At 37.0% G+C, this 72,089-nt stretch overlaps 1 protein-coding gene across 1 annotated transcript; it reads right to left on the reverse strand.

Moving 5' to 3' along the window:
* Positions 1-13,538: 13,538 nt before the first annotated feature.
* On the reverse strand, positions 13,539-24,039 carry LOC128638178 (hemocytin-like). The gene is made up of 3 exons (XM_053690044.1): positions 24,008-24,039; positions 15,694-15,744; positions 13,539-14,045 (listed from the first exon to the last, which is right to left on the reverse strand). Exons 1-3 carry the CDS (start codon positions 24,033-24,035, stop codon positions 13,633-13,635), a joined length of 492 nt encoding a protein of 163 aa, XP_053546019.1. The 5' UTR covers positions 24,036-24,039; the 3' UTR covers positions 13,539-13,632.
* Positions 24,040-72,089: the final 48,050 nt, after the last annotated feature.

The following is a 72,089-nucleotide window of genomic DNA, read 5'->3' on the forward strand; positions in this document are numbered from 1 at the left end:
GGCTTTTTGTGAGTGTCAGGTAACAAGCATATTACAAGTTGAAAGTAAAAAGTTTTACGCTCTTGCATTAACACAATGCACCCAAAATGCTGAACGTCGAATATCACGACCGCCGGTTTGTGTTTTCTTAAGTTAACCCTCTTATCTAAGTGCCTCTTATCTCAGTGCATTTTGACAGTTTTGACAGACACAGATAACGTGGAGTTATTTAAGAGTCAGCACTGATTAGCTAAAATGCAAGTTTAAAAAATCACTGAGATAAGGGGGCAGTCTGCAGAGGCTTACAAAAAAGGTAATCACAGAAGTAAAAAGTGTATTTATCTATCTTTTTAAACAATAACAATTCTGGAGTAGACTGTCCCTTTAAGATATGTTTTAAAAATATTCTTGATCAGCTGAGTAGAGAACCAATTGCAGGTAACATTTTTTAAAGGGACATGAAACCCAATTTTTTTTTATGATTCAGATAGCGCATACGTTTTTAAAAAACGTACCAATTTTCATCTATTGTCAATTTTGCTCCATTATCTTTATTGAAGGAGCAGCAATGAACTACTGGGAGCTAGCTGAACACATCAGTATGCTCATGAAAAGAGGCAACAAAATATAGCCACCCATCAACAGCTAGCTCCCAGACCTTAAGCCTACCTAGGTATGTAGGACAACAAAGGATACAAAAAGAGCTAAGCAAATTAGATAATAGAAGTAAATTGGAAAGATGTTTAAAATTATATGTTCTGTCTGAATAATAAAATTTAGTTTTTTGAGTTTAATGTCCTTTTAAGCTGCTTCTAGTGGGAATGTGTTTGTCTTAAAGGAACATGATACCCATTTTTTTCTTTCATGACTCAGATAGAGCTTTAGATTTTAAACAACTTTCCAACTTCTGTTATTTAATATGTTTTGTTCTCTTGATATCATTTGTTGACAAGGATACCTAGGTAGGTTTAGGAGCTGCTGTTTGGTTGCTGCACAAATATTTTTTGTGTTATTCAGTGCATTAACTTGCTCCCAATAGGGTGACCATATTGCCGCTTTAAAAAGGGACACATATGAAAAAACACATATGTCAGGGCTCTTTTCAGGGCTGTTTAAAGAAAAGTTTTGTATAAGAACCCTGACATGTGTGTTTTTCATATCTGTCCCTTTTTAAAGCGGCAATATGGTCAGCCTACCAATAGTGCATTGCTGCTTCTTCAACAAAGGATACCAAGAGACTGAAGCAAATTAGATAATCAAAGTACATTGTAAAAGTGTTTAAAATCTTATTCTCTATCTGAATCATAAAAAATGTTGAGTTTCATGTCCCTTTAAATGTTTTCACTGTTTTATTCTTGCTGGCTGTGAATTTTACACGTCAAACGCTGATTTGTTTTCAGCAGGAAGAATGTAAAACCTTTCATTATCCTATATATACATATAACACCTTACATTCCCCTGTTTCTAGAGCGTGAGCTCCGGGAGCTTATTCACAGATTATTATTTAATAAAATAAGCACTACAAAGTAACAGTACTCAGTATTTCAACTAATCACGTCCATGTCCATTTACACAACAGAGCTCAGTAATGTGAATATTCTACAGTAAGTGGGGATATGGAAACTAGAGCAAAATATCACAACTCTAAAAGATCATGAAACCCTACTTTAGTTCCATAATTCACATTTAATTTTTGTCTTTTTTAAAATTTAAATGTACTTCTAAGTTCAAATTTACTTTGTTCTTATGGTGTTCTTAGTTGAAGATCATACCATGGTACGTAGGGTGCGAGTGTATGGAGCACAATATGGGCCCTATGTACAAAGGCGTCATTTGGTTTGCTTGTCACCATAGCTTGCACCTAGCAGAAGTAAGCCTGTAACATTGACACATTAAAAAGTAAACAAAGTTGCATCTAATCTGTCATGAAGACCAGCAGAAAATCGATAACTTTGAAACACCACTAGGTGCTAATATATAAAGTCAGTCACCCAGCTGAGCTCATTTGATAAATTGATTGATCTTGAAAAAAGCTAGACCACCTGGAACATATTAAGGGCTCGATTTACCAAAGCCCTATGGCTGCAAGTTCTCACAAGAACTTGCTCACGTAATTTATCAAGCAGCGGTCACCAGACCGCCGCTTCCTTAACCTCTTTGCCACCTCTAAGGTGGCGAAATTCAATCTCTGCGGTCGAGTCCTAACGAGGAGATTGACAGCTCCTGCCTGCGTGTGATTGGCTGTGCGCGGGCAGGGGGTGGGATTGCACGCAAGCGCAGAATTGCGCTCGTGTGCAATGGTGATTACCTGCGGGTAATTTCGCCCCGCCACAGGTTAGCTGAGGTGTACAGGGGCGCGTATACATGCCTAGCCCTAATTGTAGCTGTAAACTTGTTTTATTACATGTTATTTACTTATTCACTTGAGATGTGAAGAGTTAATACATCTGGGTAATGTTTTTTACTACGAAGATTTAATAAACTTCAATTTGTATCTTATTTCCCTGTGAGTATTTTCTTTAGGTTGGGATTATATTTGAAGATAATAAACTATTCCGTGATCCCACTTTAAATTGACTTTATAAACATACCATTGTTTTCATCATATCATATAATTTACTATAAAAAATTATAAAATTTGATTAAAAAAATGGGAAAAAACGCACTTTTTTTTAAACTTTGACCCCTAAAATCTGTTACACATCTACAACCACCAAAAAACACCCATGCTAAATAGTTTCTAAATTTTGTTAGTTTAGAAATACCCAATGTTTACATGTTCTTTGCTTTTTTGCAAGTTATAGGGCAATAAGTACAAGTAGCATTTTGCTATTTCCAAACAATTTTTTTTCAGACTTAGCAATAGTTACATTGGAACGCTGATATCTGTCAGGAATCCCTGAATAACCCTTCACATGTATATATATATTTTTTAGTAGGCAGTTTGTTAAAAAAAAATAGGTTTTATTTTTTATTTTAATTTTTCTGTAGTGTAGCTGCCCCCTCTCAATACCCTCCCCACCTCCGATCCCTTTTCCCCAAGCCTTATCCCCCTCTCCCTCTGTATCATTCCCATTGCATTCAAGGATTGACTAACAGACTAAGTAGCGCTCCCGCCCCCCTTGCGCGCTCCTGACTCCATACAGGCAATACCGGATCCGCCTGAATAAGAACTGCTCCAGCGATGGCCCGCCCACCTGCCTCCCTCTCACCCACCAACGATTGGCACCATCGCTGGCCGATGCAGAGAGGGCCACAGATGCTTAAAAAAAGGTATTGCAGTGATGCCTCAATATCAAGGCATCACTGCAATACCTTGAAAGCATCTGGAAGCGATTACGATCGCTTCCACTGCTTGAAATCCCAAAGGACGTGTCAGGCACGTCCTTGGTCATTAACTGACACTTTTTGTAGGACGTGCCTGACATGTCCGTGGTCGTTGAGGGGTTAAGGAGCAAGGACGTACGGGGTACGTCCTACAAAAACTGTCACTTAATGACCAAGGATGTTACCTGTACGTTCTCAGGGTTTTCAAGCCCTGGAAGCGATTGTGATCGTTTCCAGTCACTTTTAGGGTACTGAAGTGATGCCACAATATTGAGGCATCCTGCAATACCCTTTCTTAAGCATCCGATGCAGAGAGATGCTGATCGTTGGTGGGTGGGAGCCATTGCAGGGAGGAAGGTGGGTGGCCCATCCCTAGGAACTTCTGGCCGGTGGAGGATCTTATTCACGGGTGCGCATGCGACCACTTAACAAGAAGTGGTGGGAGAGGGAGGGGGGAATATTGTTGGGAAAGGGATTTGGGAGAGGGAGGGGAGTAGAGTATTGAGAGGGGGTAGCTACACGACAGAAAAAGTTTGATTTATATTAAAAAAGGGCAAATTTTATTTAAAAGTGGGTACTGGCAGACAGCTGCCAGTACCCAAAATGGTGGCAAATAGTAAAAAGGGGGGAGGGTTAGAGAGCTGTTTGGGGGGGCTCAGGTAAGTTGGGTGGTAAGGGGGGATCCTACACTGCAGAAAATATATAATTTAAAAAAAAAAAGAGAAAAACTTTTATTTTTATACTGGCAGACTTTTTGCCAGTACTAAAGATAGCAGTGGCAAGAGTGACGTGGGGGAGGGAAGATAGCTGTTTGAGAGGGGTCAGGGAGGGATCAGGGGTTGGATGTGTCAGATGGGAGGCTGATCTCTACACTAAAGCTAAAATTAACCCTTCAAGCTCCATACAAGCTATCTAATTAACCCCTTCACTGCTGGGCATAATACAAGTGTGGTGCGCAGCGGCATTTAGCGGCCTTCTAATTACCAAAAAGTAATGCCAAAGCCATAAATGTCTGCTATTTCTGAACAAAGGGGATCTTAGAGACGCATTTACAACCATTTGTGCCATAATTGCACAAGCTGTATGTAAATAATTTCAGTGAGAAACCTAAAGTTTGTAAAAAAGTTAACGATTTTTTTTTATTTGATCGCATTTGGCGATCACTAATACTTTGGGTTGTCTATTAAAAAATATATATACATGTAAAGGGTTATTCAGGGATTCCTGACAGATATCTGTGTTAAAATGTAACATGCACATTTTGAAAAAAAATGGTTTGGAAATAGCTTAGTTCTACTTGTACTTATTGCCCTATAACTTGCAAAAAAAGCAAAGAACATGTAAACATTGGGTATTTCTAAACTCAGGACAAAATTTAGAAACAATTTAGCATAGGTGTTTTTTTAGTGGTTGTAGATGCAATAGGGTTTCCAATGGCAGCCTGGTCATCAACATGAAATATAAGTTCATATGGTTCTTTTGCTACTTTTCTCCACCAATAAGCATGCGCTACCCAGGTGATGAACCAAAAATGTGCCAGTTTGTAAGCTTACATTACTGCATTTCAAATAAAGATACCAAGAGAACAAAGACAAATTGATAATAGGAGTAAATTAGAGTTTCTTAAAATTGCATGGTCTATCTGAATCATGAAAGAAAAAAATTGGGTTTAGTATCTCTTTAAAGGGACACTGAACCCAAAAAAATTCTTTCGTGATTCAGATACAGCATGAAATTTTAAGCAACTTTCTAATTTACTCCTATTATCAAATTTTCTTAATTCTCTTGTTGCGGCTAGATTACGAGTTGTGCATTAGGGTAAAAAAGCAGCATTAAGAGGTCCTAATGCTGCTTTTTTAAGCCCGCTGGTATTATGAGTCTTGCAGGTCTAGAGGCACCGCACACTTCTTTGGTCTTACCGCAAAACGACTTATGTAAACTTCGTAAAGTCTTTTTTCTATGGGACTTCCATAGCGCCGGTATTATGAGTCTGTCCTGGGAGGCCAAAAAGTGAGCGGTACACCCTACCCTGTCAAGATCCCTAACGCATTTAAAAGTCAGTAGTTAAGAGTTTTATGGTACAACGCCGTAACATAAAACTCATAACTAAAGTTCTAAAAAGTACACTAACACCCATAAACTACCTATTAACCCCTAAACCGAGGCCCCCCGCATCGCAAACAGTATAATAAAAATTTTAACCCCTAATCTGCCGCTCCGGACACTGCCCCCACCTACATTATATTTATGAATCCCTAATCTGCTGCGCCCAACATCGCTGATGCCTACATTATATTTATTAACCCCTAATCTGCCACCCCCAATGTTGCCGCAACCTACCTACACTTTTTAACCCTTAATCTGCCGCTCCAACGTTGCCGCCCCTATAATAAACAGCCAAAAGAATGGAACAGCCAATAGAATGCGAGCTCAATCCTATTGGCTGATTGAATGAGCCAATAGGATTGAACTTCAATCCTATTGGCTGATTGCATTAGCCAATAGGATTTTTTCTACCTTAATTCCGATTAGCTGATAGAATTCTATCAGCCAATCGGAATCTAAGGGACGCCATCTTGGATGACATCACTTAAAGGTACCTTCATTCAGTAAGAAGACTCCGGATGGAGAGGATACTCCGCGTTGGATGTCTTGAAGATGGACCCGTTCTCCGCGCCGGATGGATGAAGATACCGTCTGGATGAAGGGTGTATTGGGTGGGTTTTATTTTTAGGTTAGGGTTTGAGCGGCAAAAGAGCTAACTGCCCTTTTAAGGACAATGCCCATCCAAATGCCCTTTTCAAGGCAATGGGGAGCTTAGGTTTTTTTAGATAGTATTTTATTTGGGGGGTTGGTTGTGTGGGTTATGGGTTTTACTGTTGGGGGGGTTGTTTGTATTTTTTTTTTACAGGTAAAAGAGCTGATTACTTTGGGGCAATGCCCCACAAAAGGCCCTTTTAAAGGCTATTGGTAGTTTAGTTTAGGCTAGGGTTTTTTTTTATTTTGGGGGGGCTTTTTTATTTTACTAGGGCTATTAGATTAGGTGTAATTAGTTTAAATATCTGTAATTTGTTTATTATTTTCTGTAATTTAGTGTTTTGTTTTTTTTTGTACTTTAGCTAATTTAATTTAATTTAGGTAATTGTATTTAATTTAGTTAATGTATTTAATTATAGTGTAGTGTTAGGTGTTAGTGTAATTTAGGTTAGGTTTTATTTTACAGGTAAATTTGTCTTTATTTTAACTAGGTAGTTATTAAATAGTTAATAACTATTTAATAACTATTCTAACTAGTAAAAATAAATACAAACTTGCCTGTAAAATAAAAAATAAAAAAACCCTAAGCTAGCTTCAATGTAACTATTAGTTATATTGTAGCTAGCTTAGGGTTTATTTTATAGGTAAGTATTTAGTTTTAAATAGGAATAATTTAGTTAATGATAGGAATATTTATTTAGATTTATTTAAATTATATTTAAGTTAGTGGGTGTTAGGTTTAGGGTTAGACTTAGGTTTAGGGGTTAATAACTTTAATATAGTGGCGGCGACGTTGGGGGCTGCAGATTAGGGGTTAATAAATGTAGGTAGGTGGCGGCGATGTTAGGGCCGGCTCTCCACGTTGATTCATATGGGGAAATCGTGCACAAGCACGTACAACCAGCTCACTGCTGACTTAAGCAGCGCTGGTATTGGAGTGCGGTAATGAGCAAAATTTTACTCAATGCTCACTTCTTGTCTTTTAACGACGGGTTTCTGAAAACTCGGAATACCAGCGCTGTAGGTAAGTGAGCGGTGAGATAAAACTGCTCGTTAGCACCGCACAGCCTCTAACGCAAAACTCGCAATCTAGGTGTTGGTATCTTTATTTGAAATGCAAGAATGTAAGTTTAGATGCCGGACCATTTTTGGTGAACAACCTGGGTTATCTTGCTGATTGGTGGATAAATTCATCCACCAATAAAAAAGTGCTGTCCAGAGTACTAAACAAGCTAAGATGTCTTATTTTTCAAAGAAAGATAGCAAGAGAACGAAGAAAAATTGATAATAGGAGTAAATTAGAAAGTTGCTTAAAATTGCATGCTCTATCTGAATCTCGGTAGAAAAAATTTGGGTTCAGTGTCCCTTTAAGTACTAGGCGTAAGAAATGACGATTGTGATATGTATAGTCCTTTTTCAACTTCCATTCAGAGCAAAATGATTTGAGTTTATTCATTTTATTATTAAAATATCACCGTAATCTTTTTTTTAAATATAGAAATATGTAAATAAATGAAAATTCCATTGACTCAATAATTTAAATATATTATTAATTTAAAATTGTGTTTTAAAAAAATGATTCATTTTATATGGATTGTTGATTGTAGTCATGTTAGTCCAGTGATTTAAATGTCAAAATAACAAAAGTCTAACAGTAAGTAGTGATGTCTTTTTATTGGACTAAATACATGTAATAAAGACAATAGTTCTCTGTCACATACTGATATGTCTCTCAGACATTTTAAATGTATTGTTTGTCCCATAAAAATGTATCACTATTTCCTGCAATAATGTTGGCATACCAGTGAGTAATTGTGGAAGAAGAACAGAATATTATATACCAACATTTACCATATGCTGCTGCTTCCAATAAAAACAATTATATTTTTTTAGACTCCCCTCCCCTGCTCTAATATGCTGAGACTGCCCATCTATCTATAAAGGACCATATGACCATTTTCTCAATCAATCACCCAGTTTCTTTGCACCACATGGCAGTTTCTGTGCACTCTCCATTTCTAAAAAAAACATGTGACATTTGTGTCTTCTTCTAGATGACAAAACGTTTCACAGGACATGTCCTGAGCAATTTTTGTTTTATCCTTTTAAATGCACAAATACTATTTTTGGATCAACAGAGTCAATCTTAGAATGAGTTCAAAAGGTATTCAAAACATGCACAGTTAAATTTAGCAGTCATCATGATATGACTACTTACCTGAGGAAACAATTGAAGAGATAGAGTCTTATATAATAATGCACCAGTCATTTACCCTATTATTGCTTACAACAGGGTGTGTGAAAGAAATGTAATCCTACAGTTTCAATCCCACCTATTAGATAATTATAACTTCATTTGCAAAACAAAGCCTCATAGAGCAATGGTTCACTGGGAAGCAATTAGCTTTTCATGTTGCTGTTGATCCACGCTTGACAGTAATTTGAAAACTGATAAAAAAAAAAAGTATTTTATTTACATTTTTTGTATGAACCTTTTATGGGGCATTTGAATAGTGTGGTATATAATTTAGTGACTAAATGAGTTTACTTTGGGAAAACATGTTGGTAAATCACTGCTGGAATGCAAAGTAATATATGTGGTGTTTTGTTTTTGAAAAATTCTGAGCTCATCCTATATTATATTATATTCACAGCTATCATTATGCTTGATCATTTTCTTTGGAATTCAAACCCATCCAATATGCAACATTATTCACTATATTAAGATGTTTGCAATATTCATCAAAGAAGCCTCTAAGAACCTGCAGTACTTGCCCCAGTTATGAAAGAAAATTCCAAAGTCAATTGAAACATTCCTTTTGTGTGTGGATTTAACCAACCTACTCAAATGTAAGCTATTTGGAGCAAATATTCTTTAAGCAAACTTTTCTTTGTATACTACACTGTATCTCACACAGTGAAGTTTTGATGAATGAGAATAAATGTCTATTTGGATATATCTTTAGTCAGAATATTTAAAATGGATTTATTGGTTATTATCTGAAAGTGATAAATGTCAGTTTTCTCTAGTTCTATTTTGGTATTATCAAGATTCCTTGGTTAATGGATATTATACATACTATGGGGTCCATTTAACAACCCTCAAGTGGCTAACGGGCAGCACTAAGCCAATCGCATGCAAGCTGGGTCAATCACCCAAGTTGGAGAAGTCCAGGGAGATTGAGAAATGTCACTTTATAGTTGGCGAAGCAGATTAGGAAGCAGCAGTCATCTAATGATCATCTGTGGACTCGCTCATGTGAGCCTGCAGCCTAAGGAGCTCCAAAGCTGCATTCACAGCTTCTTAAATGGAGTCCTCTAACTTTAAGAGTAGAGGAGTACAAACTCAGTTACCTAGATTTACATCTTAAATAAGAGCATTTAATCCAGACACACCTTCTTTAAAGTATTATGGTGCAGTGTGAAGGTTTTTCTATAGGTTTAAAACTCTTTAGGTAGCTTCCAATTCTTATGTCATCCAATGGGTTTCTATACCTACATGTGTATCTTGTAACTGTTGAGCTTTCCGTTCAAAATGTTTGAATTCAGATTGCTTGGTCTTGACTTCCATTCCTGTGTATTCAAATGTAGTAGAAGAGAGTTCTTTTGAATCAGTTAACCTGGTCAAGTCATGTATGTGATCAATGTGCTCAGTCACCACTCTACTTAGCAACCTAAACAGTAGGGATGCTGCACACTGGGTCTAGAGGGGGTGGTGAACCATAATTAAGGGCAGAGATAGGCAAGGTGTCCGTACACAGACACTGGTGTCCATGACTTGCCCTTGCAGTGTCCGCCACTTGTTTTGCGATGGGGAGGCAGGAGTAGGACAGATGATTGCTGGTCCTGACACCACCTTGACGGACGCAGTGCCACACTTCATGGGGTTGGGGCTGCACCCATATTATGCCGCTCAGTAGCGGGAAAGTAAGTGATAGAGAAGAAGCAAGCTGCCTGCAGAGCAGCCTGTGTCAACCACCAGTGAGTCGTGAGCTGTCCCGATTTCATGATCTGTCGGCAGCATGGTGCTGATGCCTCTGTGTAGAAGACTGCTGCTTACTCTGACAAACCTTACCCTACTGAGTAAGTAACCAACCATGATGATAATGCGATTAACATCAAGGTGGGTGGGTTTGGTCAGGAGTTGCAGACTCTCAGTACAACCAAAAAAAATAAAAGGTAAGAATTTTGAAAACATTTTATACCAGTATACCACAAGCAGTCTTTATACAAATTTTATTTTAAACTTATTTGATTAGATGACTAATTTGCACTTGTGGAACTAGACCAGGGGCATCTAATGTATGGCTCATTTGACAGCAAAATGCTCCTGACTTATAGAAACATAAAATGTGTTGGCAGATAGGAACCATTCGGCCCATCTAGTCGGCCCAATTTTCTGAATATTTCCATTAGTTCTTGACCTTATCTTATATCTAGTATAGCCTTATGCCTATCCCATGCATGTTTAAACTACTTCACTGTCTCTACCACTTCTGCTGGATGGCTATTCCACCATTAATCCTCTACCCTCTCGGTAAAGAGAGTGTTTTTTTATGTTTTTAATTTGAAATGTACCTTGGTGTCCTTCACTAAGGTCTGTACTTTGGAAAATGTCCGCCACAGCCTTGGTCCATGCCTATCCTTGATTAAGGGACTAATTGTCAGCTAAGTATTGATTGAAAGCAATTGGCTGTATTAATAAATGGTGTAGTAAAAGTTTTAACTCTGTGTGTTCTCTGGGTAAAGGACAAAAGGAGACTTCATGTCTATCCTCCAAACAACAGAGGTAAAAATAATATAAAGCTTAGAATATCTACCATGTTTGGTCCTAATTGATAGTTGGTAAATAAGTATGGACACGCATCGAGGAAAACTATTATTATATTAGGTATGCGTTACTTTGATGATTATCTGTTATTTGATACTTTTTGGGCATTAATATTTGTCAATTTATTTTCTAATTCAATGTGGTTTCTATTAAAGAGACTAATTGAAAACATAAAAAAAGACAAGGTTTGATCTACAGAGATTTCCCTATTATAATTAAAACCCCTTATGATTCAAATAAACGAGTGGTGGTAAACTTCAAGTTGAAATATGGTAATATTCTGTTCTATTATATTATCTAAAATATAGAAAAGTTTACTGGGGACAAGGCACACAACAGAATTTGCTGTTAACAAAATTAAAACTTTTGCTATATATTGATCTAATGGATTTTGTATTTTAGTTTCTGTATACTCACTAAATTGTTATTTGAGAATAAATTATTTCTTGTTATCTAAACATGTTATAGACCTGTTTCTATTCTCAGAGAATTATGTTTGCATTATGTTTAGTGGTTAGAACATGCTGTGATGAATCTTTAGATTAAACACATTAATTACTTTGGATTTATCAAAGATGGGAAGTTAAAGATTAATTCAAGAAAGTCGGGTTAATCAGTTAATCATCCCTCAATTGCATTTGCTACTACAAAGGTAATAATCTAGTTATATTGTCAGCATCTAAATTTAAAAAAGGAGAAAGGGTATCTAGAACATATAAAATAAAGCGTAATAAATATGTAATTTGTAACCCAGGAAAGATAAATTAATTTGTTGAATATTTGGGCAATTATAATTTATTGAATAATTCAGATTCATTTTACCAAAAAAAAGCCTACATATACTAGTCTCTAAAGAATTCAGGTTATTTACAGGTTAAATTAATGTTTCTGTAGATAATGGCCAGGGGTGACGATATTTAGATCCTTTTATGTTTATAATTATTAAAAAAGGTGTGGATTGTGGAATTTTACTTCTTGAGATGAAGTGTTGACTGAATCAAAAGAAAGCAGGCATTAGACCTAACTGCAGTTCTTTTTCATTCTTAAATGTTGATTTAAAGATATCTTTAAATATTCTACAAACATTCTGAAAAAATATCATAGATACAGACCAAGTGACCTTAGTGACCTCTGGAAAAAGGGTTGACAATACTTTACAATTAATGAACATAATTGTTCGTTTGAACAAGATGAAGGAACTCATGTTGATCCTGTCTTGATGATGAGAAATCCTTTGATAGGGCCAACTGAGATTTTTAGGATATACATTCAGATCAGGGGTAAAATAGTGATACCTCTTATAAAAATTATTCATAAAACACCCAGGGGTTTAGGTCACTGCTGAGGCTATAATATTAGTTATCAATTTTGACAACTTAAAAAAACAAAAACAAATTTAACTTCAAAGCTTTATTCATATTGTTGGAAAATGTGATACAATACTCACATACTCCATGCTTGTTTTTTTTATCCAACATTTACTTAATAACTAGCATGTGTGCATACTACAAACCAACCTATCAATACTCCGGAGTACTGAGAATCCAAGGGTTTGATTCTTTGTGAGCCTCTCTGTTCAGAACATCTTAGCCACAGCAAATCATCAGCCTTGTTGCCAATAATAGCAGAGTGAACCATCTCACTTGAGTCACAAAAATGTGGGGTAGCTCAAGTATATTAAATAATAAAACTGTGGACAAGCTAAATGTTGGCAGAAGATCAGAACTGTAATGCTGATTGGTTACGTGGTTGGTTGATCAGTGTCATCAATAAGAATTGACTTATTTTTCTACATATGGGAGGGAATCCCTTGTATTTTTTAAGATAGTTAAAGAGTTGTGTAGTAAAAGTTTTAACTCTGTGTGTTCTCTGGGTAAAGGACAAAAGGAGACTTCATGTCTATCCTCCAAACAACAGAGGTAAAAATAAAATAAAAAATAAAGCTTAGAATATCTAACATGTTTGGTCCTAATTGATAGTTGGTAAATAAGTGTGGACACGCATCGAGGAAAACTATTATTATATTAGGTATGCGTTACTTTGATGATTATCTGTTATTTGATACTTTTTGGGCATTAATATTTGTCCATTTATTTTCTAATTCAATGTGGTTTCTATTAAAGAGACTAATTGAAAACATAAAAATAAAAAAGGTTTGATCTACAGAGATTTCCCTATAATAATTAAAACCCCTGACATATGTATTTTTCATATGTGTCCCTTTTTAAAGCGACAATATGGTCACCCTAGCTATAACACTGGTAATATGTGATACTAGTACCAGTTTTATAGCAGCTAGAGTCATAAGATTCATAGTTGTTTGCCATTGCAACTACCTGTACTAAAGTTATATCATTAATTGACCCATATACAGTGTAGTGCAAAAAATAGTAATATGATTTTAGTAAACAGGTCAATAAATGGAGCCACTATTAGAAAAGAGCTTCACTATAGTGGCCTCCATAGGATTAAGCTCTAAATGTGCAGCACATAGAATTAGGAATGTTGCAGTAGACCAAATCCTACCTAAGGGCATGCACCCATATGCAACTACCTCATATTCAAGTGTGAAATACATAAACAAAACAAGCAAAAGCTAGAAACACTTTTTTTATGTTTTATAAACAGATTGTGAGTACAAAAATCATCTAAATATTATTTTATTGAAAGCAAATACTGAAAAATAATAAGTGCAGGCATAATACAATATTAATATAATTTAGTCTCCATTGAATGTCCTATGTTCGCGTGATATTCATGTTTCCTAAGAGTGGTAAAATTATTGGACTGAAGGATCGGGTTATTTTTGGGCACAATATGGGACGGATACATTGATCATTATGCATAACATACCCCTTTACACAGACACAACCTGGTTTACACATCATGGCACAAGGCCTATCTTGCTGCAGGTAATTTTCACAAGTATCCTGGCAATGGGATATGCAGTCATTATACTTTCCATTAGGACCACAAGAAGTGCACTCACTCTCAGGAATACACGTATTAGAAGTAGGGGATGCCAGCACATAGCCTTCTTTACAGTAGCACTCTGACTGACAGTCTTTTGAACATGGTGTCTCCTGGTTACCACAACTCCTTGGGCAAGGTTTACATTTGTAGAAGATCTTGTTTGGCTCACAGAACGCATCTGTATGCGAAACAAAGCAGAAGTTAATATTGTGGTAAATGCTACATGTCAAGACATTAAATTAAAACAATGCACATATGAAAAGCACTTTGTATTCATATTTTTGTTTCTAAAGGGACAATCTATACGAATGATTTTATTGATTAAAAAGATAATCTCTTTATTGGCCGTTCCCCAGTATTGCATAACAGTGTTATATTAATTCACTTTTTACCTCTGTGATGAACTTGTCTAAGCCTCTACAAACTGATGGTAGTGATGCTAATAATAATACTAGAACAATACTAATAATATTAAAAGCAATAACGTTATTAAAGGAACACTTTATTTAAAAACTTTTCTCAAACATTTGACAGGGCAGAAATTAAACTAGAATTTTATTGGCCTGAAAAAATGTGATTTAAAAGATGTTCATGTACTTCCTACTAATGCTCTTTGGTTGATACAACTTTCTGCTAATGCTCAGTTGCTCACCCTAATACACATAATAGGAAACATCTATGGGGTTGATTTAATAAAGGGATATGAAACCCAATTTTTTTTCTTTCATGATTCAGATAGAGCACGCAATTTTTAGCAACTTTCTAATTTACTCCTATTATCAAATGTTCTTCATTCTCTTGGTATGCTTTGTTGAATGAGCAGCAATGCACTACTAGTCTCTGACTGAACACATGGGTATATATATATATATATATATATATATATATATATATATATATATATATATGCAGCCACCAATCAGCTGCTAGGTTTGTTGCTGCTCCTGAGCTTTCCAATATAAACCTTTCAGCAAAGGATAACAAGAGAAAGAAGCAAATTAAATGATAGAAGTAAATTGGAAAGATGTTTTGAATTGTATTCTCTATTTTAATTATGAAAGAAAATGTTTGAGTTTCATGTCCCTTTAAGCAGCAGATGCTGCATTGACGCCCCATCGTTTCTGGTCCGCCAGAACCGGAAGTTAAGAAGCAGCGGTCGTAAGACCACTGCTCCTTAACTTCTCTGCCACCTACTGAAATCATCCTGATCCAATCTGGATGATTGACGATCCCTGCAAGCGGCTGATCGGCTGTGAGTGAGCAGGGGGCGGCATTGCACAAACATTTCATTAGAAATGCTTGTGCAATGTTAAATGCCAACAGCGTATGATGTCAGCATTTAGCGAGGTTGAGTGGACATTAATTGCTACAGCGAATCATGTCCGCTCGACCTTTGGTAAATCTAACCCTCCAAGTTAAAGAATATGAAAGAACTGATATTGTGGTTTTTTAAACACTTTTTATTTAACATTTTTATAAAAAAAAAAACTTTGGAGAACAAAGAATACCAGTGATGACACCACATATAAAAAATACTGTAATACTAGTAGAGATAACTGCAACAATAATATATAACAATACTGTAGTAGTAGTAACAATAATATAAAAATTAATATTATTAATGTGAATAATAGTAACAATAAAATCATATTAATTAATTTATGTTCATTTTAATGAGTCAAGCAATTATCTAAACAATTTCCTTTTTTTAAATTATCTGTGACAGCAAAAAAAATATTTTTATGACTATTCAATATGTTTCCTCATACTTTTTCCCATACCACATATTTCACTAATATATTTATGTAGGTCAAGGTATTTATTACCTGGTTTTTCTGCCGCTCTGTCTTGCGCCGTCACCAGCAACAGGCAAAACTCTGAAAACAGAAAACGTGTTATTAATCTTTTTATGGAATGGCTGTAATGTTTTTACAACTAGCTGTTCCTCATGACTCTGATTGTTGTCTCATTGTTTGTTTTTTCTGATTAGAGCCGCTTGTCTTTAAGAATGCAAGGAGATATAGAATAAGAATAATATTAGAATGAGCCTCCTATTTTACAGAGCTAAGGGTTTAGAAATGCACTACACTGCAAGGAATTATAGTGAACTTTTTCTAAAGAAGGTGAGAATGTTGGCTTTGTTGCTTTTAAGGGGATATCAAAGTGCAGGTCCTGGGACCTAGTTGAACACAGATATGGTGAGTCAATAACAAGAGACATATGTTCATAGCCACCGATCCCCAACTAACTCCCAGTAGTACAGTGCTTCTCCTGAGCCTACTTTCAACAAATGATACCAAGAAAACAGAAATAAATGTAATAATATAAGTAAATTGAAAAGTCACCTGAAAATTGCATACTCTGGGCTCAACGTACTAAGCTGCGTATGCTGCTTTTGAGGCCTTGCAGGGCGAGTCTGCCTCCCGCAATGTAAATTGCAACTTAATATTCGCTCTCCGCCTCCTCTGAGTTGGTGAATAGAAATCACCCCGAACATTTTTGTTCTGGGTTATTGACAGGTTTTTCTGTCCACGCGATAGAAGGAGCAGCATTACGCACTCACTTGTGGACACGGAGTGGATGTACAGTGTCTGCTGCCAGTAAGCCACAAAGTCGGCCGGTCAGGTTCTCAAGTTGAGAGCCTTCTCCACACCGGCTTTAGTACACGGGGCCCTTTATCTCAAACGTGAATGTTTAATTCTGACTATCACGTACCTTTGAATATGTTATAACAATATCTCATTTGGAATTTTGCCTGCACATATCGTAGTTCCTATTTCATCCGTTTTTTGTGACTCGGTTTGATGAAGCTGTGTGTTTGCAGAACTAGTGGATTATTATTATAATGTAGTCCATATGTAAATTCTTTATAGAATTTGGGCAGCTAAAAATTCATAATAATAAAATATAAAAACTAACATAGTCCACATAAGCATCCTACAGCGTAATTATTATGATTTTTATTTACATTTTATGGGATTCAAACATGTTTCTGCCTCATGGGTATGACTCATTACATAGAGATAATGCCTGCCCAAACTAGTCTCTGATCATTAGTAGAATATGTGTAGCCTCAGTTATGGAGATATACAGGTATGTAGCACGCTGTTATGGAGACATATGTGGCACACTGTCATGGAGACATTTGGCATACAGTTAAAGAGACATATGTGGCACACTGTCATGGAGACATGTGGCACACAGTTATGGAGACATATGTGGCACAATGTTATGGAGACATTTGTGGCACACAGTTAAAGAGACATTTGTGGCACACAGTTATGGAGACATGTGGCACACTTTTGTGGAGACATGTGGCACACGTTTGTGGAGACATGTGGCATACAGTTATGGAGATATATGTGGTGCACAGTTATGGAGATATATGTGGTGCACAGTTATGGAGATATAAAAAAAAGTCCAACTTCTAGCACAGTTAACGCTCGAGCGGGAATGTTAATTAGCGCTCCACTTGTAATCTGGCCCTTTATGTGGAATTCAAATCTATGTTTTATGTCCCATTAGTATGACTACGCTGTAGTAAAAATTGTCCAGATCTGTCTAGATATTTCACAACCGTACAACGTAGAGGGTTAAAAAAAATGCACACTGAAGTCACTAAAATTGAATCTTACAGAATGTCTGCAGTATTATATAACTGACCTAGTTTTCATAAATAAATCAAACCAATAATAGAAATAAACTGACAAAGCCACATCTAACCTTTCTAATAATCCCATTGTATGGTAATTTATATATATAAAAAAAGAAAGATAATGTATGGTAGCCTGCAAACACATATTAACCTGCATATACACGCCCTACCATAAATATACTGTGTAAGTGACTAATAGAAAAACTGGTCCTGTGGCTTTAAAAACTCTTTAGAACTACACGCAAGTGGAAATAATTTGTATTCCCCTTAGAGATTACCTCAATAATATCTTTAAAGGGATATGTACAATCATAGTTTACTGTAGCTCTGCAATATTCCATTTAAAAAAATATATATATTTCTTTATTGTATCCACAGCAGGAGTAAACCAAGCGCAAACACATTTAAAAGTACACTTAAAGGGATAGAAAACACAATTAAACTTGCATGATTCAGATAGAACATGTCATTTTAATACACAAAAAAGGAAGAAACACAAATAGAATTAAAAATAACATGGTTCAGCTAGATTTTTAAGATACGTTTTAATCTACTTCTATAATTAAATTGACTTTGTTCACTTGGTATCCTTTGTTCAAAAGCATAGACAGGAGCAGCAATGCACTAATGGGAGCTGGTGACTGGTGGCTATGTCCCTATGCTTCTTGTCATTGGCTCATCAAATTTGTTTATCAAGGTACAAGTAGAGCATTGTGGAGCTGATTTTAACTATGTGTTTAACTCCTGTTTGGGGGTTAAACACATTTATATTCAAACAATAATTTAATAATAAAATGCACTAACATTTATTTTCTTTCTGCACTTTATGTCCTTGTAAACAGTACAAGGAAATGCAGCATACGCTTTATACTATTTATATCAATTTACTTTTATGATGACTATAGTGTAACTTTAATTAAAGGGACAGTCTAGACCCAATACTTATTCTTTATTACTTATTGCTACAAACCAGACTAGCATCTTGCAGTAGGTTCCCCATCTATAAGCTTGTAAGAAGTACATGAAACTTTGAAATGATCATTGTTTGTTAGCAGCCGAAAATGGCCGCCAAGCTCTGCCCACAGCTTCTTTAGTCCAGTTAACTGTTATCTTGTAGGACAGTTAAGCAGTGCACGTTTAATATTTTTCAGTTAGATATTTCAAATTGCACATGCACAAATCAGCGTGTGGAAGTAGGGAAACGTATTTAAGAGTTAACCGTGATTGGAGAAACTTAATATACCAAAATAAACATGCAATGGGGGGGTGGAGCTTGGTGGTTACTTACAGCTCCTAACAAACAATGAATATTTAAATCTTTTATGTACTTCTTACAAGCTTACAGATGTTGGACCAGTGGCAGGATGCTTCTCTGGTATGTAACAATAAGTAAACAGAATTATGTATTTGGTCTAGACGGTCCCTTTAATTAAAGGGCCATTATAGCTGAAAAAATTACATGGTCTAAATTGTTAAAACATCTAATTTTAAAGAGATATTAAAGAGTGCTCCTTTGATAAAAATAAATATTTTAAGTCAAAGTAAAAAGAAAAAGATTGTGTAAAAAACAGCAAACAACTAAAATTAGCACTTAGAATTTCTCACTGTAGCCCCGGCCCCAGTGTAATAAAAGAGCTGATATCTTGGAAACTTTACATTCTGACCAGTAGCGGACCTACTCAGCATAGGGCCTGGCCCTGGTGTCCCCCTGAATTTAACTCAGTAATAAGCAATTGTAATAATATACATGCTTCTCTGTATAATGATTTTGAGAAAAATATATATAATGAAACTGAGTATTTAAAAACTGTCAGTGTGCATACTGTGCTGAATAATGAGGTCAGTTGTATGCACTATACCCTGATGAGTAGACCACATAAACACATGCCTAGGTAATGTATACATTGGCTACCAATGTTAGTTCTGTCCCTGATTCTGACAGCTCTGAGCATGAGCAAATCTGACTCCCTGTTACCTAGTCTATTCACCTTATAGTAAACCAGTTCATGCTATTCTAGAAGTTTTATGAAATCAGACTAGATAAACCTTCCTGCAGAGGTCTCAGCCTCTTTGTGGCGGGAAGTAATGGACAAAGCATAAATTAAGTTTTTTAAAAAAGAAATAAAAGGTCAAATTCATTTTAAATTATGAGTAATACATATTGCAATGATTTCTATTAAGTATAAGACACTGTTTAGAGCTTTTTATTACAACAATAAAACAAACTGTTAAACATCCCTTTAAGACTATGGACCATGCACCTCTATGTGTTTAACCCCCACAAACAGATTAAACACAGTAGAAATACCCACTAATCGCATTAGCAGAGAAAGTTGCATGACCCAAACAAATAGATGTGCAGGGTTGCCAAGTCTTAAAATGACGTGCTCTAACAAATTAGAGCATGCAACTTTCCTACTATAGTGGTGCTTTAGGTACTATAATAAGCCTCTCAACATGTCAGATATTTTTTTTGTCTTGAAGTTGAGACACGACTACCACAAGTTAGTTTCCTAGGTATAATAGAAACAAATGCTCAGTTATCCAATAAAAACCTGTAATTTGCACAAACAAGAAACCTATACTAATAATGACAACTTATAGTGAGGAAGTGGAATCCCATAAAGCATATCAGTATGATTTCAGCATTTGAGATACATTTTAATTACATTTCTTTTATGCACCTGTCATCAAAATGAATAAGATCTAGATTACAAGTAGAGCCCTAAATATTGCTTGCGCAAAAGTGATATTTGCACTCAACTTTGTAATACCAGCACATGCTAATGTGCGCTGGTATTACAAGTTAAGCGAAATTATGGTTAATTTTCTGAGCGTAAATTCCTACTGTGAGCTTGCGATAGTAATATCCAGTCACTTGTAATAGCTGGTTATTTATCACTCCACTCACGGGCGTGCAATAATTTAGCAATCCACTCGTAATGTAGCCCTAAATTTTAACATTATCCAAAATGCACCATAAAAGCTGAAACCCTACTCTGTACCTAAAAAAGTATTAACCTACATTTTTGAACAAATTACAGCAAAAAGGGTAATTGTAACTGCTGGCAATTAAATGCCGATGCTTTTACATGCTGATGTTATTTTAACCTACATTTTAAACAAAATATGACACAGAACGAGTTACTACAAGTGCAATTGTCATCAAATACTTCAACAATGTACTAGCGCAATCTTTAGATCCTGATAATCTTGTAATAACTATGTGTATCATATAAAGTAATACACCTTGCAAGAGCTTAGTGTTTAAATGCTCCCAAATAAATATTTATGTATAAAGTAAATTGATATATATATATATATATATATATATGTGTGTGTGTGTACATATGTGGGTGTGTATGTATGTGTGTTTATATGTCTGTGTATGCATGTATGTGTTTATATCTGTCTGTGTGTTTGTTTGTGTGTGTGTATATGTGGGTGTATATGTGTGTATGCATGTATGTGTTTATATCTGTCTGTGTGTTTGTTTGTGTGTGTGTATATGTGGGTGTATATGTGTGTATGCATGTGTGTGTATGTATGTGTTTATATCTGTCTGTGTGTTTGTGTGTGTGTGTATATGTGAGTGTATATGTGTGTATGTATGTGTGTGTATATGTGTGTGTCTGTGTATGCATGTATGTTTTTATATCTGTCTGTGTGTTTGTGTGTGTGTATATGTTTGTTTATATGTGTATGTGTACGTATGCCTCTGTGTATGTATGTATGTATTATTATAATTATTCTTTATTTATAAAGCGCCAACAGATTTTGCAGCGCTGCTCATGGGTACAAGGATAAAAGTACAACGGAGAAATAATACAATAAAAGACATATTTTTACAGACAAATATTCCTGTGGGAACTTACAATCTAGATGATTATTTGTATGGGTATATGTGTATATGTGTGCATCTGTGTGTGTCTGTGTATGTATGTATTTATATCTGTTTTTGTGTGTGTGTATATATGTGTGTGTATGTGTGTGTGTATATATGTGTGTGTATATGTGTATGTATGTTTAGATGTGTATGTATACGTATTCGTGTTTGTATATATGTATGTATGTGTGTGTATATGTGTATGTATGTTTATATGTGTGTGCATGTATGCATGTATGTGTGTGTATATGTGTATGTATGTTTATATGTCTCTGTGTGTGTATATGTATGCGTGTGTGTATATGTATGCGTGTGTATATGTGTGTGTGTATATATGTGTGTGTATGTGTGTATATATGTGTTTATGTGTGTGTATATGTGTATGTATGTTTATATGTGTATGTATACGTATGCGTGTGTGTATATATGTATGTATGTGTGTGTATATGTTTATGTATGTTTATATGTGTCTGTATGTGTATATGTATGCGTGTGTATATGTGTGTGTGTGTATATATGTGTTTATATATGTGTGTATGTGTGTATATGTGTATGTATGTTTATATGTGTATGTATACGTATGCGTGTGTGTATATATGTATGTATGTGTGTGTATATGTTTATGTATGTTTATATGTGTCTGTATGTGTATATGTATGCGTATGTGTATATGTATGCGTGTGTATATGTGTGTGTGTGTATATATGTGTGTATATATGTGTGTATGTGTGTATATGTGTATGTATGTTTATATGTGTATGTATACGTATGCGTGTGTGTATATATGTATGTATGTATGCGTGTGGGTATATGTATGCGTGTGTGTATATGTATGTATGTATGTATGTGTATATATGTATGTATGTATGCGTGTGGGTATATGTATGCGTGTGTGTATATGTATGTATGTATGTGTGTGTATATATGTATGTATGTATGCGTGTGGGTATATGTATGCGTGTGTATATATGTATGTATGTATGTGTGTGTATATGTGTATGTATGCATGTATATATGTATGCGTGTGGGTATATGTGTGCGTGTGTATATGTGTGTGTACGCTTGAAGTGCAGAAGTGCAGAGGTAAATAATGGAAGCACTGCTTTACAGAATGTTTTGATGAGAAAACATCCAGTGAAACTGATTAGAACAAATAACCTAAAATTAGTAGTTTCAGATGGTATATACTAATCTGCGGAGTAACTCGTTTTTTCCTCTGTGACTATATTAGGTTATTCAGTATATGCATTTTCATCTGTAGAGCTGTGTGTTATATGTGTCCCCATTTCTACATTCAATATCTCTCTGCATGTTCAACATACAGAGTGCTATTTGCTATTGTCTGCCTCTTTTTTATCTATATGAGATTGTGGTGATTTCTAAAACTTGTTCAATTAACTTTTAACTGAAAGAAAGAAATCAGTGCTGCCCTTTTATTTAAAGGGATAGTCTAGTCAAAATTAAACTTTTATGATTCAGATAGAGCATGCAATTTTAAGGATATTTCTCATTTACTCCTATTATCAATTTTTCTTTGTTTCCTTGGTATCTTTATTTTAAAAAGCTAGAATGTAAGCTTAGGAGCCGGACAATATTTGGTTCAGCACCTGGGTAGAGCTTGCTGATTGGATGGCTACATTTAGACACCAATCAGCAAGCGCTAACCAGGTGCTTAACCAAAAATGGGCCAGCTCCTAAACTTACATTCTAGCTTTTTTAAATAACGATACCAAGAGAACAAATAAAACTTGACAATAGGAGTAAATGAGAAAGTTGCTTAAAATTGCATGCTCCATCTGAATCATGAAAGTTTAATTTTGATTAGACTATCCCTTTAAAGAGACATGAAACCCAAAAGTTTTCTTTCATGATTCAGAGAGGATACAATTTTAAACAACTTTTCATTTATTTCTATTATCTAATTTTCTTCATTCTCTTGGTATGTTTTGTTGAAAAATCAGCAACAATGCACTACTAGGAGCTAGCTGAACACATCAGGTGAGCCAATAACATGATGCATATATGTGCAGCCATCAATCTGCAACTACTGAGCCAAAGTAGGTATGATTTTCAACAAAAGATACCAAAAGACTTTAATAAATTAGATAATAGAAGTAAATTGGAAATTTGTTAAAAATCACATGCTCTATTCAAACAATGAAAAGAAAATGTGGGTTTCACGTCCCTTTAAGTAGACACCATGCAGCAAAAATAACATGTTAGAGTATTGTTATAAAAGTGTAGTTGCAAACTGGTAAAACACCCAATGCATGAGGGAACCTCATGTGCTGCTCATGGGCAGGGCATGACCAGTGATTGGCCATAATGTGCCTATTCCACTTCTTATTGGCTGACCATCTATACCCTGCTCAGAAACAGCAGCACACTACAGCCACTAAGTATGAATTTAACTATTAACAGTAAAGAATAAATTACAGCACATTACTTTTTCAGTATAAAACATTTATCCTTGCCCTATTCAATACAGAGTAGTAATTGTTAAATCCCTCCATAAAGATCACCATCTTGCTCTGTGTCTTTGAATATACGTGCATGAATAGTGAGTTTGTAAGTAGAAGAATACATAGATTGTACTTACCCAACAGCAGAAGGAGCACTGTGGACATTTTCTTCAGCATGATGACCTATAATGTACAGTATATAGGTCAGCAAGAGAGGATTGAAACAAGCAAGCTCAGGATGGTGCTTCTTATACAACTACGTTGAAATAATCAATTACTCACCTCTTGTCTTGATGAATAAGCTGCTCTTATTATGTCAGTTTGCACTTTGTTTGAAGTACTGTGAAAGGTGTCTCTACTTATAGGTAGAGCAGAGATGGGTGGCGCAACTCGTTAAAAAATCTGACCTGTATGCAGACAAATACTGTCTGACATCATTTAGAGGCTCTGCCCGTTTTCTAAATGTTAATGATACACAATCACTACAGTTTAATAGAGATCTGGAAAAATCTTGCCCTGGAGTAAGAATTCCTGACTACGCCTGGCAGACGATGTTAACGTGAAAGCAGAACAAAAAGATGATCAGAGGCTTCAATGTCTCTGTTATTAAATGCATTTGTAATTTAACTTACGTATAATATAATTTTTGTGCGTATGGGATAAAGTCCATTTAAGACTGTAGTTTAATAGTGTTGATAACAAATACTAACTGTATGTATACTTGATCCAGTGGTTCACTTAATAGTTTTTGGTGCGCTAGATGACTTTAGAAAATAGGTGATTGTATTGCTTTTTATTATTATTATTATTATTATTATTATAGTGATAATATTATTATCATCATGCATTTATGCCAGCATACATTAATGAGTACATATATAAAATGGCTACACAATACGATACTTTCAAGTACTGATACAATAGAATTTGAGATTGTAATATAAAATGCTTAATTATGCAAATAAAAAAGGTTCAATATACTTATTTTGCATTGTGTGTGTGTTTTTTCCCATTCATTTTATAGTAAAAAGAATGGGTTATCCACATATAAATAAGGGGCTTTGCGGTATAGTTATGTAACTTTGATCATCACATAGGGGCTCCCATGATCCTCTATGCAAATAAACGCACATTTATTCATGACAGGTGATCACATGGTATCATAGTGATCACTTGGCTATTAAAACTTACATAGGAGTTTTAATTTTAGGAGGGGCTTTAAAATAGGGTCTTGAGGTCTTTTTGACATCCTGTTAGAAGGGTATTTATATGTTGTGCTTATTTTTTGTGTGTATTAGTGCTTATACTTAGACCCCCAAGACACAAATTTCATACCATACCTCTTGGAAATTTCTAGGGCTTAAGGGAGCCAAACAAAAGAGGGGCTTGAAAACCAAGCTATCCATCCAGATCCCTTAAGCTCTGTTCTCCTTTCCAATACAGTTTCCGGGTCTTGCTGATGTCACCACACAAATGTGTGGTGATGTCACCAGCATCTACGGATTCCCCGGGCAATGCTGGAGCCCTAGATTACCAGGGATTAGGTGTAAGTGCAGGGGGATGGAATGCCATGTGCTATCAAATGCACCCCCTCGGATGACGACACGTGGTTATCATTAGTGCTAAATACATTGTGTGGATGATGACCACGTGTCGTCATGTGCACTTAAAGGACTAATGTTCACTTACCTAAAGTCAGTTTGAATATAAGTTTGAATTAAATGTAGCCACCAATCAGCAAGCGCTACCCAGGTGCTGAACCAAAAATGGTCCGACTGTAAGCTTACACTCTTGCTTTGTCAAACAAAGATACCAGGACAAAGAAAAATTGATAACAGGAGTAAATTAGAACGTTGCTTAAAATTGCCTGCTCTATTTGAATCATGAAATTTTAATTTTGACTAGGCTATCCCTTTAATTATAAATTCTTCAAATAGTTTCTTACTCTTTCTCACTGAACCTTTTTTTCTACATTGTTTCAGGAATGTACACTCATTACAAATATCTTGCTTTACACTCTACTACTGTTTTCAAATTAAAGGGAAATGAAACACTAACTACATTCCATGCACCTCCCTCTAATTATGGGTGCCATTTTGAAACCTAGGTTTCACCACAGGTATCTGAAGTTGCTGCACATGTGCAAACACTTGCATAAGTGATAGGCCATAATAATGAAAGATGCTGATATAACTCTCCTGGGTAACCTTGGAAAAACTCTGTATTAGGTCTTTCCCTGTTGGGTGCTGTTGCATATGAATAACTCACATTCACCTAGATTACAAGTTTTGCGCTATAGAGGGTGCGAAACGAATGCAACAAAAGTCGCGTTATTTCACCCTCCATGGCGCTGTCATTACGAGTTTTGAAAAAGCCGCCTTCTGTGTGCGATATAGGGCTCCATGTACGAAGCAGCGAAAGCTGCTCCAGAGCCTTTGCGGGACAGGTTCGCATATGCGAGCCTGCTTCCTGCAATGTAAGAAGCAGCTGTCATTAGACCGCTGCTTCCTACACCCTACGCCATCTCTTAGCTGGCGAAGCAAAATCACAGAGAGCACGCTCGCTCTCGGTGATTGACAGCCCCTTCAGTCGCGTGATTGGTCGCACGATTGAAGGGGCGGGCATTACACACTCCGATCAGTGTGTAATGATACATACGGGCAAGCGGATCAACAGATCCGCTGCCCGTGTGTAGCGAAGGCGGGCGGACAGCTTCGCGAGTTGAGAAGCTGTCCGCCCGCCATTTAGTACATGGCGCCCATATTTGCGATAGGGTTGCCACCTCAGCCATGTTTTCCTGGACACTTATGAGTTACACATGCTGCAGGGTGTGCGGGGAGGAACATGTATTGTGTTTCTGGACAGCACTATTTATATTCCTCCCTGTACACCCTGCAGCATGTGTAACTCATAAGAGTTCTGTATTTTAATGGGGAGAAAGTGTTAGAAAAAACCTAACACCTGTGATCGCGTAATGAAAAGCTCCTTAACGCCACCACATTGATGTCTATGGGGAAAAGAAAGTTACGTTTACACCTAACACCCTGACATAAACCCCAAATCTAAACACCTCTAATCTGTAGCCCCGACATCGCCAACACCTACATAAACGTATTAACCCCTAAACTGCCGCCCCCGACATCGCCGCCACCTAAATAAATCTATTAATCCCTAATCTGATGCTCCCGATATTGTTGCCTCTATAATAAAGTTATTAAACCCTATTCCCCGCACACCAACATCGCCCACACTATAATAAAGATATTAACCCCTATTCCGCCGCTCTTCGACATCGCCACCACTAAATAAAGTTATTAACCCCTAAATCTCTGGAAAAGATTATTAGTACTGGCGCTATAAGCTAGGGGTATGAGGAGAGTTATCACAATAGGTAGATATATATCTCTGTTTTGTAAGTATATGCGAATGTAAACTCACTACGTGTGTTTATTATATAAAGAGAAGTAAATACAAACAGTAACATAAAAGTAAACGTATGATTATCCTATGTATGTATAAATCATGTGGTAAGTACCCAAATATATGTATTAAGTCCAACATATCATATAATATGTAGTAATAGAATATGCACTGAAGATTAGCTCAAATAAAGCAGATTACAAAAGTACAAATTCTTTAATATAAAATTATATAGAAGTATCACTTAATAAAATACATAAACATAGCACCAGAAGAAATAAATCACTTATAATGAGACACTAAAATATGCAAAGGATTAATGAATAAAATACTTAATAACTGTTCAACTTGATTTGCACAAAGACTCATAATTAAAACACTTAATAGCTGATATACTAGAATGAGCAAAACATTTGCAAAAAATGATGGGGCAGATCATATGATAATGATATTAAAACAGTGCTGTTAAGATAATAGCACTGCACGTCCAGGAAAAAAGAAATAAAATATGAGGATGTCTGCATATATGCAGACAGTGTATGCAGAAAAAATAGAACAGATGTTAAAAAATATAGTGGAAATTGTTAAAAATATATAACCATATAGAAAATAAGTAGGAATGTTGTATATAACCTGTTCTTGAAAAAAATACGTAGGGGTAGTTATTTAGGAATAGTTAGTTACTATCCATTCGTCTATTAGCGATTGTATGGTTTTTAATCTCTTGTGGTTAAAAGGTGAGGCGTGGATAAGAGGAAAAGTACCTGAACGCCACTCACTCTCTGTTGAGAGAGGTGGCGTGGAGTGGTGAGGATAAACACTATGGCTAAGGGGTGAATGGATCGTCTCTCATAAACAGTGATTCCAATCACTAAGTTTCTTCGTCCGCTCCTGCGGCACTATGCAGCTCCGGTGATACCCTTGAGTCACTCTTGCGGTAGAGGTGGTGAGTGCGCCCAAACAATGCGCTTCACTTCCACCCTGTTCCACTAAGCTGGAGGCGTCAGATGTCACGAGGTGTGCGGGGTCTGAAGATGATCAGCTGTGAATACCGGCTTCTCTGATTGCTCCTTTAGGCTCCAGAGTCCATATATAAGTAGTACATAAAGTACAGAGGGTTCTTAAAGTCACAGTACAACCAGGAAATCAGACCAAAGTGCTTGGCCCTCTCTTAGCATTAGTTAATGAATGTCTGCAAATCAACATAAAAGCTACTAACACAATCAACGCGTTTCACCCCTGGGGGCTTTTTCAAGGTGTGTTTAGCAGGCAATGTGTGTAGTTTATAAAGGCCTAATTTGTATCTGATAGGTTGTGTGGGTTAAGGTAATTGGCCTCTAGTGCCTCCTCTTTTTCTAGTAAAGGTGGTATAATATAAAGGTAGAATGGAGATTATGCAAATATATATCAAAAAGGGGATATGTATGTAGTTGCTATCATTATATTCCTAGTTTATAATCCAACTCAGTTAATTTATAAGAAATAGGATAATCCCATAATAATAGTTACAATCAAATAAATTATAAATAATAATAAGTCAATTTAATATATACCCAATACTGATTAAGTGTATATAAAATCCCTTGAATGGACCGTTATTGATTGCATTAGCCCAGATTGTGATGTCTTCATTATGGGGGTGTTTTCGGATTTTTTTTTATTTTCTTATTTTTTCCATATTACATAAGGAAATTGGCATCAAGTATGTTATTCAAAATTATAGAACCATTCTTTTTCTAAGTGTTTATAGTGGAAGTATAAGTGGATGGTCAGTTTTCAGATAGATGTAATCGGCAAACCTTATCTGACTCAATTTATTAATTAATTATTCATTCATACATAAAGGGGGTGACATCCAATTCAGAATTGAGTCCCAAAGGGTGTAGGGTTCTCGTTTTATAGAAGTCAAAATTTCCTCCCCTCCAATCTGGTTTTACTTTAACTACTCCCAAGAATTTTAGTTCTTTCCAGTTATTGCTGTGAACATCCCTAAATTGCCTATATAAATGGGTGTCTTTTTTCCCTTTTTCCCTGATTCGTTCTCTCAGGGTTCTAGTCATTTTGCCCAAATACTGCTTATTGCAGCTGCACTGGATTAAGTATACAACCCCCTTGTTGGTACATCTTCTTGTGTCTCTTATTGTGAACTCATCTCCAGTTTGGCTGGAGGAGAACTCTAATTTTGGAGCTATAGTGGCAGGATCTACAGCAATGACATGGGTAGAAACCTTTAGTGTTATTTCCCAATAGATCTTTTTGGATGAAGGTAGATTTGCCACCTTTAAACTCACTAGGTGCTAAGATGCTCTTAAGGTTATTAGATCTCCTATATATAAATTGTGGTTTCATTGTCAATTTATCACCAATAATGGGATCTTCCCTCACCACATGCCAATGTCTATTTATGATTTTTTTGAATTTTTTATGTTCACCATTATAGTTAGTTATAAATGGAACTGTCAAATCTGATACTGTATTCTCACATGGCTTTCTCATCTTATTCTTATAATGTAATAATGTATCTCTTCCTATTTCTTTTACTACTTCAACATTTTTGGAGATTTTTACCCCATCATAGTGGCAGGATCTACAGCAATGACATGGGTAGAAACCTTTAGTGTTATTTCCCAATAGATATTTTTGGATGAAGGTAGATTTCCCCCCTTTAAACTCACTAGGTGTAATGCTCTTAAAGGGACACTGAACCCAAACTAATAAAAAATCGAAAAAATCATAAATAAACATTGGCATGTGGTGAGAGAAGATCCCCTTATTGGTGATAAATTGACAATGAAACCACAATTTATATATAGGAGGTCTAATAACCTTAAGAGCATCTTAGCACCTAGTGAGTTTAAAGGGGGGAAATCTGCCTTCATCCAAAAAGATCTATTGGGAAATAACACTAAAGGTTTCTACCCATGTCATTGCTGTAGATCCTGCCACTATAGCTCCAAAATGAAAGAGTTCTCCTTCAGCCAAACTGGAGATAAGTTCACAATAAGAGACACAAGAAGATGTACCGACAAGGGGGTTGTATACTTAATGAAACTACAGAAAGGAGTGTTACTGAGCGCTGGGAGATACAAACTAAAAAGCCAGTGGGATAAAAAAAGAGACACCCCTATCTCTCAACAATTGGAAACACACTTAATTAATAATCTATTTCAAAAGAGAAAAGGATACTAAAAAAAAAACCACAGCGCTGTTAAAAAATCAGCTTAATTTAGTAACTTTGTTGCAATATATGACCAGTGTCAGATCAGGCACAAGGAGTTAATAATTATATAAACCAATATGTCCCAGAGAAAATGATTTCATCAAATCAAAATATATAAAAACTAATTTATTACAATGAATATCAAGTTAATAGCAGAAAAATGAAACACTAAAAAATACGCTGATCAGGCATAATAAAACAATAAATTAATAAGACAATAACAAAAGTGCAGTATCTACATACAAGTATATAACAATAAAAATAAAAACAAAGAGCTGAATGGAAGATGAGAATACGACAATCCAGTGGGAGCAGAAAGGATCTCCAAGTGAATTTCTTTCAGTGTCAGAAGGAAGCTGGAGCGAGAATGGAGTCCAAATCAAAAACAAGCAGAGAGCCACATTAAAGGTGTTCAATTTTACTTACACCGTAGTGGTTCTCTGCAATGGTCCTGGGTTCCCTCTGAGCCGCGGGGTAGCCATGCGTGCCTCTGTTATGCACTTTGGGGAGCCGGTCTCAGGTCAGTCCTTTCTTTTCAGGGGTCGAGTAATACAAAACAACAGAAGCCGGTCAGCATCTGTTTGAATGACGTATACTTAATCCAATGCAGCTGCAATAAGCAGCATTTGGGCGAAATGACTAGAACCCTGAGAGAACGAATCAGGGAGCATTTATGGCTCATTGAAAAAGGGGAAAAAGACACCCATTTATATAGGAACTTTAGGGATGTTCACAGCAATAACTTGAAAGAACTAAAATTCTGGGGAGTAGTTAAAGTAAAACCAGATTGGAGGGGAGGGAATTTTGAGACTAAACTTCTCAAAAAGGAAGCAGAAATGATATATAAAATGAGAACCCTACACCCTTTGGGACTCAATTCTGAATTGGATGTCACACCCTTTATGTATGAATGAATAATTAATTAATTAAGTCAGATAAGGGTTGCCGATTACACCTATCTGAAAACTGACCATCCACTTATACTTCCACTATAAAAGAATGGTTCTATAATTTTTAATAACATACTTGATGCCAATTCCCTTATGTAATATGAAAAAATAAGAAAATAAAAAATAAGGAAATAAGAAAAAAGTATCTCTCTATAAAGAGGAGTATATGAACTTTATTAATATAAGTTCCCATAATATAAGTCATTAAAATAAGTTGTTTATGTGATGTTGTTCCGAAAACACCCCCATAATGAAGACATCACAATCTGGGCTAATGCAATCAATAACGGTCCATTCAAAGGGATTTTTTATACACTTAATCAGTATTGGGTATATATTAAGTTGACTTATTATTATTTATAATTTATTTGATTGTAACTATTATTATGGGATTATCCTATTTCTTATAAATTAACTGAGTTGGATTATAAACTAGGAATATGATGATAGCAGCTACATACATATCCCCATAATTTCCATTCTACGTATATATTATACCACCTTTACTAGACAAAGAGGCACTAGAGGCCAATTACCTCAACCCACACAACCTATCAGATACAAATTAGGCCTTTATAAACTACACACATTGCCTGTTAAACACATCTTGAAAAAGCCCCCAGGGGTGAAACACGTTGATTGTGTTAGTAGCTTTTATGTTGATTTGCAGACATTCATTAACTAATACTAAGAGAGGGCCAAGCACTTTGGTCTGATTTCCTGGTTGTACTGTGACTTTAAGAACCCTCTGTACTTTATGTACTACTTATATATGGACTCTGAATTTTTGAAACTATCTACTAGTCACCTGAGAAACTAGTGACTTCCCACGCGTTGGAGTCTGACCATATTTCTAGTAAGGAAATAAACAGCTTAAAGAAAAGACAGCCTAAAGGAGCAATCAGAGAAGCCGGTTTTCACAGCTGATCATCTTCAGACCCGGCACACTTTGTGACATCTGAGGCCTCCAGCTTACGTGGAACAGGGCGGAAGTGAAGCGCATTGTTTGGGCGCACTCACCACCTCTACCACAAGAGTGACTCAAGGGTAACACCGGAGCTGCGTAGTGCCGCAGGAGCGGACGAAGAAACTTAGTGATTGGAATCACTGTTTATGAGAGACAATCCATTCACCCCTTAGCAATAGTGTTTATCCTCACCCCTCCACACCACCTCTCTCAACGGAGAGTGAGTGGCGTTTAGGTACTTTTCCTATTATCCATGCCTCACCTTTTAACCACAAGAGAATAAAAACCATACAATCGTCTAACAGACGAATGGATAGTAACTAACTATTCCTAAATAACTACCCCTACGTACCTTTTTACAGGTTATATACAACATTCCTACTTATTTTCTATATGGTTGTATATATTTTTTTTTTTTTCAAATATAATTTTTATTGAGGAATATATGTACGGATTACATATACAGAACTTGTACAATAAAGCAATATACATAGTAAACAGATTCCATACTAAATTTGCTGTGTTAAAGCAGATCCAATAGAAAAAAAAAAAAAAAAGTAACCGTCCATATGGAATTCCATAAGTCTATATCAATAGAATATAATAGAACATGAAATCCGTTATAAGTCTTCTCTTCTTAAAAGTCCATAGAGGAGGAATGCAAAACACAGAAAGAACGGAAGAAAGAAAATAACAATAAAAAGAAAAAAAAAAAGGACAACAACATAATACAAAATAAAAATGAACCTATAATTGCGTAGAATAATACAGTTTATGCCTTTCGTGTGAAGCCTTTTAGTGAAGCTTACAAAGTGACAGAAGATGGAGAGGTGGAAAGGGTAAGGGAAAGGAAAGAGGTAGAGTAATGGGGAGGAGGAGAAGGGCACACCAGAGAAGGACTAAGTATAGAGGGGAAGGGAAATTGGACTCCTCGCAGAGGTGTCTGTCAATCTATTATGATATTCCTGTATAAGCACATAGTTATTAGATAGATGGAAGTTTATATGTTACCCTGAGCACCTATAAAAGATTCCCAATAGAACTTAACGTCATAGTACCTATTTAGTGTTTTCTTTCTAAAGTGTACATACTCCTCCTGAGATATGAGTGTTGTAGTAGTCTGGATCCAATCTGCTCTGGAGGGGGGTACAGGTGACTTCCATTTTCTGGCTATTAGATTCCTGGCACTATTTAAGCCTATTGTCAGGAGAGTCCATCTTATATTACATATTTCCTGGGGTCTAAAGTTTAGTAAAGCTGTCACAGGTGTCAGCACAAAAGATGTATCTATAATAGTCTGGAAATCGGTCTCCAATTGCGACCAGAATGGTCTTAGTTTCTCACATTGCCACCATATATGTGCCATAGACCCTTTCTTCCCACATCCCCTCCAGCATCTAACGTCAGCATTGGGGTACATGTATCTCAAGCGCTCTGGCGTTAAATACCAACGTGTCATTAACTTGTGATTGAGTTCTAACATTTTTGGTGATGCCGAGGACTTACGAGTATTAAAAAATATGTTTTCCCATTCTTGCATAGATAAGGAGATCCCCAACTCTGCCTGCCAACTTCTAGTATATAGTGGAAGGGTAGTGTTCAATGTCTCCTCCAATAGACATCTAGAAATGGACAGTGTACCCTTAGGGAGAGTTTCAGATAAGCATAACCTCTCAAATCTCATTGGAGGCCTCAACAAGGATGTTTTATGTTTAGAGTTATGGATCATGTGTTGTAGCTGAGCATATTTCAGCCAGGATGAGTAGCTTCCCCCAGCTATTTCCTTTAAATATTGCCTATGCTTTAAGGCGCCATTGATAGTCAGTTTTATAAATGGTATGGTATATCCTAGTTCGCCCCGAGTATTATTAAATGGCTCCAAGCCTCCTAGAAACTCAGCATTATATGAGATTGGTGATAGGGGAGATACTCTAGAGGAGATACCGAGTTGGGAGTCCCTCAGGGAGTCCCAATTATCAAAAATATGCGAGTACAGCTCTGACACTCTAACTACAGGTGATCTAAGGCCTGGGGAAATCCAACATAATGCGCTTAGAGACGGAGAACTTAAGAGGTGTGAATCTATTGTTGTCCATGCTTTATACAGTGTAAGTTTGTATTCGTTAGGACCTATTTTCACACCACTAATTTTTTCATTTTCTCTAATGTGCGCTGCCAAACCCTCCATAGACAGCGCAAACAGGAGTGGGGACAGTGGACATCCCTGCCTCGTCCCATTATGTATTTGAAAACTATCTGACATGGAACCGTTAGCTTTCACTCTTGCAGTGGGGGTTTTGTAAACACTAAAAATTCTTTCTATTATTTTATCACCGAACCCAAACCTCGCCAAACATGCTCTAAGGAACCCCCAGTTTAGGCGATCAAAAGCCCTTTCGGCATCTGTTGAGATAAGAATTGTAGGCTCCCTAGTCCTATTAACATGCTCAATGAGGTGTAATGTCCGTATGGTATTGTCCCTAGCCTCCCTGCCAAGGACAAAGCCGGATTGGTTGACATGTATGAGCTTAGGTAATATAGTATTTATTCTCTTGGCTAAAATCTTTGTGAAAATCTTAATATCCGAATTAAGTAACGATATAGGTCTATAGTTTTCTACCATAGTATTATCTTTCCCCTGTTTTTGGTAAAATTGAAATATGAGCCTCCAAAATGTGGTTCGGCCAATTTGCCCCTTTATCTATGGCAGCAAATAGCTCGGTGAGGTGTGTTACCAGTATCTGTTTAAACTGTTTATAATAGGCATTAGAGAAGCCGTCTGGCCCTGGACTCTTATGAAGTGGTAAGCTGTTAATTGCAGATAGCACTTCTTGTTGTGTGATTGGATTTTCTAGCTCTTTAGCTATCTCTAGTGGTATAGTGGGAAGGTCTACCTCATTTAAGTAAGCTATATAATCCTCAGTACTATTCGAGGACGTTGTTGTCGGGAGATCATACAGCTTTTGATAGTATTTTTTAAAGCAATCAACTATGCTAACCGAGTCTTGGAGATGTTCTCCTTCGAGTGAACGGATTTTATGTATATATGAATTATTTCTTTTAGTGCGCAGCAATCTTGCTAAAAGAGTACCTGCTTTGTTTATAGCTAATATAGCTTCTTTAGAAAAAACGCCTTGTCCTGCGCTTCTTTATATATTAAGTGGTTAAGGTTTCCTCTGGCTTGTTGTAATTGCTTACTAAGTAACAGATCTTGGGGGTTCTGTTTGTGTTGAGTTTCATATAATCGTAATGTGTTTATAGCCTCCGTGTAAGCAGTTCGGTATTGTTTTTGGAGTATAGCTTTTTGCTTGATTAGTTCACCCCTCATCACCGCTTTGTGTGCTTCCCACGTATTAATAGAAGATGTTTGATGGGATTGATTAAAGCTAAAAAATTCCCCTAACGTTACTGTGATTTTGTCTAATATTATCGGTTTATGAAGTAGTGTCTCATCTAGCCTCCACGTATAGGGTGTGTGTGCTCTCTCTTGCCACTTTAACTCAATACTTACTGCTGCATGGTCAGACCAACTAGTATGTTCTATATTTGAGTCCGTAATTAAACTGTATGTAAGTTGATCAATAAAGAAGTAATCTATACGGGAGTAGCTTTTATGAGGATAAGAATAAAACGTATAATTTCTTTGCCCTGGGTGACCAGTTCTCCATACATCTATTAATGATAATTTCCTCAAATTCACGCAGATACTGCAAATTGACACAGGGGATACTTGGCTACGGCCAGTCGAGCTGTCTTTATCTGGTTCTAGAGCTACATTGAGATCCCCTGCTAGGATCAGCGCACCTTCTTGTACTGCCAACACAAAATTTTGACTGCCTATTGTTTGGAGTGTAAACATTAACTAATGTAATAGACCTATGATACAATTTGCCTACCAGTATAATCCATCTTCCCTCAGTATCCTCTATTGAATGAAACAATATGCCTACTCCATTTTTCTTTTTCATATATGAGGCGAAATACCCCAAGGGGAACTCCTTGTTATGAAAACGGAGCACACTATCTCTAGCAAAATGTGTCTCCTGGACAAACACCACTCCTCCTGACAGTTTTTTGAAACTGGACAATGCTACAGACCTTTTTGTAGGGGAGTTTAACCCTTTTGCATTCTGGGAAATCAATCTAATCTTAGCATTAGCCATCAGTGCTGGAGGGGATGCGGGGTTTCACTATAAAATCTGTCGTGCGGTCAGGCCAAGTAATAACATACCTGTATGTCGTTGCTGTGCTTATCTGTCTGTGTCCAGCTATCAGTATTGTAGTTTGTGGTGGAGAGGGTAGGAGAGAGACAAAAGAGGGTGAAAGAGGGGGAATGGGAAGAGAGAGAAGGCATTCACACTGCTCATTAGGTTCTTGTAGAAACTGCAAAAATAAAAAAACATTAGTGTTCATAAAAACTTTCTGAATAATATACCAAAGCATAGCAATGTATAAATACCTTGTGAGGAACCGCCAAAATTTGGGGCTCTCACCTTGGGTTACATAAACAAAAGGGGGGTTCATGTCACACAATTTTGGTGACATAACCACCTATGAATATAAATGTAATTAAAAAAGAGAAAGGAAAAAGGAAAAAAAATTCCCTCCTCCTCTCAAAACAGAATTGCAACCATAAGCAACTTGAAAAATGAAATATAACATTACATCTAATAAACTAATAGATATACAAATAAGCTAGACATAGCATATGACTATAAGGGGAATCTTAAATGAGTGTCATTCTTGTAATTCCCCAATTTACTAGGGACACAAAAGAAAAATACTGCAACCTCTATTCTGCTTTCCAGTTTCAGGTAGGGGTTCCTATTGTAGCAATTGGAATGGGTCCCACTTCTTGGTTCTTATTCCTCCGTTTCCTGACCACTTTGCTCCAACCAGCATGGGATGGTCTTGGCAGTTGTTCCAGTGCATCTTCATTATTTACTGTTCCTTCTTTCAGGCTTGGTAGAGTGGGTTTTGATATTCCCAGCGGTTCACAAAAGTGGTCAATGTCTTCTTGTGATTTATATATGGCCACGGTGCTTCCTTTGATTACCTTCAGGCAGAAGGGAAAACCCCATCTATATGGGATTTTCAAGTCTCTCAAGTGCAAAGTGAGGTACCTTGCCTCCTTTCTTTTAGAAAGCGTCATGGGGCTTAGATCAGCAAAGAATTGAATAGTGTTACCTTCAAATGATACAGGATGTTTTTTCCTGGCTGCGGATAGAATGTTTTCATTGTCCCTGAAACTGGAGAATTTGATAACTATGTCACGAGGCGGTGCATTCTCTTTTGGGACTGGTCGCAGGGCCCTATGGTATCTATCCATAGGAAACTCAATCTCCTCCTTATCATCCGATATAAAATTGAACAGTCTTTGTAAGTAGGGAAGAAGCTGTCCTGACTGAACTGCCTCAGGAACACCTCGTAATCTGACATTTTGGCGCCGGCCCCTGTTATCCAGGTCCTCAACCTGTTCTTGGAGCTGTTCTATTAGGTTTTGCTGGTGTGAGGATTGCCTGGCTTGTTGGTTGAGATATTTGTTGGTCAATTCAGCATCTTCTTCCAGTAAAGCTATTCTGTTGCCGATTTAATTTACATCTTTCTTAACCTCTGCTATGCTGGATTTGATGATCTGACTCATTTGTGCAATTAAGGCCGTAAAGTCTTCCTTAGATGGTAGTAACCGGAGGTCAGCCCTTGTCAGAGGTGTCTGTGCCTCAATTTCCATTTCTGGGTCTGCAATGTCCTGTGCCGTATCCTCCTCTCCCCTAGATTCCATAGTAGTTGTGTCAGTGAGCTTAAAGAAAGTATGCATCTTAGGGTTTGGAGTACTCACATTCTTGACAGATTTATCTGCTCTGGGGAGTCGTTTAGATGCCATATTTAGTGCTGTCAGGGTGTATATTAATAAGTAACCACATAAAGCAGATATTATTGCTGCGGGTACAACAGGCCACCGTGGGCTTTAGTACACTCTTTTTCCTCCTAGTTCCTCTTTCCTAGAAAGCCAGTCTCATTATGTGCAGACTCTTGAAGCGAGAGCCTGTTTATTTGCAGCCCCGGTGATGATATGTAAAGTTTTACTCTAACATTATTCCTTGCTTCCCTGCTGAACAGGCCAAAATGGCGTCATGCGCGCCCTGTATGTACAGTGCTGAGTGCGGTGTAATGTCCCGGTACCTGTTCTAGCGTTGTCTGTACAAGCCGGCCATAAAAAATATTGCAGTTTTCAGGGTATTTGACAGCGGTAAAACATCTTAGGCTGCTCAAGTCCACCTCTGGTTCTCCCGGCACCCATGAACTTCGTCAGGGGTAGCGTGGGGAGGCCGTGACTGGAAGTCTGTACAAATATAGGGAAAGGTCCACAGCAGCCTCTCTCACCACACCACTCTGCAATCCTCTAGTGTCTGTGTGCCTTCCGATCGTAGTTTGTGCTTATGTCTGACATATAGGTCGCAAATGCCATGTGTTGTGGTTGTTAATCTGTCGGAGCTCTCCTCTCACACGACCATCTTAGGCGCTGGTCGGCTCCGCCCCCCCATGGTTGTATATTTTTAACAATTTCCACTACATTTTTTAACATCTGTTCTATTTTTTCTCCATACACTGTCTGCATATATGCAGACATCCTCATATTTTATTTCTTTTTTCCTGTACGTCCAGTGCTATTAACTTAACAGTGCTGTTTTAATATCATTATCATATGATCTGCCCCATCATTTTTTGCTCATTCTAGTATATCAGCTATTAAGTGTTTTAATTATGAGTCTTTGTGCAAATCAAGTTTAACAGTTATTAAGTGTTTTATTCATTAAGCCTTTGCGTATTTTTAGTGTCTCATTATAAGTGATTTATTTCTTCTGGTGCTATGTTTATGTATTTTATTAAGTGATACTTCTATATCATTTTATATTTGTACTTTTGTAATCTGCTTTATTTGAGCTAATCTTCAGTGCATATTCTATTACTACATATTATATGATATGTTGGACTTAATACATATATTTGGGTACTTACCACATGATTTATACATACATAGGACAATCATACGTTTACTTTTATATTACTGCTTGTATTTACTTCTCTTTATATAATAAACACACGTAGTGAGTTCACATTCGCATATACTTACAAGACAGAGATATATATCTACCTATTGTGATAACTCTCCTCATACCCCTAGCTTATAGCGACAGTACTAATAATCTTTTTCCTGGTTTTTTTAGACTTGTCTATTTAGGGACTTATTTGAGGAAGCCCCTTTGTACTTGGCATTAGGGAAGTCTATAGCGCTAGCTCTATCCACCTCTTTAACCCCTAAATCTCCGGCCTCCCACATCACTGCCACTAATAAATGTACTAACCCCTAAACCATCAGCCCCCACATCACCAAAAACAAAATTAAACTATTAACCCCTAAACCTTACAACCCCCTAACTTTAAATTAAAATTACAATTCTCCCTATCTTAAAATAAATAAAAACTTACCTGTAAAATTAAAAAAAAACTACGTTTAAACTATGGGGTAAATGTATTATTGTGCGGACGGACATGATAGGATTAGCATATCATGCCGACAGCATACACTGTCGGGATTTATCATTGCAGAAAGAACAGAGAATCCCAGCACTCATCAACCAGACCAAAGGTGCACGCTAGTGGGGTCCATGCACTCACCCCAAAAGGTATAGTGACAAAGTTGAAGCAGCACCAGCTTGAAGTATTCTTTAAACCTTTGAGAGTCAAAAGTAATTTTAATCCATCTGTATGTAACAATAGTGTAGAAACTTTTATGCAGCTTGTCCTAAGGGATATTGAGCTATTACAGAAAAAGAATAAGGCCCCAATTGGGGGGAATAAATATTTACATGGTAATTTCACAAAGGTAGAGAATAATGCTTTGACTAATTTAAAGAATAACGATGACATCATTTGCAAACCTGCAGATAAGGGCGGGGCCACAGTTATCCTAGACAGGGTATATTATGTTCAGGAGATTGAGAGACAACTGGGTGATAAAGAGATATATAAACCACTGAATAGAGACCCAAGTCTAGAGGTTAAACGTGAACTGATTAAGTGTATTAATAAGGCAATGGTTAATGGTTTAATAACAGAAAAGGAACATAGATTTTTTGTACCAGAAAAATATGTAACACCTGTCTTTTATACGTTGCCCAAGATACACAAGAATAGGGAGGCCCCTCCTGGCCGCCCTATTGTGGCAAGCACAAATTCATTATTGACAAATGTTTCCATCTATTTAGACAAAGTTCTCAGACCACTGGCTATGCAGACAATGTCCTATCTTAAAGATACAGGAGACTTCCTTACTAAACTTGAAGAATTGGGGATGGAGAGTGATAAATTTATTTTATATACCCTTGATGTAAACAGTTTATATACGTCAATCACTCATGTGAGTGGCCTTGGAGCCATTAAACAGGCTGTTTGCACCAATGGTATATTATCTACAATTTAATGTGAATTTGTATTGGAATTACTCCAATTGGTACTTTACTGTAACTATTTTCTCTTCCAGGACCAATATTACTTACAGGGTCAGGGTACTGCTATGGGGTCGAATGTCGCCCCCACATATGCCAACATCTTTATGAGTATATATGAAGAGAGGTTCGTATACAGGAATAAACTGTTTTTACAGTATGGATTATGCTGGTTCCGGTACATAGATGATGTATTTGGTATATGGGGGGGCGACAACGACTCCCTACAGGAATTTGTAGCAGATCTTAATGTATCCACTAGACACATCAAATTTAAACTTACATATAGTGAATCAGTCAATAGCTTTCCTGGACACTACTGTGATAAAGAATGGGAGGCTACTCGAGGTGGATATTTATAGAAAAGAGAGTGATAGAAATAGTCTCTTAAGGTTTGAGAGTGCTCATCCACCCCCACTTATAAAAAGTCTGCCTAAGAGTCAATTATTGAGAGTGAGGAAAATAGTCTCAGATGAGGACAAGGTACAAACCAGACTAATGGAAATGGGTAATATGTTTATTGAAAGGGGTTTCCCTAGATCTCTAATACAGAAACAGATTGAAGAGGTTAATAAGATTCCCAGACATTCTATCCTTAGGGGTACTAAAGTGAAAGATAAACAGGATGGTAAACACATGGTATTTGTTTCTCAATATAACACACTAAGTACAGAGATTAATAAAGTGATTAAGAGACACTGGCCTATTATAAAGAACCTCAATCCAAAGATAAAGGAATTTGAGGAGCCCTTCATGCCTGCATACAGGAGATGTAGGAACCTAAAGGATACCCTAGTGAGAGCAGACTTGGGTACTGGTAAGAAACAAATACAGACATATATCTCTACCCCCAAACTAGGATGTTTTCCATGTTTGGGCTGCTGCAATTGTGGCAATATAATCAAAGGGGATTCCTTTTCACATCCACTGACTGGTAGAAAATTCAAAATTCCAGGTTTTTTTACATGTAACACGGACTATGTAATATACCTAATTAAATGTCCGTGTTCTAAGATCTATATAGGTGAATCAACCAGAAGGATAAGGGACCGGATTATAGAACATAAGTCCAATATACTTTGCAATAACAGGGATGCTCCAGTATCAAATCACTTTCTACAGGCAGGACACACTATTTCTCAGTTGAGATATCAGGTTATAGAACAGATAAAAAAAACCTAGGAGAGGGGGAGATAGACAGCAAATTCTTAAATCAAGAGAAACATACTGGATCTACACCTTACAATCACTTATACCCCATGGAATGAATAAGGAAATAGATTGGCAAATTACCCTTCAATAACCATTAAAACAACTGCATTGACTCTCTACATAATCAATAGGTAATTGTCTCTACCCATTAGAGGAAAGCTGCATAGGAGTTCAAGTTTAAGTTTCTCACTTTCTTTTGTGAATTATTCTTTATTATGGTTCTGAATAACAGATTGAATATTTTGACAAATTATGTAAATTTTGTATATATTTGTGTGTATGCAATAATTCAAGGTAATCGCTATACTGATGAACATGTATATTATATTGTATCTTCCAGGTTGCTATAGGTTGATAAGAGGAAATTGACTAAACCACTGAAGGAAGTCTTCCTGTTGTATAGACACAGAGGGTTAATTAATAGTTCCACACCTGTACAGGTAGTAACCCCGCCTATTATGGCTACATAAGGAGTGGTTTTGTCATTTGTTTGTATAACATGATTAAGGTCAGGTTCTGACCGAAACGTCGTCGTTGTTTTTATATGTCTCTGATGAAATAAAGGTTTAAAGAATACTTCAAGCTGGTGCTGCTTCAACTTTGTCACTATACCTTTTGAGATTTATCATTGCACCAGCAGTTCTTGTGAACTGCTGGTGCAATATTGCCCTCTGCAGATTAGCGGCCAATCGGCTACTATCAGGGTATGTCAATCAACCCAATCGTATTCGATTGGGATGATTGCTGTCCGCCACCTTAGAGGTGGCGAACGAGTTAAGGAGCAGCGGTCTTAGGACCGCTGCTTCTTAACTTCCGCTTCAGGCAGAACTGAAGCGGAGTGGGTCGGAAGCAGCATCGGCTTTTTTATAAATCAACCCCTATAAATTAAACTAACATTACTATTATATTTACAATTACATTTTGTTTTGTTTTTAAAAAATGCCCTACAAAAAGCCCCCCCCCTAAAAAAACCCTAGCCTACAATACACTACCAATAGACCTTAAAAGGGCCTTTTTGTAGGGCATTGCCCTAAAGAAATCAGCTCTTTTCCCTGTAAAAAATACAAAGCCCCCCCAACAGTAAAACCCACCACCCAACCAACCCCCAAAATAAAAAACCTAACTCTAAAAAAAAACATAAGCTACCCATTGCCCTGAAAAGGGCATTTGTATGGGAATTGCCTTTTAAGAAAGTCCAAAACCCTAATCTAAAAATAAAACCCACCCAAATAACACTAATCCCCGACGATCAACTTACAGTCCGGACATCCAGGCGGCGAGGTTTTCATCCATCCAGGTGGCGACTTCTATCTTCATCCAGGCGGCATATTCTATCTTCATCCCAGCGGCACAGAGCGGCTCCATCCTGAAGACATCCGATGAGGAGCATCCTCTTCATACAGTTGCCGCCGTATAATGAATCTTCAATGCAAGGAAGCCTTTTCAAAATGGCGTCCCATCCATTCCAATTGGCTGATTTGATTTTGAAATTCAAGTCAGCCAATAGAATGAGAGCTTCTGAAATCCTATTGGTTGCTCAAATCAGCCAATAGGATGAGAGCTACTAAAATTCTATTGGCTGATTTGAATAACCAATAGAATTTCAGTAGCTCTCATCCTATTGGCTGATATGAACAGCCAATAGGATTTTAGTAGCTCTCATCCTATTGGCTGATTTGAATCTCCAAAATCAAATCAGCCAATAGAAATGCAAGTTAGGGGGTTGTTAGGTTTAGGGTTTAATAGTTTAATTTAGTTTTTGGCAATGTGGGGGGCTGTTGGTTTAGGGGTTAATAGGTTTATTTAGTGGCACTGATGCGGGAGGCCAAAGGTTTAGGGGTTAATAACTTTATTTAGTGGCGGCACTGTCGGGGAGCGGCGGAATAGGGGTTACTATCTTTATTAAATTGGCGACGATGTCGGGGAGTGTCGGAATAGGGGTTAACATCTTTATTATAGTGGTGACGATGTCGTGGAGCGGCAGAATAGGGGTTAATAAATGTTATTAGTGGCTGCAATGTTGGGAGCGGCAGATTAGGGGTTAATAAGTTTAATATAGTATTTGCGATGTGGGAGGACCTCGGTTTAGGGGTTAATAGGTAGTTTATGGGTGTTAGTGTACTTTGTAACACTTTAGTTATGAATTTTGTGTAACAGTTTGTTGTGTAAAACTCATAACTACTGCTCTCAGATTGCGAAAATGGATTGTGACGGTATAGGCTGTAACGCAAGCTTTTTAGCATCACCGCAAAACTTGTAATGGCAGCGCTATGGAAATCCCACACAAAAACATCATTTTTTTTAGTGCGGGACTGACGTTGCGTTACAGGCTAAAAGGCTTGCTGTACATCTATACCGACAAGACTCGTAATGGCTGCATTGCTGTTTTAACGCTGAAATTACAATTTTTTCAGCGTTAAAATATGAACGTAAAATTCGTAATCTAGGTGTTAATTAGTAAGTAATAGCTGAGCCCAAATAGAAAAAGGCCAATATAACAATGTAATTCAGCAAACCAATCTTTTTTTTATAATTCAAATGGTAAATGAAAACAACTTTTATTAATTTAAAAGATAACAGCAAGGAACATGATATCCCCTGCATGAATGAAAAACACATCACTAAGGGCAAGATTACGAGTGGAGCGGTAGTTTGCACTCGCGATCAAGCATTAAAACTGCTAGAAGCAATTTTTTGCAGTCAGAGATTCTTAAACTTAATATGTAGTGAGATTTGTTGATATATTAAGGAATGTTTTCCCTAAAGGGACAAGTAACCCCAATTTTTTCTATTGTGATTCAGATAATTTGCTTCATTCTCTTGATATCCTTTGTTGAAGGAGCAGCAATGCACTACAAGGAGGTAGCTGAACATATCAGGTGAGCCAATGGCAAAGAGAATATAAGAGCAGCCTACAATCAGCAGCTAGCTCCCATTAGTGCATTGTTGCTCCTGACCTTACCTAGGTCTGCTTTTCATGAAAATATACCAAAAGAATGAAGCAAATCAGATAATCAGAAATGCTCGGATTTAGCATCACTTTAATAATAAATAGAACCTATTCTTCTATGTGAATAACATTGGAATGTGAAATATTAATATTTCATGACGGATTAGTGCACTTGGGAAAACATGGTCAGATTTGAATGTGCTAAGGGTGTTAGTTTATTTTTTCAGTTTCACGCTCCATTGAAGTCTATGGGGAATACGTTAACTTGGTCGCAATATTCTAAGTTCCGCTTTTTGGGTGCGTCTGGTTAGTGCTCATGCAAAAACCTTTTACTTTCAATTTGTAATATGCGTGCTACTCGGCACACGCAAAAGTCTTACTTCTAGTGGAGTTGACGCATCAGCGGGGTCGATGATGAATAGCGCTCCTCTTGTAATCTAGTCCTAAAGTGGGTGTAGTATTTAATTGTAAGGCTAATAGATACATTTAGCCATGTTTCCCACAACTGGAAGGGGCCATGCATTTAATGAATAAAGCATTTGAAGAGGACAGGAGTAGAAATACATCATGCTATAGAACTATCCCGTAAATATTGCTGCGTATGTCTGCGCCAAAATATGCCCCTGTATCTTTTTCTTATCCATTAAAAGAGAGTCAATAAAAATACTGATTATTAATCTTGGAAAAAATATATGCTCAAGCTGCCCACTATTCCTTCACCTCTACCAGTCTGCAAAACACAGAGAGCGACAGCTTCTTTTCTGTCATTGTGTGTCTTTACTATGTATGTACGTTTCCAAGAGAATGACTTGTATTTTAATTACTCCAATTTATAAATAATACCAAAAAAAAACATGAGCACATCTACAGTGGGGAAGCCTATTTAAAAAGGTTAGACAAGCCTGCTCTAAAGCATACTCATGCCGGTTCACAAAATACTATGAGCAGGAGATGGAATGTGAATACACATAATTATGTGACTGTTTAAAGCCTAATCAGGTCACTGTATCTATAACAACAAGAAGCCAGTGTAGACTTGAAGTACATTCATTGTTAATGAATTCCAAAGAGGGATTTCCTTTGAAATGATTAATCAGAGGGAACACCAGTAATTACAGTGGAATGTAATGCGTAGGAACTTATTCTGCTACATATATAAAATGCGAAGGTACTCTCCATCCTTCTTTTTCCTGAACACAAACACACATATGTTCACAAACACACACACAAGCGCATGTAGCGGAAAAAAAAAAAAAAAGAGAAAAAAAACAGAGGAGTGAAAATATTTAAAGGGATACAGGCAAACTGATATAACATCTGAGAATTTAAGGGAATATTTACATAAAAGACGATGAGGTTTACTGTAAGCCTAACACTACAGGGAGTGCAGAATTATTAGGCAAGTTGTATTTTTGAGGATTCATTTTATTATTGAACAACAACCATGTTCTCAATGAACCCAAAAAACTCATTAATATCAAAGCTGAATAGTTTTGGAAGTAGTTTTTAGTTTGTTTTTAGTTATAGCTATTTTAGGGGGATATCTGTGTGTGCAGGTGACTATTACTGTGCATAATTATTAGGCAACTTAACAAAAAACAAATATATACCCATTTCAATTATTTATTTTTTACCAGTGAAACCAATATAATATCTCAACATTCACAAATATACATTTCTGACATTCAAAAACAAAACAAAAACAAATCAGTGACCAATATAGCCACCTTTCTTTGCAAGGACACTCAAAAGCCTGCCATCCATGGATTCTGTCAGTGTTTTGATCTGTTCACCATCAACATTGCGTGCAGCAGCAACCACAGCCTCCCAGACACTGTTCAGAGAGGTGTACTGTTTTCCCTCCTTGTAAATCTCACATTTGATGATGGACCACAGGTTCTCAATGGGGTTCAGATCAGGTGAACAAGAAGGCCATGTCATTAGATTTTCTTCTTTTATACCCTTTCTTGCCAGCCACGCTGTGGAGTACTTGGACGCGTGCGATGGAGCATTGTCCTGCATTAAAATCATGTTTTTCTTGAAGGATGCAGACTTCTTCCTGTACCACTGTTTGAAGAAGGTGTCTTCCAGAAACTGGCAGTAGGACTGGGAGTTGAGCTTGACTCCATCCTCAACCCGAAAAGGCCCCACAAGCTCATCTTTGATGATACCAGCCCAAACCAGTACTCCACCTCCACCTTGCTGGCGTCTGAGTCGGACTGGAGCTCTCTGCCCTTTACCAATCCAGCCACGGGCCCATCCATCTGGCCCATCAAGACTCACTCTCATTTCATCAGTCCATAAAACCTTAGAAAAATCAGTCTTGAGATATTTCTTGGCCCAGTCTTGACGTTTCAGCTTGTGTGTCTTGTTCAGTGGTGGTCGTCTTTCAGCCTTTCTTACCTTGGCCATGTCTCTGAGTATTGCACACCTTGTGCTTTTGGGCACTCCAGTGATGTTGCAGCTCTGAAATATGGCCAAACTGGTGGCAAGTGGCATCTTGGCAGCTGCACGCTTGACTTTTCTCAGTTCATGGGCAGTTATTTTGCGCCTTGGTTTTTCCACACGCTTCTTGCGACCCTGTTGACTATTTTGAATGAAACGCTTGATTGTTCGATGATCACGCTTCAGAAGCTTTGCAATTTTAAGTGTGTTGCATCCCTCTGCAAGATATCTCACTATTTTTGACTTTTCTGAGCCTGTCAAGTCCTTCTTTTGACCCATTTTGCCAAAGGAAAGCAAGTTGCCTAATAATTATGCACACCTGATATAGGGTGTTGATGTCATTAGACCACACCCCTTCTCATTACAGAGATGCACATCACCTAATATGCTTAATTGGTAGTAGGCTTTCGAGCCTATACAGCTTGGAGTAAGACAACATGCATAAAGAGGATGATGTGGTCAAAATATCATTTGCCTAATAATTCTGCACTCCCTGTAGTATATTTCACTGTGTTAGCAGTTTCAATTAAAGATTATTTTTAGTTTGGTTAAAATGTCCCTTTAACTAGCCTGCATCCCACTGTGAGTGCGTTCTTATGCTGCTTATGCTTGCTTCGGCTATTTAATGAACGTCAGTATGCATTTTTTATTATAAGGATCATTGGGAATAATTTAAAGGGGAAATTGTATTAGTATTCTTTTGTAGAAAGCTTATTTTTGTGTTATATACGGTTGTTATATTTGGCTGGACAACTACTGCATTTATATAACTTGCTAATTTATCTGATCACAGTTTTAGTTTTATTTATATGGCTTACGTGTATTTTGTCTCTTGGTGTTGTAATGAGATTTATACAGCCTGTGATAAGAGGCAGCCCTCAAAGGCTTAAAAATTAGCATATGAGCCTACATATGTTTGGTTTAATCTAGGAAGGTTGGTTAAAATTAAAAGTCCTATCTGAATAATGAAATTTTCATTTATCCTAGAATGTCCCTTTAACAGTGGCTACCGTGGTTATCTGATCGTTCCCAAATAAGCGCAATTTTATTTGTGCAATCTGCAACTGAAGTTTCTTTGGCATCTGCTGTGATTGTTTTCTTTGTGTGATATCAAAGTTTTGTACATAGTGGATGTTTTTAATTGTTTGCAGTGTTCTGAGAGTGTTGCCTTCCAGTGAATGTCAGAATATGTGTTGAATTTTAGGTTACTTGTGGTTGTTTGAAATTTGTGTCGGCAGCTAATGTTTTCTTTTGTGAAAGACAAGAACGATTGGTTTTCAATGTTTGTTTGTTTTGTTTTTCTCTTTTGTGACTACGTGTGGAAGCGTGCTGTATGGACAGCATAGTGAATAGTGAAGTGTATTTCATTTTTGCTTGCTATTGAGAATTGTCTCTGCATGAGTGGAGTGCATGATTTGTCGTTTAGTTTCTTGTTATCTTGTGTTTGCGTGTCACATGAGATGTTTCACGCAAACATGGGGGAAGTATTGATGAGTATTGATGAATATCTTTATGTAATGGGGGTGATTGTTTTTAGGAGGTGAACCTAAAACGTTTTGAATCTCCTCGTACAATGTTATTGTCTAACCACCAGCTGTGCCCTAAATTTCCTTGTCTTACCCCTATGCAGGATGCACTACGTCCCTAGGATTGTCTAGAACTTTCCTTCATTGGGAATCTAGCCACGGAAAAGCATCTACCTTGATGGCCACCCCGGTCGTAGCCTGTACACCCACACCCCACTCCTTTTTTTTCCCTCCCTGGTGGATTAGATCTTTTTATAGTCTTTCTGTGTTAATTTCAGATGCCTAAAATGTTTTATTTTTCTATTTGGTTCTTAACACTATATTTGTATTTGCAGGATGAGAGTATGCAGCTGTCTTCAGAGATTGAAACACACTAACTGAATTTTTTTTGAGTTTCCATATTTAGTTAAAATCTGTACAGGCAAAATTCCATAAGTGCACTCTTCAAAAGATTAAAGATTGAAAGCAAGTAAACCTTTAAAGAAAGAAAAGATGAAGATGAAAGACCTTTTGTCAAGCTTGTTTTAACCACCATACTGCAGTAAAAGTTGCTGAACTATCTTTGGATCCATTCTTTGCTTTGCATGCTGGTACCAGCCCCAGAACTGGACTCTGGGTAATCCATGACTGCTTCCTCTGATGTGTGTCTTCAGGACATAAAGACTATCCTTCTCTGGACTGTGCCTTACCGCTCGATATGGATGTCCTGTTATGCTGTTACAGGGTCAACCAATTAAATTAGGGGAGTATTGTTTAACTCAATTCCTTATATTGCTTGTTTTGTATTCTCTTGTATTTGTTTTATTTTTATTTAGATAAAGGTAACTGTGAACTTCGCAGTATTGTACCCTATTGAATGGCCCACTGAGTATAAGAAAATAGGTTTAAGGAAAATGCTGCAACATAGCATAATATTTTAGACCCTTCACCCTTTAGAACATAAGGAGGACACATCTAAGCTAGAAGTTTATAGTAAATATACAGAGAAATGTTTGTTTAGGGAATAGCATAATTATAGTTTATGAAAGCAAATGTATTTTTCCCTTTTATTACTTAGTATGGTATCTGCAAAGTGAATTTGGTCATTCCTGATGTTTGTCAAAGAGAGTAATTCTTACCATAAAGATGTGTTTACCTTTAAAAGAGCTTGTAGTTTTAAATGATGTTCTGTTTGTATGCTTTCCTCATACAGGAGTGTGAGAGAATTTAGGTTGCATAAAATAATTAGTAAACTAGTAGTGTTTATATCAGATGAGATTGTTGAATATTAGGATCATGGTTGGAGAATTATAAACATTATAGATAGCAGCCATCCAGAATAAAGCAACACAAGGTTCTTTTATTTTTAGAAGTTCAAAGTGACAGTGTAAAGAAATTCATTTATTTTTATTGACTGTTTTCTTTTTTCCATTCTTACTACAGGGCAGGCCTTAGCATAAGTTTTAGCATAACCATTCAGGCCCTTGATGAAGTCTGACAGGTTTTCACTTGCTTAGAATTCATGAAGTATCATTTAAAAGTGTATAGAGAAGTTGTAAATTATTCTCTGAGAAATATCAATGTATTTAGTTTGTATTATATATCAACAATGTTTTGTTTGATTTTAAATGACATAGGATGAAAGTGACGTTTTATTTGGACATAATTGTGATTGTATTGCGGTGTGTACTCATCCTGTACTGTTTCTGTTTGCTTCCTAGACTCCCTGTGACTCGAGTGTTTGCTTGCCATGGGTATCCACTGGTTGCCTTGTCTACCCCATGAACAAACCATCAGATTTCCAGTATCTCCCTGCGGAAGAACCGTGGATAAGCACCCCTACTTCAAATGAACTGTTGGAGAACTGTATTATAGCAAAGTGTCAAGGTGCAGCGCTCTAAAATGGACAAAGACTGTTCCTAAAGTGTTCAGAGGCCACCTAGAGACAGTTGTGCTGTTGCTATGTCATGCTTTACTGTGGAAAAGGAACTGTTGGACATATTGGGGGGTGCTAGCAATGCAGGTGGAGAAATAAACGATGCAGCGTTGTTTGGGGGTAGATGGGGGGCTGGTTGGGTCTCTGTGCCGGTAGACCGGTAGTTTTGGGAAGGCTGGAAGATAGATGGAGGGTATTGGAGGGGTTGTACCTATATGCAGTGACAATTAGCCTATAAAAGTATATCACGACATAGGAATATTTTTCTCTGTAGTATTCTTATAGAGTTCTGTTACCATAATATAAGGCTTTACTAATTTTCTATGCCTGTCTATTTTTATGTTATTCTGTTAGAATAAAAGGATGGTATGTTAGGGGTAATATGAACCTGATGGCAGCCATCTTGTTCCTCGCAGCCATCTTGTTCCTAGTAGCCATTTTGTAATGATTAAACTTTATTATACTGGGTTATTATGTAGTGAGAACTATGTGCATGTTATGATAGTTTCCTTAGCTGTTCGGCCTTGTCAATGTACCCTGGCCCTACGCCCAGAATAAGATAGAATAAGATAATGTCAATAAGATGGTTCAGAAACCTTGCTGTCTCCGCAGATGTTAGCCTATTATGACTATGTAATTATTGTTATGAGAAACTCATGTTCCAGCTTTACCTTGAATTTTGCTCTGTATAACTGTGTAAGATGACGCGGTCCTAACGTGTCATCCCCTTAACCCTGTATGTCACTATAAGAAATGCTTGCACTGTGCAATAAACAGAATTGGCTTTCGATCATAATGCTGCGTGGTCTGAGTCATTCTAAGGGGCCCTTATCAGATAATCTACATATGCCTCAGGTGGTACACTGGCCCCGTGGCTTCGGCCTGACCTGACACTTACCCCCCTGGTGAGACACCTAACATTTACCAAGTAGCGGATGCTTCAATCTATCCCTGATGTTTCTGGCTCGCTGGAAACTAGAGTTAAGATGCAGCGGTCATAAGACCGCTGCTCCTTAACTCATCCGCCACATCTGATGTGGCAACTACAATCTTCCTGATCAGATAGGATCTGGATGATTGACATCCCCTTCTAGCGAATGTGCAGGGGGCGGCATTGCACAAGCAATGCTTGTGCAATGATAAATACGGCATTGCACAATAAATGATTGTGCAATAATAAATGCCGACAACATATGCTGTCAGTATTTATCTATGTCGGGCGGACATGATTCGCTACAGTGAATCATGTCTGTCCGCAAGTTGATAAATCGGCCTCGGAGAGTGAGAGACAGAAAGAGAGAGCAAGAGATAGATAGATAGATAGATACAGATATATTGGTCAATAAATAATGATAGTGATCAATTTCCAATTGTCTTTCCATATACACACTGTCCTAACAGTAGAAATATCAGTGGAAGCCCATTATAAACATATACAGATTTTGCTAAACTTTATGTTCAATATTTTCAAGGATGGCATTCTAAATATACAGATATAAGTGCTAGGATACATTAAATAAAGAAATATGCCAATACTTTCATCAGATATAGCAAATGCTTGCATTAGTGAGAGGGTTGCAATGAGTGGAGAAAACAGATATGCTTGTATTATTGTACATTTTTTTACACATAGTGCATTAGATTTTACATAATTGAGTAGTTTGATATTAAGAAATAAAGGGATTCTTATTATATTTGTACTATTTATGGTTAATACTACATATGCATCTTAATTTCTAAAATAACTTACTCATATGTATTTTATTCCTTTCAGCTAAACGATGCAACAAAGTGGATGCCGGAATCCACTGAAAAACAAGTGCTGAATCTTACAAATCTGTATTCCTGTTCATCCCTTCTGAGAAGCTTCTTGCCTAAAGAATATGCACATTGTTTACACAATAGATGGTGGCTTTCATTGACGTTGTGGACACATTGAGCATGCGTACATCGGTAAACCTATTGCACATGTGATGGGGGAATAAACTTATATAAAAATGAATATGCAGGAGCTTATTATACGCACTGATTTGATTTATGAAGGATGTCTAGCACGTGAAATCAATAATAGAAGAAAATTTGGAATATGATTATAGAATAATTATAATATATTTTGAGAAATTAGTAATTGGATAATGCTTGTAGGACTTAACCTTACTAAATAAGATGATTTAAAGGGACAGACAACTTGAAAATGTTAATTGTTTAAATAGATAGATAATCCCTTTAAGACCCATTCCCCAGTTTTGCATAACCAATACAGTTATATTAATATACTTTTTACCTCTGTGAGTACCTTGTCTCTAAGCCTCAGAGACTGCCCCCTTAGCTCAGTTCTTTTGACAGACTTGCATTTTAGCCAATCAGTGCTGACTCATAAATAACTCTACGGGAGTGAGCACAGTGTTATGTATATGGCATACAAGAATTAGCGCTGTATAGGTGTGAAAAACTGTCAAAATGCACTAACATAAGAGGCGGCCTTCAAGGTTCTTATAAATTAGCATATGAGCCTACCTAGGTTTAGCTTTCAACAAAGAATAACAAGAGAACAAAGCTAATTTGTTGATAAAAGTAAATTGGAAAGTGGTTTAAAATTGCATGCCCAGAGTGAATCATAAAAGTTTAATTTTGACTAGTCTGCCCATTTGAATTTGTGCATTATTGTAAAGTTTCCTGACCCTTTAAATAATTGTACATTGGGTGTGTTACTCAATTGCTCATTTGTAGATACAACATTAGGAAGTTTTTTAAACATTAATGCATACCAATTATGGGCCAGATTATGAGTAGAGCGCTAACAGTTGCACGTGAGCGAAAAGGGGTTTATCACAGGTGTTTGTGCACGTCAGGTTTTTCGCTTTTATTACAAGTTGAAAGTAAATGCGATTCGCAAAACAAAAAAGTGTCATAAACACATGTCAAAGTAAGGTTACACTCATAATAACGCTATCTAAAAATTTAAATTATTTAAAAAAAAATATTGCACAAAAAGAGGTCTTAGGTGTTAGGAAAAAAAAAAGGCTGGCAAAGGGCTTTAACATTAAGATACATACATATACATGTCTAAAGTGTGTGTACATATGTATTTACAGACAAATATACAGTACACATAAATACATATGTACACACACACATATATGGCCAAAAATATTGGCACCCCTGCATTTCTGTCAGATAATGCACCACTTTGCCCAGAAAATTGTTGCAATTAAAAATGTTTAGACATTCTCATGTTTATTTCTGTTGTTTGTATTGGTATGACACAAAAAAGTGGAAAAAAAACCCAAATCTAACACATTTCCTGCAAAACCCCAAGAATGGACTGGACAAAATTATTGGCACCCTCAATTTAATATTTGGTAGCACACCCCTTGGAAAAAATAACTGAAATCAATTGCTTCCTGTAACCATCAATGAGTTTCTTGCACCTCTCTACTGGAATTTTGGACCACTCTTTTTCGCCAACTGCTCCAGGTCTCTCACATTGGAAGGGTTTCTTTTCCCCACTGTTGTTTTGAAATCTCTCTACAGGTGCTCTATGGGATTGAGATCTGGACTCATTGCTGGCTAGTTCAGTACTCTCCAGAGCTTTGTCTTAAACCATTTCTGGGTGCTTTTTGACGTGTGCTTTTGTTTTTGTCCTGCTGTAAGAACCATGACCTCTTACGGAGACCCAAGAATTCTTTGGTAGTCTTCAGATTTCATAATGCCATGCACACAGTCAAGAAATCCAGTGCCTGAAGCAGCAAAGCAACCCCAAATGATCAGTGAACCTCCACCACATTTGACTGTAGGAACTATATTCTTTTCTTTAAAAGCATAATTTATTTTTCTGAAAACAGTAGAATGATGGGCTTTACCAAAAAGCTGTAATTTTTGTTTTGTCTGTCCACGGCACATTCTCCCAAAAAAGGATTTTGGCTTCCGCAGGTTTGTTTTGGCAAACTCCAATCTGGCTTTTTTTATGTTTCTTTGTCAGCATTGGAGTCCTACTAGGTCTCCTAAAATTGCGTCCCTTTTCATTCAGATGGCGACTTATAGTGCAAGCTGACACATTTGTCCTCTGTGCCTGAAGGTCAGATTGAATTTGTCTGAAAGTTGATCAAAGTTTTTTATCCACCATTCAAACAATCCTTCTCTTTCGTCGATGTCCAGGGAGATTAGCTATAGTGCCATGGGCTGTAAACTTCTTGACAATGTTGTGCACAGTGGACACAATTTTTGTTCTCAAATCCTCAGACAATTCTTTGCTGCTCTTTCTATTCTCCATGCTCAATGCGGCACAGAGACACACAACAGAAAGGATGATTACATTTTTCCCCATTTTAACTGGTTGCCAGTGTGATTTCTATATTGTCAGCACCTGCTAATTGATACAGGCAAGTTTAATTACAAATTACAGGAGCATCACAAACTTGGAATGCAATTATTTCTTACAATTTTGAGAAGGTTCTAATAATTTTATACAGTCCATTTTTGGAGTTTTGTGTGGAATGTGTCAGATTTTGTTTTTTGTATAATACCAATACAAACAAAAGAAATAAACATGAGAATGCCTAAACATTTGTAATTACATCAATTTTCTGGGCGAAGTGGTGCATTATCTGACAGAAATGCAGGGGTGCCAATATTTTTGTCCATGACTGTGTATATATACTGTATGTGTATATATATATATATATATATATATATACTGTGTATATATATATATATATATATATATATATTTATATATATATGTGCATTGGAGCCATTGCAGTTAAGTAGATGAGAACATGTACAAATATATTTATGCTACATTAATTTTTAATAAAGTGTAATTTTGTGTATATTTGACATTCCAATGTATGAATATAGCAGAATATGTTCTATGTATTTTTAAATAGATATTCCTATATATAATCATGTATATATACTGTGTGTATATATATATATATATATATATATATATATATATATACACACACACACAATATGAGATTGGGTTTGCACATTTTGTTTTGCTCCATTGACTTCTATGAGCGCTACCCGAGTTTACTTCTAGTGGAGTTAGCACTCGAGCGGGAGAGTTAACACCCCAGTTATAATCTGGCCAGTCCATCACATTTTTATGTATTCAGTAGATAAAATTGAATTCTCATTCATTAGTTTAATTTATTGATTGTGAATTTTTTGTTTTGTTTTGACTTTCTAAATTGCAATTTAGTAAATCTTTTTTTCAATTAAGATTCTAAAGTTTTCTAACATCAAATCATTACTTTGAATAACTTTATAGCAATACCCACGAACATCATTATAAAATAGCTGTTCCTCCTCAAGTATAATACATCTATTACCAGTATTATTATTTTTTCTGTGCTTATAGCAGATAATAGTTGGTTGTTCATTATGAAGTGGATTGTTTTGTCCATCATTATTTTCAGTATCATTTGTATTAGAACATGACAAATCTAAAATATTACAAATGATAGTGCGTTGAGATTCACAATTAGATACATTCTCTAATTGACACACAATTTGATGAATTATAATTACATTTTTTTCCCATTTTCTTTAGAACATTGAGTACTTGTGTTGTACAAATTGGGGTCAATTTATCATTTGTCAATTTATCAAAGGCTGTCAGCATTTAACATCACACAAGCATTTCTAGTGAAATGCTTGTGCAATGCAGCCCCTGTGACATTCACGGCCAATCGCCCGCTAGCAGGGGGTGTAAATCATCCCTATCCGGATGATGGTGGCGGACATGTTAAGGAGCCGTAAAATTAAGGGGTAGAAAGCAGCATCTGCTGCTTAATAAATCTACTGGATTATCTTAATTAATTTCCATGTTATCTGTAAATGTATTGAATGTAAAATTATTAAATATGTTTACATTTTGAAAAACATGAGTTTTTTTTGTTTTTGTTTAATATTTTTTATTGAGGAAAAGTGCATTACAATTATAAGACTGTCATACATAGAATTGACTTGGAACACATTTTTGTACATATTGAACGAGATTCCTCATTTTTGTCCCCATTATCATAAATTAGGACCACTCTTGGGTCCTTAATTTAACATAAAAAGTGTATAGGGGAATTATGGGTTAGGGATTCTATTAAGAACCTGGAAATATAGTTTTTAAAAGTAATTAAAGAAAAAGGGAAAGAAAAAAGGGTCAGGAAATGATAGAGGCCACAACTGGTCATTCAGTGTACTCTCTAAGGCTTAATATGTTAAGGGGGAAAGATCTCTTATATATATCCCTTGTAGCTCAGAGAGATATGATATGGGATATATTATTGGCGGTCCTATTTTTCTTGTGGGCTAATGGGCGATTGAGGGTGTATATACACATTGAGAAACCCCCCCCCCCCATAAACTATCATTATTTACTCCTTGCAGTTTAAATATACAGTATGAAGGACAGCATTAATAAGCAGCATCAATCAGACAGTTTTAAAGCATTGAGCGTCATGAATTGTGGGTGGAATGGATATTATCTTTTTTTTTTTTTTTTTTTAATATTTTTATTGAGGTAAAGTTTGGTATACAAATAAGATATGTAAAACATTCCATAATTGCCATCACAAGTAACATAGTGCAAGGTTCATCATATAGTAGAAATGCTGCAAAGTGTTAACAGTAATATAAACTGGTATAACAACAAAGTAAATATGGTTAGAAAAATAGAAAAGTTTTGTAAGAACACGATACAGTCTTGCCTGTGATGATTTAAGCCTCTCCTCTTGTAAAAAGGGCCACTCTTGGACCCCTGACTAGGTGTGAGTTTTACCATGGTAGGGGGCTACAAACTATGTAGGAGATCACTCATGGATCCTATGCTATTTACCTCAGTTTTATTTTTTTTTTTTAAAGTTATAGTAATTTTATATTTCTACATATTTAAATGCGAAACAATCAAACTATCCTGCTAAATTAGAAAAAAAAGAAGGATAAATGTTGAATTCAGTTATGTAGCAGGGCATACTTATAGAGAGTTTGGGGGTGCGGTATAGGTTAGAGAAACCGCTTATTTAGTCCTCCCATTACAGGAGGCACATTAAGTAAAAAAGGGAGGGAGGGGGGGGGGGAGGAGGTGGTAATTCAAGTTTAATGATCTAGGTAGGAGAGTCGTGAGTGCATAAATTGTCAGCTGTTATATACGATAGTTAGCTGATTATATACTGGATTGTGATTGCACTCAATTTAGAAAGGTCTAAGGACTGAACTACACCAATTGTAATGGGTAACATGAGTCGCAGAGGGTATTATGGCTAGGAGATAGCAGGGCTTTGGCAGGTCCAGCCCGCGCTAGGTATCTAAGGGGCATTTTGATACAAGACTGCATGTCCCATTTTAGTACCTATAGGACTAGAAAATGAGCTGTGGTGCCAATATTTATTTGATTGAATCCTCCTGCTAAGGGATGCTTATTATGTGGGGTGGGGGGGTAGGAGGTGATGAGTTGCATGTGTTAAGCAGATAAGATGTCTGACTGTCATCCGTGTACACCAAATATTTATACATGTAAGAGAGTTTGGTTAGGGCAGCTAATACAATATCAATAATCTTCTACTGCTGTTTGAATTAACATATCTATATAATAATATATTATAGAATAGCTGATAATAACATATATGTGAGGGAGAAAGGGTAATAATGTCATAGGTAGACCAAATAATTTGGGTAGGATATACACTGCATTATGCGCTATGCGGGGGTAAAAACTGGTCTCTCTTAAATATGCTGAACGCCTCTATTACTTGAATGTGTGAAACATCAGATCCCCTTAGTCTAGCTATTTTAGCAGTAATTCTACTCAGGGATTATTATCAATTTGAAATGCCAAAGTGTGTATATAGGATTCTCATAGGGGGGATATAAAAGCATGACAAACCATCACTATTTAAGTCGCACATATTTACATAAGCTAAAAAGGGTAGAGAATTAGTAAACAGATCTGCCACAGGACATGGGCCCTATGCCCTGCAGCAGTAGGCATAAAGTTACAACAGACAGTTGAGTGGATTATATATTCTCTATGATAATACCCCCGGTATTCAGCAAATACATTACCACCCCTATCCCAGACTGTTCCATCCATATATAGACCTTAACAAAATCCATATGTATATATACATTTATGCCAATATACTATGGAGATAACTTAAAAGAGCTAGAGAATAACTCTATAGAAATGTGCTGTAATACTAGACTGACGATGTTAGGGTAAGACAAATAGGTCAGATACAATGAGTAATGGTGGGAGAGCAACAGGCTCAGCCAACATGTAAACACATATATATAACTGTAATATGAACAATATACTCCTCCTTTGATGTTAGTCTTATGATGTCTTAAACGTTAAGACTTAAAAGTTCGGCAGAGGCTCTGTATCTAACCCTTCTCATAATAATTTAATTTCACTAGTGGGTTCCCTATTAGTCTCTCATTTACAGAGCAGAGCGTTTTGAAGGAGTCAGAGTTTTATAGTAAATTACTGTTCTTAAGTTAGCCACCACCCGTGCCTGTGCAGAGAATGTACTTAACTGAAGGATCCTGCAATGGCAGGCGGCATATCGATTATATGCCTGGTGTCTGCATAAACACAAACAGCTCTCAACCGATGCCAGATTTGAGGCGAGGTAGTATAAAGAGTATCAGTATCAGAGCGCTGCATCTCCAACCAAGAACATTCCCAGTCTGTGTATATGTCGCTGTCACAGCTCGCCCAATACTGCTATCACGTAGCTGAGGTGAAGAGACCCAAAAATAGCTGCCACCCACGGAAGCTACGCAAATTATGTTGCGATGGAGGACCGGCGTCAGGATTTGATCTCCCGTGTAGCATGTCTGATCAATAGCCGACCTGTAAACCTGATCCGCAGTAGTGTAGCTTCTGACCCTAGTATCGCAATCCAGCCAGACCTCACGGCAGTAGTTGTGAGTGTCTCTGTGTTTTGGCGGATCAACATGGCTGCACAAGACCTTGTGGCTCAGTACTGCAGCGCAGCTAATCTGAAAGGTGGCAGGATCAACAGACTTCAGAGCCAGGGCAACATGGCTATCAGCTGGCTGTGTGGGTTTGACCTCACCCGCATCTGTGTTAACGTAACACTCATGTAGGACCTGCTCCAATCTATCAAAATGATCCTGCAGAAGCTGCTCCACTGCTAGCCACCATACATCCCAGGCCCCCATCGTAGCTTGTCTTCCAGATCTCATATAGAGCTAAAAATAGCCATCTGAGGGTTCCCAATGATTCTGATAGTGCTGTGCTTGAGAATGTCCCCTTTTGATATAGAGAAGGTTACTGTAGATATCAATAAATATTACTTGTAGTAATTAAGAGCCAGGAGCTCTTCACATATGCGTCTGGTTTCTTTGCTAGTTGGCTCCGCCCCCCCAATCCCGGATATTATCTTTTTAACGTTTACCTTACCATGTTAAAAAATATGTCTCTTTGACGCAACATTTATTGTGTATATAAGGAATGTATGAAGATTCATTGAAAATTAGTTAAAATATTCCCCCCCATGGCCTCGGCCGCCAGCCACAAGGGGAGAGACACTCGGTTCACAGTTATTAGCGGTGATGCAGTTAAAGTTCCGTCAAAATTCAATAGACATTATGCTAATAGCTAAAACCTAAGAAAACAATAATAAGTAAAACACTCATCAACTTTTAAAACATTTGTTAAAACTTATCTTTTACAAAACAGCCTGCCTGGCTGCTATGATAAACATTTAAGTAGTATAACAGTGTATAAAGTCAGGTTTTTGTCAAAAGGGTATTGTGTTCCTCTTTGCTTTTACACAAGACAGCCGGTATCCTGAGTAGGAGGGGGCATTATGTTGACGTGGGAGCCAAACAAAAGTGTCCCGATTACCTCCAATAAAGGATATGAGCATAAGAGCATGGGAGTCCCCTATTCCGTCTCCCATGGTCGGAGAGGTGATCTTCTGATTGTGAGACATATACTGACCACTGTGGTTAAATTCCTTAGGCACAGAATTATAGATCAGGTCAGTGACTAGAGTTTGTAATTCTCCTCCGGGTAGAGATTGAGTCTGTATTATCTTGTGGTTCCAACCTGCTAGCCGGCCGGGACCCACTGTGTTATGTGCCTTTTCTGTCGCCCATGTGTTGTAGGCTGCTCTTAGACTGCAACCGGAGGGAAGGATGTCTTGTTGTTCCGTTTTTTCTGCTGCAGAGTATCCTTAAGGCTTAGTGGGGGCAGTAGTCCTTTTTGGTGTTTCTCACTGACTTTCCGTGAGGAGTGTTGGTGATAATAGCAGGAGATATATCCTCTGTGTTATTTAATGTAGAGTCCTTGATGCTTTTAGTAGTTAGTTTTAAAAAAAAGTCTGCTGGAGCCCTGTCCATTAGGGATTGCATGAGGCGTTCAAGTTTTTTGAAACAGTGTTCTGCAGATATTTCCACCATAGCCGCCATTTCTAATGATATTGTAGTGGCGTATTTCTTGGTCTGGGTGCTAGCCGGTGATTTTTCCAAGATAGATCTTTCCCTAGGATTTGATATAGATCTATTAAGTAGAATTGTTTTCAGTTATGACCAAAATACCTCGGAGGAGCCGAGGGGGATAGCGCCATCTGTGATTAGCCGCAGCTCCAGGCCCCAGATGTCCGTTCTAGAGTTCAGGTGTCAAGGACACAGCTTCTAAATAGTTAATTAGATCCGTACAGCACTTGGAAGTGGTATGGTGTTCAAGGTTTGAATAGGAGCTGTAAAGCAAAGCCCGATCTCGGCAGTTATAAAGCAAATTAGCCGGAGCTCCAGAATATGCGACCGCTTTGGATCGCTAGTAGGACACGCCCCCAAACATGACAGTTTTTAAATATCACCTGTATTTACATTGGAGTTGTTGAAACCTGGTATTCCAGAAACCATGTTTGTTTGTAATACCAGTGGTAAAACTCAACAAGCGCAAACACCCGTGATAAACCCCTTATCGCTTGCGCACAAACGTTAGTGCTTCATTTGTAACCTGGCCTATTGTGTGAGACAATGAAAAAATGCATAAATATACAGCCACCAATTACCAGCTAACCCCCAGTAGTGCATTGCTGCTTCTGAGCCTACCTATGTATGCTTTGCAACAAAGGATACAAATTCAGGTAAATTTGGATACCAAGAGGATGAAGCAAATTTTTGATAATAGAAGTAAATAGGAAAGTTTTTTTTAAATAGTCTGACTGTCTGAATCATTGCAAATGTATGCCCATATGATTTTACACTCCAGGACAGTAAATATAAGATAATCAGACCCTCAGACACAGATAAGCCAGACAATACCTGGGTAAAAATCCTCACATAAACACAAAATTCCGGATGCATTATTATTTTTCCCCATGATTCCTTCAATGTATCCCTGATAATGATAGGACTTCCATTTCCATTCAGATAAGCTGGTGTACATCCCATAGGACTCAGACCCAAACCTAATGATTTGCTAGATCATGAGCTTATTTTATTTGCCCCTAATGTGCATAGCAAAGGTGATAAGATAAACATACTACAGAGACTTCTCAAAGGGTGTGTCTTTGGACTGTAGAAAAAGGCAGAGTTTGCTAACCATGTTGTTTGCATGCAGATATTTGGCAATGTACTGTACAGTTGACTTAATGTCCTAGGCATAAATAAAAATGTATTTAATGTGATTTTTTTTTAAATGCGATTTTTGACAAATTTCTTTCAGAGAAAACTTGCTTTCTTGACAGAAATGTATTTAAATTAACAGAACATGGTAAAACTGTATTCAATGTAACTAAGTACTAGCAATAAGCATGTAAATAGTGACAGTGCTGTTTTTGCATGTGAAGACTTGTCAGACTGTGGCACTTAAGGAATATAAACCTATATCCATCTGTAATCATGGGATTGCTGGGCAGGAGCTATAGGTTTGGATGGGTGTTCAGTTTATATGCATTAGTATGAGGGATTTAATTAAAAGTTTGCTACTTTATATTAGTTTTAGTTATGCAATGGAAAAAGTTAGTCACGTTTAATAAAAATATATATATATCTTTCTGATTAATTTTATGGATCTGATTAAAGTCTGGTACCATGGCAACGGTGGGAATATTGTTTCTGTTACATCACTAATGTTTTGGAAAGAGGAGGTCATTGAGTTCATGTAACATCACACAGCATCATGAATTCTGTGACTTAGTGTCTTTCCTGTTTCTCATATCCGTTATCATTGGTTGTTAATTTTCCCATGATTCCTGCAACTATTCTCTCCCAATATGCTTATATCACACTTTAAGGCTCGATATATATGAAGCTGTGGCTACAGATTCAGAGCCCTTGTTTTGCAGGTTCACTCTTGAAAGCCTTCAACTACAAGTTAAGTAGTAGAGGCCTATTTATCAAAGGTCTGTCAGACCTGTTCAGACAATGAGGATCAGGTCCGACAGACCTCGCTGAATGCGGAGAGTAATACACTCTCCGTATTTAGCATTGCGCCAGCAGCTCTTTTTAAATTTGTGCAACAGGTGTTGCATTTCTCACCCCAATTGCAGATGGGAACATACACTTCTTTTGTTCTTTCTTTCTTTCTCACACCCATTCTGGTTGATGTAAGAATTAAAAAGCACAATGGAAGAGGGCTTGGGTATCAGAAACAATACATGGGAAAGGATGCTATTTGTTATAAAAAAATACATAAAGCAGAGGTTTGAAGAAAAAAAAAAGACATACAGGTAGTCAGGAAATAAATGATGAACAGTAATATATGTGTAGCTATTCCTATTACACCTAGAGAATAAAGAGAGCACCCAATTTTCAAAGTCAATGTGCCATAGGATTTTAATGGTGTTCATATAGCTTGTTCATCCAAAGAGACGTCTGATTGCCATTTTGAAGATTTGTTTCTCTTTGAAGCACAACTGGAAATGGCTTCATTTTTTTTTTCTTTCTTTTGAATCAACAGTAGTAGCAGGAATATGTGAAACGATGAACATAATAAACTTAAAGGGCCATGATACCTCAATGTTGAAACACTTGAAAGTGATGCAGCATAGCTGTAAAAAGCTGACTATAAAATATCACCTGAACATCTCTATGTAAAAAAAGGAAGATATTTTACCTCAGAGTGTCCTAAGTATTTACAATTCATTGTAAAGCAAATCAGTATGCCTGTCCCGGGACCTGCAAGGGAGCGTGCCTCATGCACACTCATGTTATTTCCCTATTCAGTTTAAAGGGACACTAAACGCACATTTTTTTTTTCATGATTCAGATAGAGAATACAAATTTAAACAAAATTCCAATTGACTTCTATCATTTATTTTGCTACATTTTTTAGATATCCTTTGTTGAAGAAATAACAATGCACTTAGGTGAGCCAATCACACAAGGCTTCTATGGGCAGCAATCAATCAGCAGCTACTGAACCTATCTAGATATGCTTTTCAGCAAAGAATATCAAGAGAATAAAATAAATTTAATAATAGAAGTAAATTAGAAAGTTGTTTAAAATTGCATGTTTTTTTCTAAATCATGAAGGAAAAAAATGTGTGTTTCATGTCCCTTTAAGGAAGTTTACTATAAAATCTCATTATAGTTAAAGGGACAGTCTACACCAGAATTGTTATTGTTTTAAAAGATAGATAATCCCTTTTTTACCCATTCCCTAGTTTTGCATAACCAACACAGTTATATTTATACATTTTTTACCTCTGTGATTATCTTGTATCTAAGCCTCTGCAGACTGCCCCTTTATTTCAGTTCTTTGACAGACTTGCAGTTTAGCCAATCAGTGATGGCTCCCAGGTAACTTCATGTGCACGAGCACAGTGTTATCTATATGAAAACATGAACTAACACCCTCTAGTGGTGAAAAACCTGTTAAAATGCATTCTTAAGAGGCGGCCTTCAAGGTCTAAGAAATTAGCATATGAACCTCCTAGGCTAAGCTTTCAACTAAGAATACCAAGAGAACAAAGAAAAATTGGTGATAAAAGTAAATTGGAAAATTGTTTAAAATTACATGCCCTATCTGAATCATGAAAGTTTTTTTTGGACTAGACTGTCCCTTTAAATTAAATCTCATGAGATTACAGTAAAAGAGTTCATGACCTCAGCACTACTGATGCTGATTGGCTGCTGTTTTTACAAAATACTTACACTGGTGAGCTGAGGAAGTTGTAAGGTAAAATATCTTCCTTTTTACATAGAGATTCTCAGGTGATATTTTCTTGTCAGCTTTTTAAAGTTATGATGCATCACTTTTAAGTGATTTCGTGTATGAGTATTATGTTCCTTTTAGTCCTTTTATAATCTGTATTACTATGCAACCTCAAAACAATAGTAACGGGAGAAATACACTTGCACATGGAGGACCATTCATTTGTTTGAAGGAAATATAGTATAGCTTCATTTGCCTAGCAGCACTTTGTAAGACAGTTTTTGTGTTGTGCAATGTTCTCAGATGCCATGACAGAGTGGAAGGTGGAGATTTTCACCACCTTGTGGACCCACAAAAATAAAGAGTCATCATCAGGTCCAGAGGTGGAAATGGGAGATTGAATGAAGAGGGTTAGGAGAGGAAGTGAGCATCATTTGAAGGACTGGAGAGTCCAAGAAGAAGCTCCTCCTCCGCCATTTTTCTGTTACATTTGTTGTAGTCTGGGCTGGTGCTTGTCCCTTTTTTGGGTACATTTGTTATGGTGGTACATACTGCTAGGGAATTGGGGGAGAGATCTTGTATTGGTGGGCGTGTTTGGCTTTTATTAACTGGCACATGGTGGATGCTGGGTAAGCAGTTTTGAGTATGGGGATTATTTTATTGATGTTATTTAAAACAATGTTAATAAACTTGGCACAACCTTTATAACCCCATTTGTGGTGTGTTGCATGTTTATTGAAGCAGGAGTGTATTTTTCCAGCCAGCTTAATAATAATAAGTGGTATTTGTAACTGAAAGCATCACGTTAGAGATAAAAATGTTCTAAGACTTGATTGCCAAGAAATGTTGTGACATTGTTTTGTAAGACTTTTGCTTAGTAATAAAAAATAATAAAGGTACAAAAACCTTCATACCAACTGCTTGGGACTGGAAAAGGTTTGGATTTCTGAATAGATTGCATTTTGGGATATTTGTATATTTGCATCTGTAAAATAAGGACCAAGTTTAAACAACATTTTATGTCATAAGGCAATATTTACATGTCATAATACAGCTTATACTGTACATGCAACCTAAAGGTAGTTTTATGTCCTTTTTAATATTTTGTACCCTCAGAAAGAAAGTACAGTACTGTAATTAAAAATGTAATAGTTTTTTTAAAATAAATATAGACTAGCATTTGCATTTTAGGAAACCAAAGAGAGTCAGAAAGATTGTGACTTACTACTGTGGAAACATTCGGCGAGATTACGAGTTTTGCAGTAACAGGTGTGCGTTGCTAACGAGCCTTTTTTTTCACCGCTCCCTTAAGACAACGCTGGTATTACAGGTTTTTTTAAACCTGTCGTTAGCCGCAAAAAGGTGAGCGTAGAGCAAAATTTAGCTCCACATCTCACCTCAATACCAGCGTTGCTTACGGTAGCGGTAAGCTGGAAAAACGTGCTCCTGCACGATTTCCCCATAGGAAACAATGGGGCGGAGCTGGCTGAAAAAAAATCTAACACCTGCAAAAAAGCAGCGTTCAGCTCCTAACGCAGCCCCATAGTTTCCTATGGGGAAATTAATTTTATGTCTGCACCTAACACCCTAACATGAACCTCGAGTCTAAACACCCCTAATATTACACTTATTAACCCCTAATCTGCCGCTCCGGACACTGCCGCCACCTACATTATATTATTAACCCCTAATCTGCCACTTTGGACAGCGCCGCCACCTACATTATACTTATGAACCCCTAATATACTGCCCCCAACATCGCCAACACCTACATTATATTTATTAACCCCTAATCTGCCCCCCCAACGTCGCCGCAACTATATTAAATTTATTAACCCCTTATCTGCCGCCGCCAACGTCGCCGCCACTATTATAAATTTATTAACCCCTAAACCTAAGTCTAACCCTAACACCCCCCTAACAAATATAATTTAAATACATCTAAATAAATTTACTACAATTAAATAAATTATTCCTATTTAAAACTAAATACTTACCTGTAAAATAAACCCTAAGCTAGCTACAATATAACTAATAGTTACATTGTAGCTAGCTTAGGGTTTATTTTTACTTTACAGGCAACTTTGTATTTATTTTAACTCGGTACAATAGTTATTAAACAGTTATTAACTATTTAATAACTTCCTAGTTAAAATAAGTACAAAAGTACCTGTAAAATAAATCCTAACCTAAATTACAATTACACCTAACACTACACTATAATTAAACTAATTACCTAAACTACCTACAATTAATTACAATTAAATTAAATAAACTAAATTACGAAAAAAAACACTAAATTACAGAAAAAAAAAGAATTACAAGAATATTAAACTAATTACACCTAATCTAATCCCCCTAATAAAATAAAAAGCCCCCCAAAATAATAAAATTTCCTACCCTATACTAAATTACAAACAGCCCTTAAAAGGGCCTTTTGTGGGGCATTGCCCCGAAGTAATCAGCTGTTTTACCTGTAAAAAAAAATGCAATACCCCCAACATTAAAACCCACCACCCACACACCCAACCCTACTCTAAAACCCACCCAATCCCCCCTTAAAAAACACTACCCCCTTGAAGATCACCCTACCTTGAGCCGTCTTCACCCAGTCGGGGACAAGTGGTCCTCCAGAGGGTCCGAAGTCTTCATCCTATCCGGCCAGAAGAGGAGATCCAGACCGGCAGAAGGCTTCACCCAGGCGGCATCTTCTATCTTCATCCTTCCGGAGCGGAGCAGGTCCATCTTCAAGACATCCGACGCGGAGCATCCTCTTCATCCGACGGCCGATGACTGAATGACTGGTCCTTTAAGTGATGTCATCCAAGATGGCGTCCCTTGAATTCCGATTGGCTGATAGAATCCTATCAGCCAATCAGAATTAAGGTAGGAAAAATCCTATTGGCTGATGCAATCAGCCAATAGGATTGAAGTTCAATCCGATTGGCTGATCCAATCAGCCAATAGGATTGAGCTTGCATTCTATTGGCTGTTCCAATCAGCCAATAGAATGCGAGGTCAATGCTATTGGCTGATTGCATCAGCCAATAGGATTTTCCTACCTTAATTCCGATTGGCTGATAGGATTCTATCAGCCAATCGGAATTCAAGGGACGCCATCTTGGATGATGTCACTTAAAGGACGAGTCATTCAGTCATCGGCCGTCGGATGAAGAGGATGCTCCGCTTCGGATGTCTTGAAGATGGACCCGCTCCGCTCCGGAAGGATGAAGATAGAAGATGCCGTCTGGATGAAGCCTTCTGCCAGTCTGGATGTCCTCTTCTGGCCGGATAGGATGAAGACTTCAGACCCTCTGGAGGACCACTTGTGCCCGGCTGGGTGAAGACGCCTCAAGGTAGAGTGATCTTCAAGGGGGTAGTGTTAGGTTTTTTTAAGGGGGGATTGGCTGGGTTTTAGAATAGGGTTGGGTGTGTGGGTGGTAGGTTTTAATGTTGGGAGGCATTATATTTTTTTTACAGGTGAAAGAGCTGATTACTTTGGGGCAATGCCCAGCAAAAGGCCCTTTTAAGGGCTATTTGTAATTTAGTATAGGGTAGGGAATTTTATTATTTTGGGGGGCTTTTTTATTTTATTAGGGGGATTAGATTAGGTGTAATTAGTTTAAAATACTTGTAATTCTTTTTTTTCTGTAATTTAGTGTTTTTTCCCATAATTTAGTTTATTTAATTTAATTGTAATTAATTGTAGGTAGTTTAGGTAATTAGTTTAATTATAGTGTAGTGTTAGGTGTAATTTTAACTTAGGTTAGGGTTTATTTTACAGGTACTTTTGTACTTATTTTAGCAAGGAAGTTATTAAATAGTTAATAACTATTTAATAACTATTCTACCTAGTAAAAATAAATACAAAGTTGCCTGTAAAATAAATATAAATCCTAAGCTAGCTACAATGTAACTATTAGTTATAATGTTGCTAGCTTAGGGTTTATTTTATCGGTAAGTATTTAATTTTAAATAGGATTAATTTATTTAATTATGGTAAATTTATTTTGTTTAATTTAAATTATATTTAAGTTAGGGGGGTTAGACTTAGGTTTAGACTTAGGTTTAGGGGTTAATAAATTTAATATATTAGCAGCGACAATGGGGTCGGAAGATTAGGGGTTAATAAATATAGGTATGTGTCGGCGATGTTAGGGACGGCAGATTAGGGGTTAATAAAAGTAGGTAGGTGTCGGCGATGTTAGGGACGGCAGATTAGGGGTTAATAAAATTTAACTAGTGTTTTCGAGGTGGGAGTATGGCGGTTTAGGGGTTAATACATTTATTAAAGTGGCAGCGATGTCCGGTCGGCAGATTAGGGGTTAAACATTTTATTTAAGTGTGGGGGGGCTCGGTTTAGGGGTTAATAGGTAGTTTATGGGTGTTAGTGTACTTTTTAGCACTTTAGTTAAGAGCTTTATGTACCGGCGTTAGCCCATAAAACTCTTAACTACTGACTTTTATATGCGGTAGGAGTCTTGCCAGGAGAGGGTCTACCGCTCACTTTTTTAGGCGATCGTAATACCGGCATTAGGAAAATCCCATTAAAAAGATAGGATACGCAATTGACGTAAGGGGATTTGCGGTAAGCTAAAATCGCAGAAAAAAAAGTGAGCGGTAGACCCTTTCCTGCCTGACTCATAATACCAGCGGGTGTTAAAAAGCAGCGTTGGGACCCCTCAACGCTGCTTTTTAAGGCTAACGCAAGACTCGTAATCTAGCCGATTGTAATTTGAAAAGAAATGATTTAAAAAAAAATAATGAAAGTCTGGATTTCAGAATAATTCTGAATTTTGGAATTCGGGATTTGAAGATTTGTTACTTGTATTACAGTAAATAGAACTATGAGATAACATTGTACTTGCATTGTAGCAAATAGATCTATAAGATAATCTATTGCTTACCTATAGCTATATAACTAATGAATATTTAGGTCAGTGAATTATAGTCCTCTAGTCTTTTTTCAACCTCAGCAGGGCGATACATCTTTTAAAGTGTGACCTCAATCTGGCTATGGTCTTATGAAAAAATATATATTTTTAGTGACCATGGGACTGTTTAAAAATATGAAATTAAATTATATTCAAAATTAAAATATTCTGATTACGATACAGCATGCACATTTTACAAACAATTCTGTTTAATAATAGTCTTTTCTTGAGTCTAACTACATCAGTATCTTCATCTCCGGTACATTTCTTAGTGTCTTCTTTTATCAGTAACAGTAAATTAAAGCCCCATCCACTTCTCACAATAAACATCCTCATTGCAATTAACTTGTTGGCCTCTCGGGATTACCTCTGTTCTAATGACAAACTGAAATAAACTTTCTCCCCTCACATCAATCCTAGCCTTCTCAGAAATAGCTTCTGTGTCATCTACTGAAAATGTCACTGCTTTCTGAACCTTAGCATGCCCAAAACAAAACTGAATGTAGCAAGCACACTAACACTCTCTACCGCCCAACTCAACTGCCTCAAAGTAAACTTTAACTTCTGGTTCTCCTTCAAAACTCAAATCCAAAGTCCCTTAATTCTGCAAACTTTTTTTTAAGGAACATAACCTTAACTATTAAACTATTTTGTCCTCTATAATTAAAGGGACTTTTTAATGCAAAAATCAATCACCTTTAATGTGTTCCTAATGATCAATTTTTTATCCTGCAGGTATGTATTAAATTGTTTACAAATAGCTCCTTTTTGCAGTATTAGCTATAACTATCTAGCTATGTAAACAAAAGGAATCAGTAGAAATCAATCTCATAGCGGGATGGGAGAGTGAGCCTAGCCCATTTGAAAGGGTGTTCCTTTCACCAGCACCAACATCCATTTCACACATATCTGCCATCCAATTTCAGTTTTTGCTGCCTGTGTCATCTGCTTCTTCTGTAAGTCCCTGCATTATGATTTCTTTACCTTATTTATAAAGCACCAACATATTCTGACAAACATACAGGAGGAGTTGACGGCCCTATTCCCGTGGGAACTTACAATCTAGAAGGGTAGGAGAGTGAGAAACAGGAGATGAGGACTGCAATGATGATAATGATGTTAAATGAGGGCAATTATTAGGTAAGTGGAATTCATTTGTTAATGAGTTAGGTGGTAGGCTTCCCTGAACACAAATGTCTTTACGGAGCCTTTAACAGAAGGCAGATTATGAGAAAGTCTGACAGCGCAAGGGAGAGTGTTCCAGAGGGTAGGTGCCGCACAAGAGAGGACTTGCAGTCTAGCATGGAAAGAGGTGATAATCAAAGATGCAAGGAGCAGGTCATTGTTGGATCTTAGTGGGCAGACTGGATTATATTTGTTGTTTAGTGAGGATAGGTAGTGGGGAGCGGCGTTGGGCTTTGTAATTCTGGGTGAGAATTTTGAATTGAATTCTGCTGTGAATCGGAAGCCAGTGAAGGGACACAAAGAGAGGTGCAGCAGATACAGAGAGACGGGAAATATAGATTAGCCTGGCAGAAGCATTTAGGATTGAGTGAATGGGTGAAATGGGAGAGAGTAAGGCCAGTGAGTAGGTTATTGCATTAGTCAAGTAGGGAAATTACAAGGGAGTGGATTATGTGTTTTGTGATATCAACGCTCAGAAATGGGCACATTTTGGAAATATTGCGTAGGTGATTTCAGCAGGATGAAGAGAGCGATTAGACATGGGGATTAGAGTTAGAACAGTGGCTGTGTTCATTCTTTATGTTGTTAGTAGGGCATTCAGAAAAAGAGCATTATGGATATAGCTCCAGTTTCAAACTCAATAATGCAACTTGCAACACAGGGCCACTCAGAGAGCCTGTGATCTGCTGTTTATAGCAGTGGCATCCCCTTTTCTTCTCTAGAGGCACTTTGGTTACTTAGGACAGGCGTCCTAATGTGGGTTAATAAGTACATATCTTTAACGCCATATAAATAGAATTTTATAATGAAACCTTCAGCTATCTTACGTAAGTAATGCAAAT

The sequence above is a fragment of the Bombina bombina genome, chromosome 8, assembly GCF_027579735.1.
Source record: "Bombina bombina isolate aBomBom1 chromosome 8, aBomBom1.pri, whole genome shotgun sequence".
Taxonomy (NCBI): Eukaryota; Metazoa; Chordata; class Amphibia; order Anura; family Bombinatoridae; genus Bombina; species Bombina bombina.

What these genes read in the sequence shown, in the direction of transcription:
- LOC128638178 (XM_053690044.1), bottom strand. Translation starts at nt 24,035, where the DNA reads ATGTCCACAGTGCTCCTTCTGCTGTTGG. An exon ending in AGTGCTCCTTCTGCTGTTGG is followed by an intron (nt 15,745 to 24,007) that starts GTAAGTACAATC and finishes TTCTGTTTTCAG; the next exon opens with AGTTTTGCCTGTTGCTGGTG. An exon ending in CAGAGCGGCAGAAAAACCAG is followed by an intron (nt 14,046 to 15,693) that starts GTAATAAATACC and finishes TTTCGCATACAG; the next exon opens with ATGCGTTCTGTGAGCCAAAC.